This window comes from Pyxicephalus adspersus, chromosome Z (genome assembly GCF_032062135.1).
Source record: "Pyxicephalus adspersus chromosome Z, UCB_Pads_2.0, whole genome shotgun sequence".
In the NCBI taxonomy this organism is placed as follows: domain Eukaryota; kingdom Metazoa; phylum Chordata; class Amphibia; order Anura; family Pyxicephalidae; genus Pyxicephalus; species Pyxicephalus adspersus.
Window position 1 is genome coordinate 82,274,928 of NC_092871.1, and position 72,089 is coordinate 82,347,016.

At 39.7% G+C, this 72,089-nt stretch overlaps 3 protein-coding genes across 7 annotated transcripts in view; all 3 read left to right on the forward strand.

Moving 5' to 3' along the window:
- Positions 1 to 9,980, forward strand: part of GPR173 (G protein-coupled receptor 173) — a 16,022-nt gene extending 6,042 nt beyond the window's left edge. The window contains exon 2 of the mRNA XM_072430392.1: positions 8,196 to 9,980. Within this exon, the coding sequence (XP_072286493.1) occupies positions 8,392 to 9,510 (1,119 nt within the window). The 5' untranslated portion in view covers positions 8,196 to 8,391 and the 3' untranslated portion in view covers positions 9,511 to 9,980. The remainder of the gene's footprint in view (positions 1 to 8,195) is intronic.
- Positions 9,981 to 21,101: 11,121 nt separating this feature from the next.
- LOC140344269 (uncharacterized) lies at positions 21,102 to 34,359 on the forward strand. The gene is made up of 7 exons (XM_072431320.1): positions 21,102 to 22,276; positions 26,250 to 26,327; positions 27,830 to 27,941; positions 30,344 to 30,489; positions 31,589 to 31,674; positions 31,751 to 31,896; positions 32,278 to 34,359. Exons 1-7 carry the CDS (start codon positions 21,548 to 21,550, stop codon positions 32,448 to 32,450), a joined length of 1,470 nt encoding a protein of 489 aa, XP_072287421.1. The 5' UTR covers positions 21,102 to 21,547; the 3' UTR covers positions 32,451 to 34,359.
- A 24,014-nt stretch (positions 34,360 to 58,373) lies between these two features.
- Positions 58,374 to 72,089, forward strand: part of LOC140344239 (semaphorin-3F-like) — a 68,325-nt gene continuing 54,609 nt past the window's right edge. The window contains exons 1-2 of one of the 5 annotated variants that reach the window (XM_072431257.1): positions 58,374 to 58,542; positions 69,850 to 69,961. In XM_072431257.1, the coding sequence (XP_072287358.1) occupies positions 69,862 to 69,961 (100 nt within the window). In that variant the 5' untranslated portion in view covers positions 58,374 to 58,542; positions 69,850 to 69,861. Of the gene's footprint in view, positions 58,543 to 63,623; positions 64,325 to 69,631; positions 69,736 to 69,849; positions 69,962 to 72,089 lie in introns of those variants that run through there. The other 4 variants (XM_072431258.1, XM_072431255.1, XM_072431259.1 and 1 more) reach the window with 4 other exon arrangements.

Sequence of the window (72,089 nt, forward strand, 5' to 3'; positions counted from 1 at the left end):
AAACCTTTTTTTAAAAAAAAAAAAAAAAAAAAAGGGTAAAGCCATTTCCATTTCTGTCTTGATCCCCACTGGGACAAGACAGAATGGGAGCGCAGAGTCTCCCAGGATACATACGTCATGGATCCTTGGAGGTTTCTGGCTGCTCCTTCTGAGCATGCGCAAAATACCAATCTCACACATGCACAGTAAGAGCAGCACTCTTTTTTCCCCATCTACGTCACCCAAATTCATGCCTGCATAGTGCGAGATTGGGTGACGTAAAAAGAAGACGGAAGAGGGGTAAAGAAGATGGCTGTGCCCTTAGCTTCCTCCTCACCGGGATGTAGGAGGATAATGGAACGACGTGGGACCCGATTCAGAAAACCTGCAGTTGGAATAATAAAGCCTGGTCCAAGACCTGCCAGATCCTGCTGGTGTACAATAAATGGACAGGATCACACTGAGGAGGTCATCCTTCTCTTCTCTAATGCAAATACGTATTTCTTGAGAAACAAAGTCCTGAGTGAATTTCTGAGTTCTGGTCTGCTCATTTCACACCTGGTTATTGGTTGAAGAGCCTATCTATCATATTCATGGACCAATAGTGTGGTTCAGAAGGAAGGAGAATGCAAACAAGGGATCAACTTTACCAAATGAAGCCACTGTTTGCATTAAAAAGCACTTAAAGTACCAGCTATGCCCATTTACGTGCCTTCTTTTCATGTTTCTTGCTCTTTTGGTACAAACAATCCTAAACACAATCCTAAACACAGAATAATTTAATGCAACTTTGTTTAACCTACCTAAAAAATTAGAGCTTTCCATGTGGATTGGCCAGGAAACCGGGCAGGACTGGGTATACAGTAGATGTTGGCCATGGCAATTAAGGTAGAGCAGTACACTTTTGTGCTCTTGATCAACGCCTGCCAAGACTGGTGGGGTAATAATGGTAATTCGTTGGAAACACAGCTGACTTAGAAACAACTGGCTCATCACGCTGTCAGTTTCGATACATAAAGTAACCAAAATGCATTTGCACAAGGTGATAGCTTACCAGAGGATCCTCCAATAGGTCTGTCCAAACACCACTACCAATCCTTGCCAAAAAGGAACATCTCCAAACATCTAAACTCTTCTAAATCTTTGGCATAATGTAAAAAAGCAATAGGTATTTAATAGATACATCCAATAAACAGATGTAAGTAAATGCACAGATAGGTGCAAGGTATGTTTATGCCACTGGCTAAGTCACAGTATACATCTACTACAATTACCCCCTATGTAGTCATTGTAGATTCATCAATTTAATCAGGCTCCTATCAGGTTCTTACTGTCAAAAAAAAGCATTATAAAATATATATAGTTCAGACACCTGTGTCGAATCAACGAACATGTAATTATTGTGCATCATGCCATGTAGCTTTGTTGTTTTGAGCAGCGGTATTTGGTGTGTGGGCATAATATTATCAATAGACACGAATTGGGAAGTGGCACAGCGTGGGTCCCCCTAATTTTAAGTACATTTAGAGAAGAGTCAATATTTAAAAATACGTTTTACCTTCACTTTGCCAAATTAGTTTTTTGAATTTTGTTCTCTGCATTGGGATAAAACAATGTGCCTTTCTATTCAATTCAAAGCAATGGAAACTGTTGATCCACATCCGATTGCCTCATTTGAACAGGAAGGAATTTTCCCCACTGTTGGAGCAAATTCTACCAGGGTTTTTTTTGCCTTCTTCTGGATCAACTATGTCTATAGGGTTTTTATCTGGGAAATGATTATTTCCCTAGTGCTTGAACTCAACCTAGCTATGTAACGATTCTATTTCTATAAATGCAACGATAGATATAAACCCAGAACAGCTTACAACTGGTATCCCCATACTAAAAACAGGGGTAAATGGTTATGAATATGGCTTTCAGACCGGTGGAAAGGCTGTCCCCCACAAAAAACAATTCCGGACCATTTTTAGCTCTTCATTTTCTAAGACAATTTCTTTCCAGTACAAATAAGAAGTGGATATGATTGTTGTTAAATATAGCAGTTACAAAGTCTAGTATAGAGTAAGAAAAATAGGTGTCTGTTGTGTAGGAGTGTACATCTAATGTGGGTAGGTGGGGGATTTTTTGGTCCTGTGGAGAGAGGTAAGTTGGCGTGGTAAGGGGTTTGTATGGAAATATGGGGTTGGGGACGAAGACAGAGAGAAGGGGAAAAAAGGGGGGGGGGGGGGGGGGGGAAGGGGGGGAGAGGAAGTAGTGGGGGTATGTAACCACTAGTCTGGAGGCTAATCTTCATTTAACACAATAACAAAAACAGTATGTGCAAGATTTGAAATGGCCCCTTCTAAATTCACAGCAAAAGCAGTCACCTCTTTAGCACAGCTTTCCCCAGCCTGCTTTAGACAGTGTCTTCCCAGTTCAGCAATATGCTCCTCACCTCTCAAATGTAGTTTTGTAACTCAGCTCCCTTTCTTAGTAGTAGTTCAGCAGTTTAGCTCCCCTTGTTCCCCACCCTGCAGTTATTCAACAGCTCAGTTCTTCCTAATTCCCTAAGCCAGCAGCAATTAAGCAGTTCCCAATTTTCCTCCTCCCAGCAGTGACTCAGTAACCTTTCAGGCTGAGATAACAATAATAAAAACAAATCCCAAGCACATAGGTTGTGTATTGCAGAAGGGAAAGGTGATGTCTCTTCTGCAATAAAACATACTTACCTGCTTGTTAACAATTCTTTCTGAAATGTACACCAAGCTGCGCATGAGTAGCTCAATTCACGATGACAAGTATCCCAGCATACCCCTAAGTGCTAGAAATAAATTAACTCCCGTGCAAGGGTTATGTTATTCCAGTCTGGCCTATTAAGATGTTGGAAGACATGGTATGTCACTTGGAAAGTGAAGATGTCAGCACCCAAAATGGTGCGAGGGGAGGTGAGTGTACTTAAAAAATTGCAAATAGGCAGGTAAGTTTATTTTATTGCAGGAGGGACACGGCCTGCTCTGTCTCCAACCAAGAAGTTGCCTGCTCTCAATTTTTTGTTTTTGAACTTTGGTTTTGCTTTAAAATGGAAGTAAACCCAGTGTATATTCACCTGTCCCCGTTTTGTCAGGTGTGATATTTTTTTCTTTCATCTTTCTTGTTTTGCAGCCATTTTGATTGAATGAATAGGGATAGTTCACTTAGTCCCTGAACCTTAGTCAGGGGAAGCTGGGATGTGCTGGGTATTCCGGAAACCAACTTGACAGATGGTGATCAGGCAGGTAAGAATGCTTATTGCAGATAGGACATCGAGTGTCCCTTTTGTAATAAAGCCCTGCCTGGTGCCAAATGTTTTAATTGGAATGTTAGTTCCAATTTATTGTTAACAATAAAGCAGGAGCTCTGGGAGAGGGATACTGAGTTGCCAAGATAGATGACTTGGACAACTTCAATGCTTCTGCTGTAAACTGAGGATGAATTGCTTCAAAATTCCTAAAACTAGAGAGGTCAGTAAGGGCTTGTTTTAAAACTCATTTACTACTGATTAATATTTCATTGCTTAAATATCCAGTCACAGATTCACTTCAAGACAAATACAGGATTGCTCAAAATGTGTTTTCTCTGCAAGCACCATGCTTTCTCTTTAACAAGAGCACCTAGGATTGTGAAGTCACACATGCAATCCTTTTAGTATATTTATAACAAGCTACTAGCTACAAGGCTCGTATTGTCTTTTAAATGTTATTGTCTTGTTTATAATAGCCTAGCCTGTACACTACTCTGTCAATGAACATCATTTTGTATCTGTAGCAATGCTATAAAACAGTTTTTTTGAAGATAGCTTGAACTCAAAAAGAAAAATATGTAGAAACAGCCAAAGAATTTTAGACTATATTTGACCTCTTCTCAAGTAGAAGGACCTTTCCAAAAATAACATCTCCATTACACATTTAACTGCAAGAAAGGTCAGGTAATCCTATTCTAGACCAACATGTCAACTACATAAAAATGTGATATTTTAAAGTACGGAAACAAGCAGCTATGGAAAATGTCACCAAGAAGTAACTTGCACTCCAGATTATGTATTGCTTGAGGTTTTCAAAGAATCAGATGAATAGCAAATAGGATAAAATAGACAAGAATACAAAAGCAACCGAGCAGAAGACTCAGATGTCGATGGAACTTACCGAACCAAAATTCAGGAGAATTTGTAACGTAGTAGCTACAAAGCTTACTGTACATAATATTAATTGTGTACTATAAACCTTTTTTCTTACAATTATTTAGTGTCAGGCATATACCTAAATGATCCTTTTAACTTATAACCAGTCTGTTCAAACCTTGCAATATATAGTTATTGCTAAATATATAAGACATTTTTTATCTAGGTTCTGACATATGGTCTTGCATACAAAAGTATGTTAATCTGCCCCCCAAAGGTTGAATCAAAAAACTAAATTAGACCTCCTACGTAGGAGTTCCGTTACAGAGATTTGGTCCAGTGCCCCTAAAGTCCAAACTGACAGTTGAAGTGATATCACTTTTATTTTAGGCACACTATCAATATTTTATCATATTAACAGGCAAGAAAAGGGGGAAGTTGATACATCAAGGCAGGGGATAGTGATAGCACAGAATCCATGTGCAGGTCAAACAGAATAAACCTGCAACACATTTATATTTTTCTGAAGTTTCAGGTATTTTTTTTCATTGGACAATCTCTTTTTTTAATGTAAACCTTTAAACACAAGAAAAATTTAGACAGTCCTCCATAGAAGTTTCTTCTCCATATGGTAATCCAAAGAGTGAAATTTTATGCAGAGATGACAGGTCCGCTTTCATTTGTTCTGCAAGTCTGCCAAGGTATGTGCATATGTCTGAAGCAAATGTAAATTCCTGCCCCTTCATATCTCATCCATTTTCATGTTCTCAGAACACAAAAAAATGAAACGTTTTGTAAAATTTTGCATTTAGGAGTTTGAATCTATTTGTATTAATTCATTTTCTGTGTTTAGAGACTTCCAAAACAAAAAAGGGAATGAATATTGGGGTCATTTGCTAGTAGAGAAGACTGCAATGATTTTTACCCAAGGTCTATTTATGAAACAGGGAATCTGTCATTCCCTTAGACATTCCCTGGTGGGAATCATTTACTGCCATTGTAACACATGGACCTGCAGAATTCCAATGAAGGAATGTTTGAGGAAATGCCTGATTCCGTTTTATAAATAGAATCTAAGGTGGACATCGTCACAAAGGAATTTACTATATGGCTAAATGCTTGTGGACACCTGATCTTCACATCTTTATGAACTTATTGACCATCCCATTTCATCAAATCGTGCCAAAGGAAGTGTCCCCTACAACCATTTCAGCTTCCCCTTTTCTAAAGGTGTTTTTACAAGGTTTTGACATTTATCTGTTGAAATTTTGGTCCAATAAAGCCATAAGACCATTTTTGAGGTGCTGATATTAGACTAAAATATATTCCAATTCATTGCAAAGGTGTTCAGTAGGTTTGACGTCAGGTGTTATGCAGGACACCCAAGTTCTTCCACACCAAGCTCATCAAACCAGGGCGTGGATTGATTAAAGCTTGGCAAGACTAGAGAAAATAGATTATTGTGAAAAAACCTGTGTGATTCATCAAACTTGAAATAGATGGGGCCCCATGTCTTTACGGAAATGGCTTTAAACACAGGGGCACAGTCAAGCTGGTTAAGAAAAAAGTTTTCCCCAAACTGTGACCACAATGTCGAAAAGTTCTCATAAATTAAACAAATGTGCACAACTGAAGTTCTCTCTTTTCTTGCTGCCTCTTTGTGAGCCATAGAGTGTTAAGTTGACCATCGTCCTTGAAACCTTTGCTGCTTTTCTCAGTACAGATTGTTATTTACTGTACGTCAGATGATAACACATGTAGTTGGAAAAGGTTGGAAGTGCAAAGTTGTTTAACATGTCTTTGTATGCTGTAGCTCCAATGGTACTCTGCATGAAAAATACCTGAATTTGATCATTTTGAGGTGGGTCTATATAGTATAAATGATAATCAGGCGCTCACAAACTTTATAGCCGTGTAGTGCACCTTAAATTTCAAATCCAGCTAAAACTATTTCATTACTCGAGACAGAGGGAATGGTTAGAGTTATTGTTTTCTCATTGTCCCTGTGATTATTTAGGAGACTTCTAACTTTTTGTTTATAGGAAGAGAAAGTTTACCCAACAAGGAAATTAACAGCACTATTCTAAATTTTACCCTTTGTCATATTTTCATTGCCACTGTGCCCTCATTTGGGAAATGTCTGCTCATTTGTAAAAGTATGTGCAGAAGCAACAGCACAGCAAGTATTTATTAGCACATGCTTATTGTGTTTCTAAGAATATTATTAACAACTGGAGGAGTTCCCAGATATGCACCACATATAGTACTTCTGGTGCTGAAAGTCATGTGCGAGCATGTTGTCGTAGTTTAGGCCATAGTTTTACATACACATAGAAATTAGCAGAAGTCTCTTACAAAAAGTATGTGTGACATTGACAATATCTTAAAATAAATCTTCGTCTATTGCATTAAAAGTCAACCTTAGTCAGACCTGAAACTTTAAATTTGCTAGTTTGGTGGCAAATAATTGAGAAAAATATCTATGCTGCCATTGTTGTTCTTTTATTTTGCAAGTTAGGTAGCTCTACTACTTAACCATTGGCTTCAGTAATTTCCTTTGTGGGAATCTTCCAGGTCTTTGTGTTTCAAGAGCAGTAATTGATTCCCCACCAGGGAATGTTTGGGGGAATGTCAGATTCTCTGTTGTATAAATAGAGCCCATGAAGTATTTAGCAATCTTGGATCAGCTAAAGAGCCAGGCAGCTAAAATTTTTAGAAGGTGGTCAGCCATGAAAGCCTATTTTTTACATCAAATGATGCCACCTTTTATCTTCTAATGCCTCAAGTGCTGAAATACCTTCTCACCTAGGTGCCATAACCATTAAAAAAATATAGAATGATGCCATGTTTCCCTGTTGGATCAGGAAAGTTGTACAGTGAAATGAAAACCTGGGAGCACAATAGGGTAAAGACTGGTAAAATGCTAGGGGAGAACTTGCCAGGGGGCCATTAGGAGCAACTAAAGGTCTGGTATGAATAGACCTTTAACACGTACTTCTTGGCAAAGGAAAGGCATTCTATCTCAGCAACACATGTACATTTTTACGTGTTTATATGTTAGAAATTTTAAAGAAAGTAAGGGGATGTTCTGACCTTCTTTGGGATCGAATGATCGCTGGTGGATTCTTGCCAGCTGCCTGGTCGCTTTTGACAACTGGTGGCAGTAAGTTGTACTAGTTTTGCTCACTGCCACCCCTCATTCATTCTCTATAGAGCTGCCCGCGGGAGAAGCTACATGTTGTGTGAGGAAGTTATAAATGGGGGGTAAGGGAGGTAAGTTTAGTCTAGTCAATGCAGCAAACCATATCCCTTGAAACTCTATGTCAGCCTCGATTTCCAGGTGAAAGATTTTTTCAGCTTAAAGTTGCCCTGGGCATGCAAGGGTCTTGGAAATCTAGAAACTTGGGGAATCAGCATCAGTAATTCGGTTGGAATCACTATTGCAAACCCAGAAAGTACTCAGCCTTGCCAATGTATTTTTATTTCAATATTTTTATTAACATATTTAAAAAACAAGTTTTGTCTAAAAGAAACAATAACAATACACATAGAGACAGATATTAACAGGCATATATGTCATCCCTGCCCAGGTCTTCTCAGCTAAACTACTAGACCACCCTTCACTTTCATATTATAATTGTTCTGCAGTTCAGCATAAAAGATTTGAGTTGTCACCTCAAATAGGAAATTAGAAGCCTACTGGATTTCTGTCAAGATTAGCAAATATTTTGCTACTCTTGCAGTGTTTTTTAAAGAACGTTATGGGAACATGTGCATGTATTGCAGAGAGGTTCTCTTTTCATTTATGCAGTATTAGTAGATTTTTTTTTATCTGCAGGATAGCACTGCTTTACTATATAGTTAAATTGCTAAGCAAAAAATAAATAAATAAAAAAACATGGCTCTGGTATTTGTATCTGTATTCTGTGATACGCTAACTATGATTCTTTTCTTGACTAATGTTTTATTACTTTTTTTAGATGTGTTGATGATAAAATAATAACCTCTATTTTTTTCTTTCTCACTCCTATATTTTCTCCCCCACCATTCCATCACTGATTAACCATATGCTGCACAGTCATTGTCATAGTCTCTTAGTCTTCCCACACAACCTTTGCCTGTTTATTATTTCCTTTCATTCCCCTTTGATTCCATTCACTACCCTTGACAAACCTGCTTACCTGCCCCTCCTGAACAGTACTGTTCTTGGATATGGAGCAGCACAGAAGGAGAAGGGGGCGCTGACCAAAGGCTAGTTGGAGCCAGCCTCCAACATGGCTAATGGCAGTGAGTCGGAGGAGCTGTCTGGCTCTCTAACCCAGTCAACAGCAATCTCTACCCACTTCAAGCTTGTGCTTCTGGGTTTCATCATATGTGCCAGTTTAGCCGGCAATTTACTGGTTTCCCTGCTTGTGCTGAAAGACCGCTCCTTGCACAAGGCTCCATACTATTTTCTGTTGGATCTCTGTCTTGCCGATGCGGTCAGATCATCTGCTTGTTTTCCATTTGTCCTGCTTTCCATCCGCAATGGCTCAGCCTGGGCATACAGCCTCTTAAGCTGTAAAGTTGTGGCATTCATGGCAGTCCTGTTTTGCTTTCATGCTTCATTTATGCTCTTCTGTATCAGTGTTACCCGCTACATGGCCATTGCCCACCATCGATTCTATTCCAAGAGAATGACGCTGTGGACGTGCATTGCAGTAATCTGCATGGTCTGGACACTCTCGGTTGCCATGGCCTTCCCGCCAGTCTTCGATGTGGGAACTTACAAATTCATTCGTGAGGAGGACCAGTGTATTTTTGAACATCGTTACTTCAAAGCCAATGATACTCTTGGATTTATGCTCATGTTGGCGGTGCTTATCGTTGCCACTCATATTGTCTATGCCAAACTACTCCTCTTTGAGTACCGCCACAGAAAAATGAAGCCAGTACAGATGGTTCCAGCCATCAGCCAGAACTGGACATTCCATGGACCTGGAGCTACGGGGCAGGCTGCTGCCAACTGGATAGCTGGATTTGGAAGGGGGCCAATGCCACCCACTCTGCTGGGTATACGTCAAAACACCCATACTGCCAACAGACGCCTCTTGGGAATGGATGAGTTTAAAAGTGAGAAGAGGTTGGGGCGGATGTTTTACGGGATTACCCTCAGCTTCTTGGTGCTTTGGTCACCCTATATTGTGGCCTGTTACTGGAGGGTGTTTGTCAAAACCTGTAGCATTCCTCATCGCTACTTGTCCACCGCAGTGTGGATGACTTTTACTCAGGCTGGGGTAAACCCTATTATGTGTTTCCTACTTAATAAAGACCTGAAGAGCTGCCTTCAGCTCCACATCCCCTTTTGGAGGACGAAAGCCTTGCTACCTAGGGAGCCTTACTGCGTAATGTAAGAGGGAAACCATTCCACTCCCAACATCACATTAACCTCAGTGATTGGGAAATATGGATTTACATGGTCAAGTAGGCATGATCAAGAAGGATTTCATAATTTGGACCATTGTAACAGTAAAGAAGACATAAAAAAATAATCAAGTTGAAAGACCGAAGCTTTTTTTTTTTAAAGTTTCCTTTTCTAAAGATACAATTGGTGAAAGAAGGACTCGGTGGGAGGGAGGGGAGGGGTGTGTGAGAATTTCTTGGATGTCTCTTTTTTAATTCCAGCTAATGAATAAAAGATGATGGGTGAAGCCTGGGTGGGGGGTGGTAGTGACAAGATGGTACGCAAAGATTGTCTTGCGAGAGGGAAAGGGGGAGGATGATGGGAGTTTCTGTATTTGTTTATGGACATATTTATTGCCATGGTTGAAATGCCATCACTTGTAATAATGTCTTTTGATTGATACAAATAAGAGGGAGTTTGCTTTCCAGTTTGTCTGTTCTTTAAAATTTTTAAAGTGTGTTTCTTGCAAAAACATCACATAGGTTTTCTTTTTTAACTCTGCACAAAACACATTGTACCAGTGTGCTTATCATATCACAGCTAAGCAAACTGCAAGTTGAAAAAGCAAAACCAGCTTTTCAATTTTATTATTATTACTATTATTATTATACAGTATTTATATAGCACCATCATATTACGCAGCGCTGTACATAGTCCATAGTCGTGTCACTAACTGTCCCTCAAAGGAGCTCACAATCTAATGTCCCTACCATAGTCATATGTCATTAATGTAGTCTAAGGTCAATTGTTAGGGAGAAGCAATTTTCCCAAAGAGGGTACCCACTCAAATACAATTTGTCAGTTGCACCCATCATACCATTTCACACTCACTAGCCTCCCTAATCCATGTATGCTTAGTGTTAAATCACCATTTAGATTATTACAGACTGAAGCCAGCACTACTTTAGACATGGATGTTGCCTGATCCAACCAGTAATTTTAAGCACCAGTAGATGGTCATGCCAACCATTAAAAAATGATCTGTCACTGTTTCCTGCTATGAATAGTTAGCTCTAAATCAGTTAGTCTCTGTTTCCTGTTTCCCACTCCATGATGGTCAAAGATATGTTGAAAGCTCTTCAAATTATTGGGTTAAGGTGCTTCTGATAAAGGGTACGATTAATGCTACACCTTACAAAGACATTTCACAGTTGTGCTCTTCCAACCTTGTGGCAACAGTTTGGGGAAGTCCCTTTTTGTTCCAGCAATGGAAACCCAGTGCTCAACCCAGAATTTTTTTTAAGCTGGGTGGGAAGAAATTGTAGGCGGGTGGCAGCCCCTGTATTGTGACCGAACTCTTCAGTCCCTACTCAAAAACAACCGAGTGGTTGCTGAAAAGGGCCGGGTGGTGCACCCAGCTAAAAGGGTCTGGGGAGAACCCAGGAAACCAGATATGCTTTGATGAGTTTGGTATAAAAGAGCTTGATTGACCTGCAGAGAGCACGGACTATAACCCTACTGACCTCAATGACGGACCACAATGAAACACATTGAAAGACAGCGTCTGACCTCACAAATGACCTTTTGGTTTTATGCGCAAATTACCATAGAGACAGCACAATCTTGTGGAAATCCTGTAGGTGTGATAATCAGATGTCCACAAACATATGGGTATATAATGTACATTAACATATAACTTCTTAGGGAAACTTTTTTTTTACTTCAATGGAAACCTGAATGTACATACCATTTACAGAATCCTTTAAAATAGGCATACCAAACATATTATGCTTGTAAATTTGACTATTATTTAGGGTATGAGGTCAGCTTTAAAATATGATTGATCTATTTTTGTATGGCAAGTATTGAGAAATACAAGTAAATGTGACAATGCCTTATATTGTCTACACCACAACTGACTTCGAAAAGCTGAAGGATTGCAAAATAAAATGAATTTGGCTCTGATGTAAACGTCAAATACTCCCACAAAACCCCTCAACTGTTCTGATCAACAGTATATGTAAAAAATGGGATAATTGTTTTACAAAAAGATGAAAAAGAAAAACTTCCAGAAGGCAATGTGGGCGTACAGCTGCTAAATAAAGGATGTCATTAATCATAGTTAGATGTCCTGACCTCATGAGTTGTTGTCATCTCTGAAGGTCTGCAGCTGCACCTTATCTTACCAGTCATCAATGGAATGATCTTGAATTCGATACAGCCCAAAACCTAGAACCAGACAGAACTGTCTTTGTTGAATGGTGAAAAAAAATCAAAGAAAATGTTCACACAACACCCCACTCTAGCTATTTCTAATCTGGGATACATTTAGGAAGAGGTATTTCTCTACTGAACTTTTGTTGGGTGAGGAGGCCAGGCCAGGCACGTTTGTAAAGTTCAAAAATAGATTTTTATTAAAGAATGAGTCAAATAAAAATCCAAAATATTTAGGGGGCTCTAAAGGTCAACCTTAATAGAGGCTTGACTTCATAAAGGTAAAAGTAGTTAGACTTTATAACTATGGAGTTTTCTCAAAGAGGGGGTTTGAAAGGACATCATTCAGTAGAATCTGATAATGGTATTGGTTATGTCACTTAAGCCATGTTTTTTCTTTTTGGTCTTGACCCTGTGTAGGTTTTCCTTTGCATTCTGTTCTTGTGCCACCATAAAAATAAATGGGGGGCTATCATTACTAGGACAAGGAGGCACAAGCTGCAAAAAAATAATGTCACAAGGTCTAACCCTTCTCAGCTCTATTTAAAATATCTTCTTCAGATATGGTCTTCAATGGCACCACTCTGATCTTTTGCACTGTTTTTGTTGCATATATTTGCCAATACATGTGGTCACACTGTGGAGGCCCTAACCTAAGTGTGGTCCCTAACTCTAAACTATCTGAGTTTCTAGCTTTGGGGATTCAGTAAATCAATTGCTTAAAACAAAAAGACAAAAAGTTCAATTAATCTCAGTTCCACCACAAAAAAAGGTGCCCACTAAAAGAAAAAAAGAGCCTAAACACCCAAGGTTTTATATTCAGTTGCTCTTTATTTCTGAAAGCTAAACTTTATGCTGATATAAAAGGCATACATTAATATAAGTATTACATTCAAGCAACATAAGTACCTGAATTTCACCTGGTATTAGCCTCTTACAGTCCCTGTTCAGTGGAGATAAGACTGTAAAAATGCTAAGCAGCACAAGAGGCCAATCAGTTGTGCTGCAGCGTTCATGTACTAACAAAGAACATGTGATAGGTGATCGTTCTGCTGTTTCCTATACACAGAGGGAGGGGAGGATACCCCAGGATAACAGAAGTGAAAGGAAGTCTTTTTAATGAAGACACAAACAACAATACCAACCTAAAACAAAATGTTCAACTGTTCATAAAAATTGTATGACACACATAAATCAATTATCTCCTATTATAAAATACAAATGCTCTCAATTTCAAAGTTCTTTCCAAATAATGAGTGATCACTATATGGTGATTCTTTGAACTGGCTTGATTGCAAGACTAGAAGAACAGAACAAAGAAATCCTCTGAGTTTTGTGGACACCTGACCATTATATGTTTAGGAGCTTGCTGGCTATTCAAATCCAGAACTAGGTGTACAAAAACAAACACATACATGAAATTTCTACTGGCAAAACTTAGCATACAAGAATGTTGTAGGATGGGCACCTTGTGAAAACAGTTTGGTTAAGGCCATTCCAGGATGACTGTGCCCCTGTGCACATAGACATCTCCGTAAAGACATGGACACGTTATAGTGGATGAGCCTGCAAACTACTGAACTGCCACTAAAGATTCAACTAGAGCAGTTTGTTTGATATTTGTCCAAAAAACCTTGGTTTGACCAATTTAATGAGGCAAAACTTGAGTTTTGCACCAAACCTTGACCTCAACCCTACTGAACATCTTTGGAATTAATTAGAAAGCAGATGTAGGGCCATGTCTTCTCTCTCAAAAAAATTACAGGTACTCTTCTAGATCTTATGGAATGGAACAGTGTAAGCCAGTGTTCCTCAACCAGAGTTCTTCCAATGGTTCCTGGGGGATCAATACACAGGTCAATAAGCTGATCAATAAGCAGTTTGTGTCTCTGAGATCAGTTTAAGTGGCAACACAGATGTTTTTTGCTATCTATAAGGATGATATTTTTCCCAATGTCTAGCAATGTAAAAGGCAATCTTTCAACTGACCACCACACTAATAAGTGAGATATAGTAATTATAGCCCCTGAGGACCTTGAAAAGCTTTCTTTAAGCTGGTATATCCACAACTAGAACGGGACGGGGGAGCAACTCCATAACAAGGGCCACAGTGTTTGAAAAGGAATGTCCAACAATCTTTTACAGGTGCAATAGTCAGGTTTCAACAAAAGCATTTTAATTTAATTTTATTTAGGGTTTTGTCAGGAGTTTTGTTTTAATCTATACTTACAAAAAAACAAACACAATGTGACCTTAAACTGTGGCCTGAAATTGAACCAGTCTACTAATTACACAGCACTGTACCAGTCTGATGCTCTAGGTCAGCCTTTCTCGACCCTTCAAAAAACTTTCAGATCTTCAGGGAACCCCAGCTATAAACACTACACCTCCAGTTTAGAGTATATTAGCATTGGGAAGAATGTCACTCTTACAGATAGCCAAAAACATCATTGGTGTCAACCTCTGAATGAACCTCTGGTTGAAAAACACTTGCCTAGGTCCTAGGTGCTAATAAAGCTCAACTTAAAGCCTTCCATGATCTTCATCACACCAGTCTTTTTCTGTGTGGTCAGAGTGAGTTAAATTTTAACAACGGGTGAGATGTTTTAAATGTGGTCCTAATGTTGAAATCAATCCATGACTCAAATTATTTTGATGGGTCATTTCATTAGACAGTTTACTGATGAATGGATGCTGCTTTTTGTATGTTTTAGAGTCATACATGGGGAGATCTTCCTATCGAAGGACCAGAATCTAGACCTCAGAATCGTGAAACTTTACTTGTGTGGTTTCAGCCCTCCATTTTTGGCAAGGACAATTAATTAAGCATACCACTGGCTATAGACATATGCAGGCACAACTGACTGCCCAAATGTATGTCTGTTGTCTGCCTTTTAAATGGGTATACTTGACCTACGTGTACGGGTTTCAAGAAAACCACTTCCCCTCTAGTATACTATAAATAAAAAATTCCACACTGACCATTGTTTACTTCATGATAATAAAATGATCTTGCAGTTTTCATCAGCTGCAGCTTTAGTTTCCTAAAACCAATAAAACAAATTTATGTTGCTGCCTGGTATCCTGTATTTGGCTCTAAAGAGGAACTGATTCACCCAAAAGTCCAAACTGAGCTTGAAGTTGCATTACAGTAATCAAACATATGGCAGGGTGACAACACACTTGTATTTCTATTTGCAAGGGTTAATGTGGTCAGCCTGGTAACAAGAAATGCTGTTTCTGAACGGCTTGGAAACATTGCAACAGATTCAGAAACATTATTTATTTCTGTATTAAAGATAATGTAAAAATAGTTAAAAAGAGTTTAGGGTTTACATACACTTTGAGACAATTGTCCACAAATGTGTCTATACAAACTTTCAAATTGTGGACATTTGGAACCATGAGGGCCCATAGATGTGCAGAAATGACAGATACATCACACAGGTGTATCTATCTGTCCAATAATGTAATATTTGGCCTCATTTCCTAGCTGGAGGACGTCCAGCAACATCTAGCCCTCCTGACCAGCCTGACAGTCTCTGGGGCCCCTTCATTCATTGGCTTGTAGTACTTTTAGTCATAGAGGTTCAGCATCACACGGTTCGGCAGCCTGAATTGCCACTTATCTATAAGGTCATCCAGCCATTTTTGAGGGAGAAGAGATTGGTTGACTATCACCCACGTAATCTATACATTTCAAAAAGGTCAAATGAGTGTGGTCTATCTGCACAGACACAGCTGTCGGTCTCTAGAACGAAGTTGATGACCCAGCTACAATCTTCACAGATGACTGCTTCACATGAAAGTTAAAGCAGTCCTTCTACAAAAAAATGGAAGATCCACCTTCATTCTCCAAGCCACCATTCTACATCACCCACTTTTAGATTTATTGGATTCGGAGCGTTCCCCAACAACCTCCAGCCATTACAAGCACGACCTCCCACTTACTGGAACATGGCCCTGTAAATTGTATTTGACAAAAACTGGAAATGCTCCCATTGGTTGGTGGTCCTTAGGAAACATTTCTGGCCAAATGTACTGGTCGATGTGGTTAAATGATATCAGAAATGCCCATATTTTGTTCTATCAACATTCAGCAGGGAGCGCCAATGAGGTGACATTGATCCTTGACCTGGTCTTGCACTAATTGCCCAATGTATGGCTGGCTCATGGATTATTGTCTTCTACACAGCTGTATGTGCCAATGCTGTCTATATTGCTCTAGTTATACAAAACCACTCTCCTCATGTTATATTGACTGTGACTTCTCACTCATATAGTTAAGGTATTTACGTGCCTTCCTTGTTGATTCAGACAATGCCACTTAAATGGTGGCCTTTGTGAGGAATGTTTGACCAGGCAAATTGCTAGGATTACATAAAAAGGTCCTTGTTGAGTTTCTGGATGAGCAGACCTGCATGACCTAACAGCAATATTTTACAGTGCATTGAACACAATAAACACATTGTACACATGGTGGAGTTTTAGGAGTAAATAAACACTAAGTTACATATTGACCAGCAGTTGACCAAGTCCACCATCACTATGAAAGTACGATGGAATGTCATCAGTCAAACACATATTGAGCTTGGTTTAAAAAAATTCAAGACTGATGGAGATAGACTATCATAGGAGATCCAGCAAACCTGGAATGGTTTTGGTCCAGAATTGATTTTTATGAAATCCATTCCAGGTTTGATGGATCACACATGTTCTATCATGATAGTCCAAGTTCTCTAGCCTTGGAGAGCTTTAATAAATCAGGCACAGTGATCTCTATGATCAAGGCCACAGGGGAAGACTATGAGTAAGGCAAGCGATACAATGTCCCCAGTTGTCCTTTTTTTGAAGATCCTGTCCGTTATTTTAATATTACTAGCTGATAACCCAGTGTTGCCTGGGTATTTATTTATTGCAATCTTCTATTATACAGGAAAAGGAATCAAATAAAGCTATAGTGATTTTGTTGTCTACTGTGTTGTTTCATTTTTTTGCCTTTGTTTGCACTCGGCCAATTGCCTTACGTTTTCTTGAAAGCATTATTACAGGGCACAAATTTGTAAGAGTCCAAAAAAAAGTATGTAAAAATAAAAGCAAAAGGCACACTGTCACTGAGCAATACACACATACACACAAACATACCTCTGACATATACCACAGCGCTGTACAAAGATCAGCGGTGTCATATGTCCAGCAAGTTTGGTTAAAACGTCTCCATGCGTTTCCTAGTGATCACCAAATATAGCTCTGACATATAGCAAAGCGCTGTACAAAGATCAGCGGTGCACTTACATGAGTCTGAGTCATATGTCCAGCAAGTTTGGTTGAAATGTCTCCATGCTAGTGATGACATACACAAATCCAAATATAGCTCTGACAAATAGCACAGCGCTGTACAAAGATGTACTCACTCACATGAGTCTCAGTCATATGTATGGAAATCCAATTTTATATATATAGATTATTATTAATAATAATAAACAGGATTTTTATAGCACAAACATATTATACAGTGCTGTACATTAAATAGGGGTTGCAAATGACGGACAGATCCAGACAGTGACATGGGAGGAGCAGAGGATTCTGCCCTGAAGAGCTTACAATCTAGTAGGTGGGGGAATTAGCACACAATAGCACAGGAGGGGGATATGGAATGCTGGGTAAGTAGTGAGGGTTTCAAAAGACAGAAGAAGACGGGTAGGCAAGTTTGAAAAGATGGTTTTGAGTGCTCTTTTAAATGAGCAGAAAGTAGGAGCAAGCCGACGAGGAAGACCATTCCAGAGAGTCGGGGCAGCTCTAGAAATGTCTTGGAGCCCTACGTGTGAGGAGGATATGAGTGAGGAAGTCATTAGTAGGTCATTGGAGGAGCGGAGAGAGCAGCTAGAGGAATATTTTTCTATCAGGTCAGAAAGGTAAGTGGGACAAGAACTGTGGAGGGATTTGAAGGCAAAGCACAGGAGCTGGCATGTGATTCTAAGTTGAAATGGAAGCCAATGAGGAGAACAGCAAAGAGAGGAAGCAGAGGAGGAGCGGTGGGAAGGATGGATGAGTTTGGTTCCAACATTCATAATAGATTGTAGAGGAGAGAATCGGATAACTGGACTACCAGAGAGGATGATGTTACAGTAGTCCATCTTTTGGAACCAATTTATTATCATTATTACTATTATTACACAGTATTTATCTAGCGCCATCATTTTACGCTGCACTGTACAAAGTCCATAGTCGTGTCACTAACTGTCCTTCAAAGGGGCTCACAATCTAATGACCCTACCATAGTCATGTCATTTACACAGTGTAAGGTCAATTTTGGAGGGAAGCTAATTAACCTTACTGCATGTTTTTGGAATGTGGGAGGAAACTTGGGTACCCGGAGGCAAACCACGCAGACATGGGGAGAACCTGCAAACTCCACACTTCCCTCCCCTTACCACCCCACACAAAGCGGAATCCTATTCAGCAGCCATTTTCAGCCAATGTTCCCCAGAGTTCCTCCAGAGGTTGCTAGGGGTTCCTTGAACATCTGCTGATTGATCTCCTATCCAAGGTTACCTGCATACTTCTGGGTTCAACACCACCAACTGCCTGACTCCAATGATGTTTTGAGTTATTAATATTATTATTATTAATAAACAGGATTTATATAGCGCCAACATATTACGCAGCGCTGTACATTAAATAGGGATTGAGTTGTCTATAAGTGTGTTATTCTAGCCCCTACTGTACCGAGGACACTCCATCCATTGGCCACTATTTAAGAGGTTTTTTCTCCACTGACACAAAAATTTGTACCAAGCAATGGCAATTTATTCTCATGGCCAGTTGTAGGTTAGGGCAAATGAGGCAAATTGCATATACCCCTACCCTCTTCAGGGCTCCATTTGACACAAGGGCCGAGGCACTGGTCCATTTAGTACCCCTACTTCCCAGGACATTGGGGCTTTTTTAACAAATAGAGGACATGCCTAAAATACATTAAATGCACCTATACCCTTACAGGAAGCTTATTATTGAAATGAATGACCCGGTGACAGGTTCTCTTTCGGTCTCTATACATTAAGACATTTTCAAAACATTTCAATTAGGTCTTAAATGATGTTAGAAAACATTGTGTGATGAGTTTTATCATCCCAATGATTAATGAGTGTCCTCCCCCTCTCTAAAACCTCCATGTATACTCGCTGAATAGGAAAATTAAACTCCAGGGGGTGTTCAAGGTTAATTGAAATTAAAATGACTTTTTTTTGAACAGATAATGAAATGCTTTTGTGACCTACTAATTGATCTACAGCCTATCTGCGGTGCAGTAAAGGTTAAATTAAATGAAGATGGCACTATTACGAGGGGGTGTCACACACAGCCTTTTCATTTATTAAATATATGCCATGGAGATAAATTAGATCATATATGCCATGCCGTCCCTCCACCACCTCCTTGTGATTAAAATAGCCGTGCAGAATTCTGCAACAGCCACCAGGGGGTGGAGCTTAGCGGGGTGGGTGGGGTCTGACCACTGGGTCATTTATGAAATATCAGGCAGGCTGAAGGTGTATCTCCCTATATTTTACCTTTCTTGGAATTATTTTTTTTAAGCATTCTTTTGAAACTTTATTTTAGACCTGGTGATGCCATCATCATGTGATGCAGTGAGATCATGACTGGTGGGAGGAGCCAATAGGGAGGAGGAGCCAATAGGAACTAAACTCAAAAGTGCTTAAAACAAAAAAAAAACACTTACCTTCAATCCTGCAGCACAGTTGATTGATCCAGAGGTTTCTTCCATCGGGTCCTGCGTCGTCCTGAGACCCGTCTCCGAGCCGGCGCGCTGGGAGCCGTCATTTTTGCCTCTTTTTCCTACGTCACCTGATGCAGGCGCGAGATTGGGGGACGTAGATTTGAAAAAAACTTGATGATCTCACTGCGCATGTGTGGGATCCGCAAATTTTTCCCTTTTAACTAAAATGCTTCTTCTGCGCATGCCCGAAATGCTTGGGCATGTGCAGAAGGAGCATCCAAGAGCCTCCCGGGATGCGTGACGTAGGTATCCCGGGAGGCTTTGCGCTCCCATTCATTCTTGATTGTCTAGGCGATCGAGAATTAGAGGACGGTACTTTTTGTAAAAAAAAAAGAAAGGGTGTGAAACTTAAAAAAAAACCTAAACAAACAGATTTTTTTATCTTACATAAGGGGGTTTTCTACTCTTTTATGTAACGTGAAATTTCTGAGTTTAGGTACGCTTTAAACATTGCCATACCACCAGTGCCGCCATCTTTCTTTTTTCTTTCTATTGAGTTCTTTTCACAAACTGCAGGAGTGCAAGATTGTTTTTTTACCAAAAATGTGTGCATGCATTATAAGAAAGATAACGCATGCTCAATCTTGGGCATGCGCAGAAGGAGCAACCCACAGTCTCCCATGATATGTTATGATAGGCTGTGGGTTTCCCCTTTAGTAGTTAGTCAGAAGGAGAGGGGAGCTCCCGAACATATGTAAAAAAAAAAAATGTTTCCATTATATAAAAGGGAAAGCCACTCTTTAATATGTTAAAAATGGGGTGATAGGTTTGCTTTAAGAAATTAAAGCAGTGGGACCTAAAGGAGGAGCTATGCAAATGAGAGATTGTCTTCATGGATGGGGTTTTAGAAGTGGGAGGTCCTAATCATTCCCTATTTGCATATGTCTGCCTTAGGTAACGCCCACAACATCACAGAGCCGGTCCGGTCATAAAAAAGCCATAAAATTCTGTACGTTGGGCCTCAAAAAAATTTGACTCAAATATAAGTCTTTTGCAATTTCTTTGCACTAGTATGGTCACAACAAAAATGTTTGTGGTTGGCGGGGTTATGACCGGCTGGGAGCTGGTTGTCAAGGTTTAACATGGGCAGTATTCCTATTGGCTGGTGGTTGTCAGCCCTGGTAATAAAGCTTAGCCACTTTATAAATGTGTTTTTTATAGGCTTGATAATGCCTCTATTTATAGTACATTACCCCATTACAAGGCAATTCAGTTTTTCAGAGTTCAGCTTTAAAGACAGAGTGCTACTTTTTTTGAATAGACCCATAACAAAGGGGTTTCCTGTCTTTATCTTTAAACTGTATTTTAAAGGTTTGTTTACCCTCTCTTGGAATTGTGTGTAAGGGATTAATGTCACCGAATGAATGTACAGCGTCACCACAACGACACATACCAGTTTTCTGCCAGAGCAGCATTTGCCGCCGCACTGCATTCTGGGAAGCTGAGGGAATCCTCTGGCTGTAAATACCAACACAGCTCCGCCCACTTCCAGAGTTTGCGTTTCAAGCCTCGCTTTCGCTCGCAGGTTCACAACAAGGCTTGCCAGAGATTCGATTGGTTGTTGACAGACTAGGGGCGTGGCCCAAGGCAAACCTGCGGCCTAGCGATTGGCGGGGGGCGGGGGAGCGCGCGTTGATTGACGGCCAAGGGTGCGTCGCGCCTGTCAGGGAGGAAGCGACAAGCTCACGTGATCACGGTTCGTATCGGGCGGGAGATGCGGCCTCGAGGGCCCGGGCTACCGACGGTGACGTTCGTTTAGTCACGTGCTTCGCGGGGGGGGTTTGTCCGTGACGTGGCGCCCGCCTACTGGTGTAGTGCTGACAGGGGGGTTCCTTACATCACGTGGTGGCACTTAGGAGAAGGGGGGTGACAAGTTTGGAGGTGTCCCCTGTGGGGTGAGTGCATTGCCTTGGGGTGACCATAGTGGATTGTATAGCTTTTCTGTGGGCCAGTGGTCTCCTATTCTGTGGCATATGTTGGGCCATGCGGTGCAGTGTCAGTGACAACCTACAGCTGTCTTGAAGCACCATTTACCATGAGTTGTCAGGACAAGAAGGATGTTTGCTCCCCTCCCCCGGCCAAGCAGCCCCGGGTAATGGAGACGGAGGAAAACGGCAGAAAAGACGGTGCCGCTGACCCACCTGCCAGCCAGGAAGCGCAAGCCGCTCAGGCGTTGTGCGAAATGACCACCTGGAGAGACCCGGGAGAACAGCCGCCAGAGGACGCGGAAAACCTGGGCAGCGCCACACCGCACGTGTCAGAAAGAGCCGCCGAAGAGCCAAACGGTAGGCTCCCTGTGTGTACCCCAGAGAGGGGTGACACGGGCGAGAGCGCCAGAGGAATGCCGCATTTCCCCGAAGGTGGGGAGACCGCTAAGAAAAACCCATCGCCGAGGAAACCCGGCGCCGAGGGGGACAAAGGATTCATCGACCCACACAAAAGAAACGGCCAGCAAAACCTAGACGGTACAGGTTTAGAAAAGCCCCCCGCCTCCTCTCCCTTGTCCTCGGATTCGGACGGGGGTGAGCGAAACTCTTGCAGTGAAGGCGACGAGTGTTGCATCGTCTCTGTGGGGACTCAGCCTTCCAACACCGATCGTTCCCTGCAGGCTCTGGAGTCCGTTCAGCAGGAGCTGAGATCGGTCAACGAGCGGGCCGATCGGGCTTTGCTCCAACTCAAGACACGTTATGGGCAGCTTCGCAAGCCCCACATCCAGAAACGTAATACCATCATACGCACCATCCCTGGATTCTGGGTCACTGCTGTATCCTAACGCATATGTGAATTGTATGCTTTTCCTGCTGAGTTACACAGCTCCAATATTTCTCCGTAGGGGCCACCATACAGGTCTACCTACTGGGTGCCTAACCATAGCCATTCCTTTCATCCTCATTTGTAAAGGATAAATAGTTATCAGTTGGCCCCCTAAAATGCATCAAAAAACTACTTAGGCCCCCCTACCTAGAATGTCCAGATATAGAGATCCAGGGGGGCCAAATGTGTTACCTACCCATGCTGGATATTGCAAGCAATGGTGATGTTAACTATTTACCCAAAGGATAGGAAGTAGTCAAAGTTGGGTTTCCAAAACTGCAGCTCTAAAGTGCAACTTCTTTACCATATGCCATCAAAAGCCCAGCAGCCTCCTACGTACCCCCTACCATATTTTGTTTTTACCTTTACCATATGGAGGCTTGTGTATGAGCTTATCATGTGACAGGCTTGCCCCCCCCCCCCATCTAGAGCCAAGGACTTACCTAACCCTTTGTTTACACAAGTGCTTGCTAGGATTAAGAAGATGAGCCAGCACCTTTTAGGTCTGTGTGACCCAAGTCATAGGTGGATAGCGGGCAACATCGCAATTGCAGTATTCTCCCCTGAATTTCTTTTAAGCTGGGTGGAAAGAAATAGTAAGTGGGTGGGAGCCCCTGCATTGTTACCCAACTTTTTAGTAATCACCCAAAAACAGCCGGATGATTACTGAAAAGTGCCAGGCGGTGCAGCCAGCTAAAGGGTGCTGGGGAGAACACTGCTACTGTGCCAGTGTGAATCTGGAGGTGGGGCACTAGGCCACAGCAGGCAGAATTCTGATAGGGGGTCCAATTTAATTCAGTCAAAAAAGTTTTTAGTTTGTTGAAAAAAGGCTAACAATCTCTTCAATGCCATCTGTGTCCCTATGGGGGTATATTTGCATTTTCTTTATTTCAGTGACCAATATTACTGGGCTAGAAAGTGAAGAAAAAAATGAAAGTGCCCCTGGAGCAAGGTTAGTCTTTCAGTGGGGATAAAATTGGATTTATCTCGCTTTAGAGGACATTTTTTACATGGAGAACCCTTGAAATAACTTTCAGGTCCTCAAGTAACTCTTACTATAATTATATCCACAGCTCACAGTATATTAGTTTAGTGGTCGGTGGAGAGAATGACTCTTCTTACATTGCTGGTCATTGGAAAGAATTTCACCCTTACTGACCTGGGTTGAAAAACACTGATCTAGAGAGATTTTCTCCTACTTTACTGGACAGCAGAGAAAGGAGACTCTCTACAATAGGACACAGATTATTAATATTATTATTATTAATAAACAGGATTTATATACCGCCAACATGTTACGCAGCGCTGTACATTCAATAGAGGTTGTAAATGACAGACAGATACTGACAGTGATACAGGAGGAGAGGACCCTGCCCTGAAGAGCTTACAATCTAGTAGATGGGTTAATTAACACACAATAGGAGGGGAGATATGGAATGATAGGAAGTAGTGATGGTTTCGGAGACAGAGGAAGATGGGTATTATTATTATTAAACAGGATTTATATAGCGCCAACATATTACGCAGCGCTGTACATTAAATAGGGATTGCAAATGACAGACTAATACAGACAGTGATACAGGAGGAGAGGACCCTGCCCCGAAGAGCTTACAATCTATGGGTAGGCAAAGTTTGAAAAATGGCTTTTGAGTTCTCTTTTAAATAGGCAGAAAGTAGGAGCAAGCTGAATAGAACACAGAAGACCATTCCAGAGAGTCGGGGCAGCTCTAGAGAAGTCTTGTATCCGTGCGTGTGATGAGGTTATGAGTGAGGAAGTCATTAGTAGGTCATTGGAGGAGCGGAGAGAGCAGCAGGGGGAGTAATTTTTTACCAAGTCAGAAATGTAAGTGGGACAAGACCTGTGGAGGGATTTGAAGGTAAAGCACAGAAGCTTGAATTTGTTTTCACAGATGACAAAAAAGAACTGGGGAGGGGGTTTAATTATTTCTAACTATATGCAAAATTTAGATACAATCTTTTAACTTGCAGTTGGGGTCAGAGAAATAAGGAATTGTAAAGATGCCGTATTCTTGAACTTAATGCATTGGTCAAGCTCCAACCCTCTTAATTAATTGTTCATGGTGGCAAAGTAAATAAAAGGTTAGCTGTCACTATTGAGTTCGTTCAAATACCTTTGATAGATGCCATTTGCCTGCCCTATGTGTTTCCCTATTGATTGGCAGTATAGACTTACGTGTCTAGATCATTAAATGTAAAATGTAAGGTAATCACTTTTTGTTTCAGGTTGTAATACTAAAGAGGTTGAAAAGCCCAAGGGATTTTTTAGGTGGGTAAAAACTTCCAATGCGTTCCTCTGATAATCTCTTAAATCATTCCCCTGATTTCTCCTAGAGCTAGCATGTGCACAGGGCCTTGATTTTGACAACATTGTTGCTCCTGGTGCTTCATCTCACTATTGCTATTCAGCTGCACATTGCTAAGACATTAGTGTCTAGACTGTTAAAAAGTTCCCCCACCCTAAGTAATGCCGGCACGCCACACAAAATACCCGGGCTGGCATGCCTATAGCAAAGGAGCCAGTCTACTGTGCTGATACACCTATAGAAATTGGACCACAAAGACTCCTGTTGTATTTAAAATAGCCAGTGATTTGTCGGAAGACTGTAGACTGTGCATTGTTTTTGTAAAGATTCATTATTCTGCTAAAAATGGAAAACTAATTTTAAAAATATTTATTTTTCCTTTAATCAACTAAGAATGAGCAATTGCACAAGAACCTCTATTTTTAGCCAGCATGAGGGCTCCTTTTCACATGTTCACCTGCCTTCTTTTCAATTCTAAAGCCTGGCCTGTTTACTGAGCTCAGTAGCTTAAACTAACTTGATCAAAGGAATCCCCTATTTCCCATCCCTTCTCTGTTTATACTGGCTTTTTAGACCCTAAAACCTTTTTTTTTTTTTTTTTTTTTTTTTTTTTTTGTGACATCAATGTGATATTCACATCATGCATTAAATGTTTTTGGTAAAATGAAAGTTTCTCTATGAATGCACAGATACGTTGCAGTAGCCAAGAACCAGTGTTAGTAAAGTTAAATCCAGAGAAATATGGTATTTGTTTGGCCAATATGGTGACCACTGGCTTTATGTCCCTGACCTGGGATATCCGAATGGCCAGAGGTCATCATTTCCAGGTTTCTGTTTAAAATGGACATGTGCAGCTTTAGGTCCCCAGACATTGAAATATTATACATAGTCTGTAAACAATATACGGGCTTGCCTCTTAAAGTGCCCTTCTTTGATAGTTAAAAGGTCTGCACCCCCTTCCATTGCTGTATTGCCGCTGCCCTCATTTACTCCTGGTCTCCTGTTGTAATTTTATTATTATTATTATTAATAATAAACAGGATTTATATAGCACCAACATATTACACAGAACTGTACATTAAATAGGGGTTGCAAATGACAGATACAAACAGTGACACGGGAGGAGGAGGGGACCCTGCCCCAAAGAGCTTACAATCTAGGAATTCTGTTTAGCATTCGGTCGGCTACGGATGACATATCCCCTGCCCATGTGTGCAACAGTGAAATCTTTTCTGCAACGGGATCTCACATCAGGCATATTGTAGATGACATACTGTGCTGTACAAATCATAGGAAAAAGGGAATAATATTTTGTAGCAGAGGAGACCTACTGATGACTCTTCATTTATTCCTAATACTTTGGGGTACATTTATAGGGCATCTGGGAATCACTGAAACATTCCCTTGTGGAGAATCAATTACAGCCATTGAAACACATGCACCTGTAAGATCCTCAAGTCTCAAACCTGCATACAGTTGCAATAACTTTAGTTTGTATAAGATAATCAGCTAGTGATGCTAAGTGGTAACCATTGTGATATATTGATAAACTGCATAATATTAACACACACAGTGTTGATGCTCCTTAACATGCTTCAGTTTCTCAATCATCCTCAGCTGTCTGCTATGATTAATGATCGAGATGAAGACACACTGAGTTACATGAACAATCTGCAGGTAAGTGGGACATTTATAGTATTATACTGTTTATGTTTTCTGAGCTTCTGATGTTTACTGAGATACAAAAAAATAAACTTTAGAATTAACCTGTAATGTAATTACCTTAAGCATTGTAAGCGCTCTACTGGACAGCCCAACATTTGCAGACAAGTGGCCAGATTTTGGATGTTCAAGTATTGGCATATTCTTTAAAAAATATGTATATATCCTTTAAAGCACAGTCTTCTAATGGTTTGCCTCCCAATATACTGGCATGTTAGATACATGTAACCTACAGCCGGGGTCCCTAATCCCTGGGCTGTTTGACAGGTGCGCCGCGGCCCTGGCTGGTGCACCCCCCAGCGGGGTTGGGGGAAGGATCCCGCTTGGGGGGGCCGCATCAACCTGAGCTGCGAATCATGTCTCCGGAGACATCGCAGGCTTAGGGCAGTGGGTGGTTTGTGTCTCTGGACACAACCTGCTCACTCTCCCATCACAGGCTCAGACCTGCGATGGGAGAGTGGGCAGGTTCTGGCATCATGACGTCACTCTGGAGGGAACTTTCTTCCTGTTTTAGTGACACCCAGCTCCCTGCGCATGTGCGGTCTGGAGTGCGGTAAGATTAGTGGTCTGTGAGCTCCAAAAGGTTGGTGACCACTGACCTACAGCATATTCAATGCATGGACTTTCTAAGATGCTTTGCTTCAAAACCAGTAATGCAATATGGTTGCAACCATAGAGACTGGCAAATTGTTTTGGCTTTTACAGTGCATTTAAGAAACTTGCTTTTTAGACTCTTCAAGTTATCCCGGTAAAAGGCTTTGGAAACGGGACCTACATGAACTTTTACACAAGCCCCCACTTACCTCTGGAGCTGCAGACACAGTGGAGTAATTCATTCTGAAACAATTCAGTTCTCAGCTTTTCCTTTAGAGGAAAGTAAAGACTTGTTCTAAAGTTCAGTAAGGGCTGGTTTAGTTGATCGGTCAGGTTGTGGTTTAGTTACCACTTCATTGTTGTAGGCCGCCATGCCCTCAGTCAAGGCGTTTCTTGTGGCATCTTGTCTGTGACTCATATAGAGTGAATAGGGACAGGAGAGTGCCGTTAAATACTTCTCACTGATTGCTTTCTAAAGCAACACAAAGGCTTGTTACGTTAAATGAACATGGCAGTTGTTTGGCAAGTTGTTATCTGATCAGAGCCGCCTGTGAAACTTTTGAAAATCTTTAAGGCTGATCATAAGTTCCTCACCAAAGTTTGGGGAATTAGGACTTCAGTCACATCTGTCGGGTTTGTTTTGTTGGAATATGGCAGCAAATTAATTTCAAATGCAAGAAGTACCTATGGTATCTTTTCAAAACCTACATCCATAAGGTCTGTTTGCACATGGCAGTGGAATAAATAGGCCCTCAATTCATAGGTTTTTGAGTTGTTTGCTGGCACATTCTTGTTTCTAATTATTAGTTTTATCTTGGTGGTGACTGTGTTATCTCTTGTCATTAACGTTTTGTTAACAATAGGTTGAGGACATCACACACCTGAAGTCAAGCTGCAAAATTAAATTCTATTTCAACTCCAATCCTTATTTCAAAAATGACGTGATCATCAAAGAGTTCCAGTATGGCCCCTCTGGTGAGTCCATGGCGCCACATTCTTACATTTTTGTTTCTGGGTTTTAGTTGGGTTTAAAGCATACCTAAACTCAGAATTTTTACTTTACCTAAATGGACAACCCTTTTATTTAACCTCCCTAGCGTTCTAATTCTGTGCGTATTTTGCATGGAAATTTATTTTACATTGTAGGCTATATTTCTTAGGCATAACTCACCGAAATATGTCCAATATTTAATACATTTATAAATTTAATGATAAACTTTAAATAAAAAAACAGAAAAATCGGGTAAAAAAAATAGTGAAACATATAACTGTACAGAAGCATGTGCAACCCCTAATGTACAGCGCTGCGTAATATGTTGGCGCTATATAAATCCTGTTTATTAATAATAATAATAATATAAATTATAATTATATATTATATGAAGATTTCTTTGTATTGGACTCAGCTATTTGGTAATAAATCCAATATAAAATTATTTGAATTTCCCACCGATCCTCCTGCCCGCACCGACTTCACCGGGAAACCCCTGCAGTTCATGGCTGGAGGTCGGAGAAGGAGGGACTTGTCCCCAGGACCTGCGGGGACCAGCAGGATGCCGGGGGACGCCGACGGAGCAAGGTAAGTGTTTTTTTTTTTTTAAGTTTTAAGCAACCCCGAACGTGATTTGGGATTACCAAAATTTGCAGGTAAAATCCACCCCGAGTCACACTTAGAATTACCGCTAGGGGGGTTTAAGTAAAAATTTTGTTTGTTTTGAGTTTTTTTTTTTTTTATTTAAGTGCAACACCCTTTTCCAAAAAAAAAGGGTGCAGCACCGCGTCCCTTTAATTCTTGATCACCTAGGCTGAGGGTGTCAAACTCTGGCCCGGGGGGGCCCCCAACGTCCTTTTCTTTGGCCCCCAAAGGAATATTAACTGCAGCAGACCCGCCACTGCATTGAAAAAGCGCTGCTACTATAATTCCCAGCATCACTCGTGTCTATAGACCAGCAGGCTCTCTGCCTATGTGTGGCTATTTCAATGAAGAGGGAGTTTCAGCAGCGGGCGACTCATAATATTTAGCCCCGCATTGGCTGCGTCTGGCACTTCCAGCACTCCCCTCAGCCGTTTTCCTTGTTACTCCAAGGCATGGACTTGAATAGTTGGATTTTCATAGAAGAATATTGTTATTCTTATTCTTAGCCTGTGCAAAAAGGTTACCATTGAAATTTACCTCTACAAAGGCTACAAATAGAGAAAGAGGCATAAGATTTTTTCTTAAATAAAATCAAAAAAACATTTTTTATGACTTTCTCTATTATAAGCTTGTTCCAGATTGAATGTGAAGCGAAACCTCTTTGTTACCGTACGATAAGGTTTATTATCTATTGAGAAGGAAAAACTTCCTCAAGTTTTTCAATGCATTTCAAAGGTTGGCCCGAGACTTTGTCTAAGTTTTTAATTTTGGCCCTCTGTGTATTTGAGTTTGACACCCCTAGCCTGGGCATACCTAGGCCACGTCATGCTTTCCGGGAGACTCTTGGCTGCTCGTCATGCGCTGAAGGAGCCCTTACATCAATAGAAACAAAATTGCCGATCTGACCCATGCGCAGTGGGATTGGCAATTTTTTCTCATATCTACGTCACTGGATCTCGCGCAAGATCAGGTGACATAGGAAGAAGAACCCCGGAACAAGAGAGATGTCGGCGCCTGGTGCTCCGAAGATGGATACCGGGATGAAGCAGGACTCGATGGAAGAAACCTCACAACGAATAGACTGATCTGCAGGATTGAAGGTAAGTGTAGAAGCCAAAAAGGAACTGAGCTTTGTAAGCTGTTCCTAGGCAATACCAGACTATTCATTAGTATTGCCTGTGATCTCTCTGCAGCTGATTTTTTTTTTCCCATTACTGACCATGCCTTGTCACTGTATGTAGGCATCCATTCTGCTAGAGGCAAGGTTTTTCTTCCTCTTGTCAGAGCTTTCAGCAAGGAGAACAATGTGCAATTCAGTAGTGCTATCTCCCAACTGGGTGGTTTCCACAGTAAATAGCTGTGAATGGTGATGATGGGAAATCTATAGACATCAATATATCAACTACTCAAAACCAAATCAATGCAATAGTAACTTACACAGGGTTTGTACTCCTGTATGGGTGAAATACTTCTCCATACCCAGGACTACTGGATTTTTCCATTAGTTTTAATCACTGAACAGAATGGAGAAGGGAAAATAATTCATATGGTGATTTAGAGTTTAAAGCAACCAGATTAGGAAAAGTACACATTTACTTTAGTGGAAAAACAAGATCCATAGCATTCCGTTATATATGTGTCCTGTTTTCTCTCTTGACATATGCATACTATATTGGTGATTATATAGTTAAAATAATTGTATTTTTTATTTTTATTTTCTTTATTTATGTTTGTAATTTAGGTCGCCTCACTTCTCACTCCACTCCGATCCGATGGTGGCGAGGGCAAAACCCAGAGACATACCATGGTAAATCTGGCAATACCACGCCTAGTTTTTTCAGCTGGTTCAATGATCACAGCTTCCCAGCTGCTGACCGTATAGCAACGGTAAGTTGTATAGCATATCATTACTGTATATTTATTACCGTGATATACTGTGTTTAGCTGAGGGACCTACTAAAGTAATAGTTTGAAAGAAAAGGAATAAAGCTCATGCATATTTATAAATGTTGTCATGTTGAATTTATTCAGGTCAGATTGCCTTCAAAAGGACCCCTATATTATGGCCTAGTTGTAGAAAAAAACATAGGCCTTATTTATGAAAGCTCTCCAAGGCTGGAGAGAATACACTTTCAGAAGTGAAGCTGGGTGATCCAGAAAACATGGAATGGATTTTTAAAAATCATTTGCTGGCAAATGCCAGGTTTGCTGGATCACCCAGCTTCACTCATTCAAGTAAATTCTCTCCAGCCTTGAAGAGCTTTCATAAATCAGGGTCCCTATCTTTAAATATAATCTTATTTATCAGGCTTGCTTGAGAATCTCTTCTTGGTTTTTTAAGACCAGAATGCAAGTTTAGTGAGTTACAGAACAAGCATAGAAAAAAATGGGCCTGATTTATTAAAGCTCTCGAAGGCTAGAGGGGATACACTTTCATCAGTGAAGCTGGGTGATCCAGCAAACCTGGAATGGATGTGGTCCAGGATTCAAAACATTTGCCAACAAAGAGCAAATTACTTCTCAGCTAGGATGACATGACCTCCTCTGCACTTTTAAGTTCAGCTAAAGCAGTGTTGGCACACTTGTTTCTTCCATGACAATTTCCTTTAAGAGACATCCTCACAACAACAAACTCCACTTTGCCAAAAAATGTTTCCTAGTTGGATGCAACACCCCCTTGATCCCTGTGAAACCCACATCTAGACATAAATTGTACACAGGACCTTGGCTTCTGCTAAAATTAAGATTTAGCCCAACCCTGTCCTGTATTTTGGAAGAAGGTTAGTAAATCTTGAAGTGATCAAAGGTCTAGGCTCCATGTACATCCTGGGCTTAGGACCCAAGAGGCTCCATGGGGGGAATGAGATCAATTTTTGAAGATGAAGTTAAAGGCAGCACAGGGTAAAATGTCAGATGTATATATAAATGCAGGCATGCTGCTATTGTTCACTGTTATTTGGTATATTATACCTGGATTTTCCTTTAGATCATCAAAGAAGATCTGTGGCCAAATCCTTTGCAATATTACCTTATGGGGGAAGGTGATAGTGATGACCATGCTGCTGAGGACAGGTTGGCGATTTGATCATATTGTCTTTTCCACCCTGTGTGGTGTCTTCTGATAGTAATAGCTCTGTGTGTTTAACAGTGATCAAGACAACACAGACGACTGTGTGGTCATAGTGGATGATGATGAAGAAGATGACGATGAAGAAGGGGAGGATGATGAGGGTGACGATGAAGATGAAAATGAAGTACATGAAATTTCTGACAATGCTGAAAGGCAAGCAGAAGGTAAATTTAGAAATGGTTAGTTAAAAAAAAGTCTATCATTGTATAATTAAAGGGGACCTAAACGTTTTCACTTTACATAAGAAGTGTACACAACTCCTATATGTGAAGCAAAAAAGTTTTTTGTTTTTTTGAGTGCAACACGCTTTTTTTCTAACTTTTTTAGTTTCAGTTTAGTTCTGCTTTAAAAAAGCCTTTGTTGCTATTTTTTCAACTGACTCAAAATTAGTACACAGATAACGAAAATTTAGGAATCCTCCACTATGTTCTTGTTATAAGTCAGTAAATCAAAGTATTGATGTGGGGAGGTGGGGGGGTTCATAAAAATCCTGGAGTTCTACTTTACCTGGTTCTTTAAATTCTATTATATAATTTTCCCTTTAGGTACTGATAATGATGAGGAGGAGGATGAGGAAGTAGAGGACGAGTCTGTATCTGAAGACCTGTTGGAGTCCACCTTGGAAGAAGAGACTGAAAACATTGTGGTGGATGCAGATGATTCTGCAGAGGAGTCGTCATCATCATCATCCTCAGAAGGAGGAGAAGACTCTGTGTAGGAGGAAGATGCTGACAACTAGCAGATATTAGGAGGTGCGGGGAAAAGCCGTACCACCATAAATAGAAGGCGGGTTGCACTACAGGGAGAAAAGTGTTCTGGAAACACAGTGAGTGCAACTGTCATAGTAATATAGAAATGTGAGGGGCTCCGCAACACATCCAGCCAGTGACAGCCCGATGTTAAGCTTTTCTAGATCATAGTGGGATGCGGGTTTAAGATTCTACCCACTGCAGGCTCCCATAGCATTTGCACTGCAACATAGGCATACTGGAGCCAGACTTCATGACTATAAAGTTTTGATTTAAGAAAAAAAAAAAAAAACATAAAAAAAAACATTTTTATTGATTCATGAAGAGCTTTTTTAGCTAGTTAAATACATGCAGTTTTATAATTCAGGTGTTGGTTTTCCTTTATTTTGTGTTTTTTTTAGTTGCAAGAGTGGTACCAAAACATTGCTTGTGCCGCTTTGGGGTGGGGATGAGGGGTAAGCAGTATGTTTGCCAATTTATTTCAGAGAACATTTTTTTTTCCTGTAATGATTCGTTGCTAATTTAAGAAAAAAAATGAGTACAGGGTTGTTTTTTGGAAAACTTTTTTTATTATTATATATCACAAAGCATTCCAGTTTTGTGCTGCTAGTTTTGGCTTTCACACTAGACTGTGCAGGGAACTTGAAGCAACCATTACAGAGGCTAGGGGCTGTTTGCATACATTCTTCAGTTTGCTTTATTATAATTAGCAATCTAGGCCTTGTCTGTATGAGGGTTAACTCTAAAATGGACAGGGTGTCAAACAAGCACCTGCAAGCTTTGAGCAGCTTTCTTAAAACTTTTTCAGCAACCATTAGCTCCAGTTTACACATAATTAAATTTCCTCTCAGCACCACTTACTACTCTGCCCTTTCCCCTTCCCCTTTAGGTCCTTGTCTACACCTAGAGCAGGTATTCCTTTTCTCTGTATGCAGCCTGCAGCACCAATAAAATTCAATTGCCTGTTTACTTCAACCTTCATTAACATTCTATAGATATGAATAGTGTGTATCCATACTTTAGGAGCAACTTCCTATTCTGCTTTATGGTATGGTCGTACACAGGGTTGGGCAGCCCATCAGAATTTTTACCAGCCAGGCTGCAAACAAAACAGGAAGTCGCAGCAGTCTGCAGAGGGATCCCAAGGGAAAGAGTGTCATAGTTCACTGTATTGGGGGTCTAGGGGAATTTTTACAATTGGTGAACTTGAATTGTGCACATTATGAGTGCTGACTGTCCCTTTAAACAAGCTGCAAGAGCTCTTAAAATTATTTACTTACTATTACTTACTAAATCCAGCTTGCAGCTTGTTTAAAATGACAGCCAGGCTTTGCTTAGTTTCCCTTCACTTTGGTTGCTTTAAAGCATCAGTGGTTAACTTTCTTTGATTTAGAGGGCCTCTGGTAAGGTTCCTGACATCAACAAAGGACTGCACATGACATTTAGTGCTTTTTAGAAAGCTGTAAAAGACTTTGGCTGGAGAATAGAGACATGTTTTAGGACAGTGGTTGCCAACCATTTGGACCTCACGGACCAGTAAATTTATGGACTCTGGACCGCGCATGCTTGGGGAGCAGGGTAGAAACTCCCCGCAGAGTGACATCATAATGCCAGAACCGCCCACTCTCCCATCCCGAGGCTCAGACCTGTCATGGGAGAGTGGGTAGACTGTGTCCCACCGCCCTGAGCCTGCGATCCATATGGGGACATAGTCCGCGGCTCTGGCCGGTGCGCCCCCTCTTGCATACCACCGGTTGGCCACCGCTGCTTTAGGAGACTGTTAGGGATTCTTTACAAATCACTGTTCCACATTTGTACCCCCTCTTAAAAGTAAGATAGTGTGATAGAAATAAAACAAGCTATTTGCTAATAAGTATCCAGTCCAAAGAATTTATAGCACTTAGGTCAGAAAAAACCCAGACTCCTGTCTTCGTAGGCCATAAGGGCTGCTCAGTAGGTGCCAAATGGCACCATGTGGCTTCTGAGCCGCCATTTGGGCACCAGGGTTTATAGTCATTAAAGTTTGGTGAAAGCTCTGCAAATGCTTGGATAATATTTGCTAGACACGCTGGTCTTATACAAGCTGAAGCATTTATGTGTATGGCCCTATTGCGCTACGCTTTTGCAGTGTTTGCTTCAAGTATGGTAGATCATATGAGCCACCTGGCTGACCAGCCAATACCAATCTTTGTTTACACCCCCTGGACTGCCCCCATGGGACCATTCCCCTTGTTACCCTCCCAGCTTTTTCTCTCCATTTATTTTTCTGGAAGCTGTTTCCCTGTAGCACAATAGTGTGTACACTGGCTCGCTGTGTATGCGTGTATTTATAGAAAGAGAGGTGATTGCACAGGAACTTGGAAAGCCATCCTGCTAGATTGCGTAGTACTATGCGATACAGTTCTCAGCATTTTAGAATTTGTACTGCCAGCGCTGTAAATAATTCCGAGACACGTCGATACATAATGGTAAACAGATGCACACCCATGGCCCTGAATATACCTTGTTGATTTGGGATTTTATTTTTTCTTTTAACTCCAGCAATGTTGCAATAATTGCTTTAGCGGCTTTGCCTTGTTTTCTCCAGCAATTGCTGTGCGGGAAAGACTTATTTGCTTCGACATGATCAGGCTGCCCCCCACTGGCAGGTACGTGGCATGGCAGTGAGAAAGAACTTGGCAGTAGAGCTGCATTTTCTCAGCAACGCGATACCTATTCTTCGATATGCATAGGGCCCGGTAGGATTTGCTCATCCCTTTGCATAATCCCACTAGAAGGGGCAACTGTATCTGTGTTTGCAGTTAATGCTGTGCTGCGAGGTTAATAATGTTTCTGTTTTGACCATCTGTTGTCTTTATTAAAATCTACTTGTAGGAAAGTTACTTGTTAGGATACAGAAAAAAAGCAGACCCTGCATTTTAGAAAAGACCCTCTTATTTCTTACGGCCCCCCTTTTCCAAAATGCTGCATTAAGGTGCAAAAAAGGAACCTGTGTAGTGGTGGGGAGGAATATCTAGACATTAGAATAACTTTTAAATGATTTCTGTAGTGCAGCGAGTGATGCCATCCTCCTGTCCACAAGATCCTGGGAATTTTTAAATAGACCAAATCCTTGCATGAAGACGCCACAGTTCTAAATCATCTGCATGAGATTTGTTCTATCCCGGCATTCTCTTTAGATCTTGCCAGAAAGAGGTTGATGTCACTTGTGCCTAGACCCGGGGGGTTTATTCCCTAACTCCCTACCCCTCCACAGTTTTTTTTATTTTTTTTTGTACTTTTCTCCATCATTTAATAAAAGACAGGACCTTAAATAAGTGGAACGTTTTACTGAATTGCAAGGTTCGCTTTATGCAAAATCCCACCCTAATATACAGCATTTCATCTTGCAACCATATGGTTGTCTAGTGTAAATAGAGACGCTTGAGTGTGTGTTTTTTGGATGTGTGTAAGTTGGTAGGGGGGTCATATGCTTTTTGTTTTTTTTTTGTTTTTTTACTGCTTGGCAGTGTAATGCTCAGGATTTTAGTGCACTGATGACCCTTACCCTTTCAGACAACTTCTCCTTTTTATTATTGTTTGCTTTTTTTCTATTTAACTTTGTTTTTTTGTTTTATTTCAATTCCATTATTTGCTAGAAGGACCACTTGAAGAAAGGAAACTTTAGACCACTCTTAGACAAGTAGTTCACTAGTGTCTGCTGGAAATGCCAATGTGCAGTTACTCTTGGACCACCTACGCTGTCTGTTTTCTGAATGGAGGGACTATACATTTTCTGCTATTGCCAGTCACGTCTAAAAACACAATATTGGGATAAGTAACCCTAAAATACATGGTTGCATATGTATTACGAAGTCGCGCCACTGTTGCATGAGCATTTACATGCATGACATTATATTAAATGCTGCTTGGCTTCTTATACTGTGTATTTAGCCGTTTCAAGGATATTTCCTTAGCAGTAGCAGCATTGTGTTTTTGGGGTTTCTGGACCGAAAACTGAAAAGTTCCTTAAATATCTTTTTTGAGAATGTTATTCAAATTTTAAAAATTCCCTATTTTATAACATTTTGTGGTTTTAAGTAATTTGAATAAAGATTTTAAAGGGTATCATTATACGGGTCCTTTAGTCAAGCTGTGAATCTGCAGCTGCTTCCACCTGTGTGTAAAATATGGAAATCCATTCTTGCCCTTTAAAGAGACCAAACATTCTCAAATGAATTAGGGCTAGGCAATATATACGGCTGGGACTGAATATTTCACGTCCTTTAGCAAACAAGGTTTTGTCTCCTTAAAAGAACTCCACGCCTATTGATACCTATTTCATATGACTTATCAACATGTATGCTTTTTAAAGTGGACCTATAGTAAAATCGAAATTTTAAAGGAGACCAGTGCCTGATAATTAGCAGTGATCCTTGAATTGGGAATAGACCAGGAGAATACAAACATGTTCCCCTACCAAGCTTCTCCAGAATTTTCATCAAGCTGTTGATGGTGATGGAGCAGTGGGTGGCTAATTTGGACACCCGAGGTTACTTATCACACAGTGGGGTTTCTGAAGTTTTTTTTGTTTTTTTTAGCACACATGAGAATTAAAAATGCTAAAAGGATAACTGTACTTTATAGCACAGTACAGATATTCATTACCCCCAACCTCTCCAGTTGATCACCAAGCTGTTTTTCTAAACTGTTTCCCCCTTTTTTTTTTTTTTTAAAGAGGTAAAACATTTGTCTATAGAAAAAGAATCATGCTTTTTTTCTTGCTCTGTAGAACAATACACAAAGGTAAAAAACCATAACAAAGAAATTAGATTGTACGATTTCTTGTGAGCTGCAAGCAAGGAAGTCTATGCCAGTCCTAAAATGTCATCGGGTGTACTGGTGCATGTTTTAGAATAGGTACATGACCCTTTTTCTTTTTAGTTTCATTAGTTTTGCATTGCAAGCATTGTCTTGTCTTATCTCAGAGCAAACTGCTAGTTTGGAGAGTGCAAGTGTTCCTACCAGCCCCTTTGCAGAATATTTGCTTCAACAGGGAAATCCAAGCAATGTTTAGGGCGATCTGACGTTCTATATCAAGACCCTGCACAGAGCAACAGATGGCAGATTCTCAGGGGAGGATTCCCTACCGGAATACTACCATTAGGATGAGGGAGGGTTGGGGGTAAGACGACTTCTAAAGAGAAAATCGCTTTCATTTGATGGGCAGGTTAATCCCACATGGAAAGGAATTGTGTTCATCATATAAGATATAGCAAGATTGTATCGCTGCTTATGATGTCATTTCTGTTCCCTCAGGCTTGTTACATATCATGGCCATAAATCTGTGGTCCTAATATTAGTCGTTTACTTGAATTAAGGAAAATTAAAAATGAAAGCGTTAAGGTTTTAAAAAATATATTTAAATTACAGACCCAATGTGTTAAAATTAGATCGGTGTTCTACATGCAGACCAGATTCAAGCAAGCAAAACAGTGGATATTTGTCTTGTGATCAGTTTTGTAAATTTTTCAATTGTCATTTTTTCACATTTAACTATTGAAACCCTGTAGTGATCATAAATTATGAACACCTCTAGTTTTAAAAATATATACAATATATCTTTATAGCAGAATTTGGAAAATATAAAGTTAAGAACTATGGCAGACTTTGCTGAAATTGTACAGTACATGGACCTATCATGCTTAGAAGTTGCTGTCAGTAACGTGATATCGGTTATCTGCCTTTGCAGAGCAGCAGACATATAGAGATAGTGAGAAGATGGCTACAATTTACTCGCCGTCATCCCATTTCAGTTATAGTTGTGCTGCTTTCAAAGGTATAAATGCCAGCTAAAGCTGAACCATTGCAATGCCCACCCTGCACTGCTTGGTGTAAATTGGGGGATTGGAATAAGCAGTAATACTTGCTTTATTCCCAATTGTCCCACCAACCCTTGTCCTATGATGAGGTTGCCTAACATACAATTCAGGACCGCCAGTTGCAGGATCGAAAGCCTGCAAGGAGAAGTGGCTTTGGAAGACCTGTCTTGCAACTGTGAGAAAGCCCATGGGAACTAACAAAAACCTTAATATAGCTGTTCATTACTATTCCCCTAAGACTAATTTAGCGTTTAACCCTCCAGAGTTGGGCCTTATAACTGCTTAAAAAAAACTCCATTTTCAAAATAAATGGATTCTATTTGTAAAGCTAATTACATTTTTAAAACAACCCCAGTAAAAAAAAGAATAGAAAAATACCAACCGAGCAGGCGGCTGATAGAAACAGGTCCACATTTTTTGTAGGAAAAAAAAGGCATACATTCTCAAATACATATTTTCGGAGCACCTAATTTAATGTACAGCACTGCGTTACACGTTAGCACTCTATAAATCTTTTTTATTCATAATAATAATAATCCTACGTAGTAAAAATATCTAATTTTAAAAGAAACTTGCAGTGGCTAAACTGTCTGAGGTGGTGGCACATGTAGATTCCGGATACCAATAGATTACTAAACACTTCCTCTGCTTTACTGCACAGATATGACCACCACAAACCTGAACGCCCTGTAATGCAAATACTGACCAAGCCTCTTGGTCGCTGGAATAAGTTTTGCACCGTCCTGTTTTGGTTTGTAGACCAGCACGTTGGGGTAATTGGACAATTGTAAAACATATGATGGGAGGGTTAGAAATTGGAAAACTTAGCATCATGTTTTGCTTTACTGCATTACCCAGTTTTTGCAAAGTCAGGGCACTCTACAGGTGAGCAGGGTTGATGTTCAGGTAATTATATGGGCCTGCTGCTTACTGTAAATAGCACTTTGGTATACCACCTGCAGCATCAACCCCTATAGACAGTATTTATTTTACCATTGTGTAGGGTTCTTTGGCTCATTTTGACATTTTGTAATTAGGCAGTTGCTCTTTAAAGCATAAAAAGATTATTATAAACAAATACTGGAATCATAAAAAAGAGTTTTGTCCATGGTAGTTTATAGAAGCTTGTCACTCTTGTACATTGCAAATTTTGAGGAATAAGTGCACTTTTTTTTGTTTTGTTTTAAAATCAACCAATTATATCCATGCAAATTAAGCAACTGTACAAATTTTACTTTTTTTTACATTTTTTTCTATCTCTTGCTTTCAAATGACGACCACACTTGAAATTAAAGAGAAAATAAAGTGAGCTCTGTAAGTGCAGGGGACATATGCGGAATATGTTTTGTAAAATACTTTCCCTGCTGGATTATGCAAGGGTTGAAACCCCATCTGATTGTCATATTTGAGCTGTACATTCTGACTGTATTTTTCTTGTAGATTCTATACTTCATTTTAGGTTATCATAGTATTTTGGTTGGAATAAGTTATCCACATACCCAAGGCTATCAAAGGACATATCCTTTAGATGTGCGCACTTCCTAGGAGGGTTGAGCAGGGATCATGTGTGTGTCAAGGATGTCTCTATAGATCGTTTTCTGTGACATTTCTTCTTTGCATTTACTTCCACATAATGCATATGCTGAGTGAAAATAATGAATAAAGGCAAATCTTCCACCAAAATTGAAGGTTGGCTTACACTGGCCTGTCCTCCTCTGTATTCTAAAATCTCCTACTAAGGGGAAAGTTCGGATTATACTTACCATACCTGTCTTTTGCATTTCTGGATGTGATTTCTCCATCCTTCCAATAAGATTCCTATGGTTCACAGAGCAAAAGAAATCTCTCAAGAAGATCATTCAGTCCATCCTCACACAGGATTTCACCCACTCTACATTCCATAAAAAGCTTTCCAGAAGGAAAAAATTTTTTTTACCTAGGCCTCGGGCAAAAAATAGTGGTAAGGCATTAATAACTATTAGCTTTCCCCCTGTACAGTTTTTTTTTTACCCATTTAAAGTGGGTGATATGAGAAGTGGAGTAGGCCAAGCCAGTGTCAATGGACCTTCCATTTTGCATGGAAGGTTTGCTTTAATCCTTCAATCATTATTGCATAAATAAGAAACATGTAACTTGTTTTTTTTCTTCTTTGGCTAAAGTTTGTCCTTTTTTCTTAAATTTGCACTTATTTTTAAGATGAGCGGCCCTTTCAATACAACCTAATTTTAAATTTTCATCCTATTTAAGACTGGCTACAGATTAACACAGCGTCTACTTTTGCTGATCTTCCATATAGGGATATACTTCTAGTTTGCTTCTTTAGAGGGTTTGTATGTTCTATAATGGGGCCACAAAGGGCCCACCCAGTAATGCTTGTGGTTCATTTCTTTAATATATAGGCCTATAATATGTTGTATAATGTAGCCTTCTGGTGTTAAATGCTTATTCCTTGCCTCTAATCCAATACTATTTGCAGTTTACCTTTTATTTTCCAAATAAGCAAAGAAAAGTTTCTCCCATAAGGGAGGTTGTTAATTTTTAATAAAAGACAAAACTACTTCCTGGATCATGTGTCTGTGCTCTTTTATTATTTTATCCTTTGCTTACAAGTAGTTGTAACCAGAATCATGTAAAGATAGGTTATTATAGGCCACATTTTTAACATTTTAGGAAGATTGTCCTAAATGTATCCCACATACCTTTGCTCCATTCATTCAACTTGAGAGTGAGAACAAAGTGTGACCTTGACTGTGGTTTGATTGTTGCTGCCAGATGGGCTGGTTTGATTGTTTCTGGAATGGACGATCTCCTGGGGATTGCATGTACAATACGCCACGCCGCAGATTTTACTCTGAATTGTGCAAAAAACAAAAAAAAAAATATCTTTTGTGTGACGTTAGGTAAAGTTGTACTTTATTTCCCCTACTGTACAGCCTACATACCTTTAGTTCCAAACATTCAACTCCAAAGCAGGAAGAAAGTGCGACCTTGACTGAAGTTTTATTGTTGGTGCCATACGGACGGATTTGATTGTTTCTGTAATGGCCGATCTCTTGGGAGTTTCATGCATAACACGCCACAGATTTTGCTCAGAATTGTGCAAAAAAAGCCAAAAAAATCCATTGTGTGACAGTTCTGTGAACAGAAAAACCTTATATATGATTGAGGTCAGAGGGGAAAGGGCATAAAGTGCGAGCTGACCAAAAAGTGTCTATAGAAAAGTCTATAACCACTCATCAGAACTGTGGTGATTGGAAGAAGCATTTCAGAAAGCACAACAGAGCAAACTTTGAAGCAGATGGACTACAACAGCAGACCACATTGGTTTCTCCTCCTGTCAACCAAGAACAGAAAGCTGAAACTGTGGTAGGTACAGGATCACTAACACTGGACAGGTAAAGACTGGATAAAGTATTGTAGTAAATATTTTTGAAGGAACTTGAACTTTTTGAAGGAATCCATGTCATGAAGAACAGGCGTTTTTCAGAGCTTTGGAAGGCTCCATCCATCCAGTTTCTTAGCTGATTTTTCAAAAATTTTAGGCTACTTTTTTTTTCTAAAGTACAGCCTTTCTCAACCAGGGTTGGAACCCTTAGGTTTGTTCAAACTTTACTAGGAGTTTTTCGAACAGTCAGACGTTATTGGCCGTGATATGCAGACTCGGTGGCCAGTAATTTTTTTGGCTATTTGACAGTGGAATTTTTTTCTTAACACCAATAGAATTGGGACCCTGTCTACCAATTTAAGGGATTCCTTATCCCACTGATCACCAATCTAAAGGGTTCCCTCTCCCACTGAGCACCAATCTATAAGGGTTTTTTTTCTCCCACAGAACACCAATCTAAGGGGTTCTTTCTCCCACTGAACATCAAAGGGGGTCCTTATCCCACTGAACACCGATCTAAGGGGTTTCTTAACCCACTGACCACCAACCCAAGGGGTTCTTTCCCCCACTGAACACCAATCCAAGGGGTTCTCTTTCCCACTGATTACTAATCTAAGGGTTTTTTTTCAACCACTGAACACCAGTCTAGGGGGTTCCTTCTCCCACTAACCACCAATCTAAAGTGTTCCTTCTCCCACTAACCACTAATCTCAGGGGTTCTTTCTCCCACTGACCACCAATCTAAGGAGTTCTTTCTCCCACTTACCACCAGTGGAATGGGGTCCTTCCAATTTGGTCTCCAATTTTGTAAGGGAACATTCTACTGACCACAAATGTAAGGAACACTTTTCCATTAACCAATCAACTGGCCACCAATTATCATCTTTGCTAGGTTATTCTCATTTCTTTCATTTTAGTTTTAATTGCAAGAAATGTTGGTTAGACGCAGAGCTGCCCTCATAAGTACGGTAATTCTTTAATATTTTGCATGCTAATATTTATTCTTTTCTCAGCCTACTGTTTAGGTACATTTCCCATGACCTGTAGATGTAGGATTTTCATAAAGGGTTCTCTGAAACCCAAAAGATATTTGAAGCATTGATCCCTGTTAAAATTAATAAAAATGGCTGTAGTAGCTTAGTATAGTGAGTTGCAGATTTTTGTAACAACTAGCTACCATTTTAAGTGTTCACCTTTGACAACACGTATGCCCCTTGTTCTACATTCAGTTCATTGTAAAGGGCCTATAAACATAGAATTCACTTATGTAAAAGTTAATTCACTAATACATGTGCAGAAATAAATTATAACATCTAAATGCACAGTGGAAATCATTTTATGTGAACTATTTTACATACCAGACAACTTGTAAAGGCATGAAGGTGTTGTTTACTTGTGTTTTGAACTGGGGTGAAACATGCTGAATTTCAGGTCAGCAAATTGCCAAAATTCTAATGGTACATCATAGATAACACTCTCAGGCTTCAGTTAACCAGCTTTGTAGGCAAAGTACACAAAATTAAATTTTTTGCATTCAAGCAACACTTTGTTTTAAGGCAAAAGCTTGCATTTGGGGCAATATCTGTGTACAAAAGGCTTTTTTTTTTAATTTATTGGGCAGCACGGTGGCTCAGCTGTTAGCCCTCACGCCTTTGCAGCACTGGGTCCCAGGTTCTTATCCTGGCCAGGACACTATTTGCATGGAGTTTGCAGGTTCTCCCCATGTCTGTGTAGGTTTCCTCCCATATCCCAAAGACATGCAGTTAGGTTAGTTGGCTTTCCCCTAAAATTGACGTTAGACTTTTTTTATGACTTTGGTAGGGATATTAGATTGTGAACCCCTTTGAGGCTAGTGATATGGCTATGGACTTTGTACAGCACTGTGTAATATATCAGCCCTTTATAAATACTGTGTAATAATAATATTTTGGTTGGTCTTGTGTTCAGGGCTGCCCTGACCAAGTCATTGACCGCTTTACTTCCCTTTTTTTTAAGCAATACAGCTTGGTATTGACCCTTTCTAAGTTAGCGACCTTGTCCTAAAAGCCACCTTCTTCTTTTAATACATTTGGATAACGTGACCTTGAAAGCAAATGTTTCTTTTCTAGTGAATTTAGTCTGCACATTTTCACCTTAACTTTGTTGGTGGTAATCCCAAGTGTGGCTCGGGGTTAAATTTCATTACAAAAAGCAGTTACACTGAGCCACACTCAGGGTGGAATTGAGGGCATATCTGGTCCCCACGGGCCTGCGGTCCTCAGGCCTTGCATGGCGAGGCCTGGGGATGCAGATGCCAGATGGGCATGCGATATGTGTGTGTGCATGTGGCGTGCGCTAGGGGGCGAGACCGGCAGGAAATTTAAAATAAGTATTTTTAAATGTCAAATGTAACGCTTTGACATTTAAAAATGCTAAAATAATCATACAGCCGGGGAGGTAAAGGAAAACATTTGGTCTGGTCCGGGCACATCCAACAGAAAGTGTGTTAGATGAATGTATTTAGGACTATTGGGGGTTAATCTACAAGCTGCTTCTTCTCCTTCAGCTTTAACTCCTCTTTTGTGGTCAGTGATGGTCCTCAAAAAAAAGCTTAAAGCTTCCTGTACCAGAAAATAAAACAAGCTCATGCTTCTCAAGAAGCCATCATTAGTGCCCAAAAACGTTGTGGGCCTTTTTGTGATCAGACTTATAGCGCTTTATTTATTGAATATCTCCAGGGCTGGAGATGATACACTTTCATCTGTGATCCAGAAAACCTATAATGGATTTCTTAAAGTACCTTGCTATTTGCTAGCAAATCTTTTAAATCCTGGATCAGATCCATTCCAGGTTTGCTGGATCACCCAGGATCACTGATAAAAGTGTATCCTCTCCAGCCTTGGAGAGCTTTGATAAATCAGGCCCATAGAATCACATATTTGAAAGGCAGTGACATTTGCAAAAATTTACAAATTAAAAAAAAAATGTAGTTAGCAACATTGTTTAAAGAAATTTGTGCACACGTTGGGCTTTTTAATCCGGCCTCTCAAATATTGGTACAAAATTATCCACTGGAAAAAAAGGGTAATGAACAACACTGAAATTGCATGTAAGTTTTCGTTTAGGTAATGGCTTTTACACAGTTTACTATCAGTTCATACAAACACTCTCCATCCATCTGATAATTTTTAAAACTCATTGTGACCCCTGAGCCAAAAAGTTTGCCTACCCCTGGGTTAGGGTATATCCTATTGTCTACTTTGTTATATGATTGCCATTTTCCCTGCCTTTATTTTTGAACTGGTTGTGGATACCCCATATGGTTTATCTTTAATTAGCTGTGCCTAAAAAATGAAAGAAAAATCTGAATTTTTGTACCTACTTCCCCCACTCTATTTACTTTGTGGGCTTGTTGCCGGGAATATTTGGTTTTCATTTGATTCTATTGCTTGCTATTGACATTATTTTCATAGCTTATGTGTTAAACCACCTCAGGTAGATGTCAGGATAACCCACATATTTTTGTTGATCCTACAGCTCAATAAATGCAAAAGAAAACACTAATCCAGACAGAAAAATTAAATTTTACCTTGTTTATTCAGAGACACAATTGTTGTTTCAAACACATAAATTTTATGGTCATTTGGCAAAAATTCTGTTATTTGTAAATGCCTTTTTATGAAGTAATTCTGCATTAAAACCCTTTATTGGTTCTGTAGATAGCGCTGGGACCTATAATGAATATTTCCATATCCTACTGAAATGGTAAGATCTCCTCATGATATTTGTCACTTATCTTGCTGACTTTGTCAAATTTATGAAAAGTGAGAGCTGCACATGAGTTTTAGTATGTGGGTCCAAACTCAATATTGTTGTGCAGAATTCTTATTGCTAAAGTTAACAAGGGGTCTATGAGTAGGTGATTTGCACAGATGGTCACAGATGAGAAAATTGTGGACCGATATTTGGATACTGATACAAAATTTTTTTTTAATGAATAATCTACAGTAACCATCACAACACCAATACAGTCTTTCCAATTTCCTACAAGTCAAGTAGTGACCTGGCATTGAGTGTTTTCCATTAGGTGCGCGGGGTCAATTTGGAATGCAGCAAGCAGGAAAGTTGGCCATACCTTTTGTCCTCCGGTAAAGCGATTTTACGGTAAGGTTCCAGAATTCAAAAAGTATGTATTTTGTTATATTAAATAACATTAGAATTGACCGTGTCCCAAGTCCTTATAAATTCAGATACACTGGCAGAAATCAAAACTGCAACAATTATAAAAATTGAGTTGAAATGTTTTGCAAATTGGCTATACCTTTTGAATTAATTCTAGGGGCTTGAAAAGGAGTGCAGATGTAAGAATATGTTAATTATACTATACTCATTGTTCTTTCTGAAATTAGGCTGTCCTAAGACTTAGCCAGGAGCACAATCAATGTAGATGCCGCTGCTATTGCAAGGACTGATTCTATACAGAAATAGATAGGGACTGGAGGATCGGTGTCGTCATGCTCTGGTCATCAAGGTTTAATTCAACCTAGATCATATCTGTCTTCAAAAGTCCTTAGATGAAGAATTCAATGAAAACTCTAGTGAAGATGCCTCTTCACCCTAAATTATTAGTTGGTGATCCAAAAGCTAGGGCTAGGCAATGGACTTAAAAGTGATGGTTTGGCAATCCTTTCCTTACCTCCTCTGCGTATCAATTGCTGTTCTTTGGCCATGAACCACTATGTCCTTTGACACTTTCTTCTGCACTTGTGTAGCCATCAAGGCTTTTTCTCCTCATCATCCATTGCTTCCTCTACCCATAATTTCCCATTCTTTACTGATATTAGAGAAAGGTTAGAATCTCTACCAGGATTTTCTTGCATTTTGCAAGGCCGTTTAGGAGGTTTCCCCTTACTTTTTTGGTAGTTACAGGGATAGGAAGCCAATCTCTTCATGGATGCCCACAGCAGTAAACACCTGACAGCATTCATGTCTCTATTCACTCCAAATCTATAAAAAATGACATTTTTTTGATTGGATTTTCACCCCCAACCACTGAATAATGTTTGAGGGTTTACTCCACATTAAGGGCAGTATTCTCCTAATGTTTTAAGCTAGGTGTAGAGAAACTGTAGGTGGGTGGTGGCCCCTGTTGTGATGCAACTTTTTAGTAACCACCCAAAAACAAACCTGCTGGGTAGTGTGCCCAGCTAAAAAGTCTTGAGGAGAACAATGAATGGCATTCAGCACCAATTTGTTGTTGAGCCAAATCTTGTTTAAGTATGTTATTTTACTCTCCATGGGTTCACTGCTTTGGTCTAAAGGTGCTTACACACGAGCAATTATTGTCGTAGGAAAGGATCTTTCACGATCCTTTCCAACGACTAAGGACTGCACGATGCATGAACTAGTGCTGTACATGCAGCACCGTTCTGCTCTATGGAGAGGGGAGGGGGAGAGCGACAGAGCGGCACTGTGCTGCACACTCTCCCCCTTCCCTTGCATTAGGATGATTCGTCGTCCATCGATCCGCCAGGACTGTTGTTCAGACGATGGACGACGGGCACTGTACACATACCAGATTCTCATCCGATATTGGCCCTGAGCCAATTCTCGGGCGAGAACCATTGGGCGTGTGTACGTAGATTTATCAAGGGAGTTACAAAAGGACACTACCCATTGTTGTTGGGAGATATCTGCTTGTCTTCTGCTATACTGTCTTAAAATAATGGTAGCACACAGTTGCTCTGTATTACAATATGAGGTTTTCTTTGAAATGAACTGTATTCCGTTCGTACTGTACTTATACATACTGTATTATTTATGCAATCTATGAAAAGTCACATGAATGTGCAATGGGCTTTTCATCTTGGTAAAACTTTTTGAAATTTATTAACAGACCTAAAGCTGTGAAAAGGCCGAACAAAGCATTATACTCGAGGAAATGAGAAAGGGGAGCACAGCCTAAGCCAGGGCAGAAAATAAATTGTCCATGTTCTTGAATATAAAGGTAAAAGTTGATAAAGACATATAAGAGTATACAAAATGTTTGGAGGGTGATATACCAAAAAAGACTTGGAAAGGTTCTTTTATAGAAATATTAAGGAAAAATGTGAAATATTTAGTGTTGGTGCTGGAGTAATTTGTTGCTTTGTTACTCTGGCTTGTGCTATCATACTGATTGATGTCCTGCTCCTCAAATGCCTCTTGTCCGATTTCCCTGACCCTGCAGGAAAAGCCACATGAATGACCCTTTGGTCAGTAAAGAGCCACTACTCTTGCAGCCCCACCCAAGTCAAGGGACAATTCTTTAAATAGGAAGAGTCCCAATCTGCCTACTTTCTCTTTATTGTCCAGTATTCCATTGGTGGAAGAAAGGGAAATAAATATGTGACATAGTATGTTCCTGTGCTCTATTCATTGCTACAACACTGTTTCTAATCACCCCTTCTACCCAACTTTCTGATTAGATTTTCTCCTCCACACCCATTTCTTTGGGCCTGTCTTTATTTTTTTCATTCAGTTCCTCCATGTCCTTGCCCAATGCCCAACCTGATTTACAACCCCTGCTCTTCTCTTGTCCACAGTCTTTGCTTTCCTCTGCTCTTCATTCCCCATTTTTCTGCTCTGTTCTATGTCTATTGACCATTGAGCTGTTCTGATACCCACTCATCAACCAGTTGCCTGTCAGTTCTCTTTTTCATCGCTGTTCCTAAATCCAATACCCATCACTCAACCCTGATAATCAACCTCTTCTCTTCCCTAGTTCACACTTTTATTTTCTGCTTACCAACTCCAGTTCCTTCTGCTCATCAATCCTCACTCTTCACTGATGTCCTCTGCCCAATGACCATTTCTTTGCCTTTGCTGATTTTCCCTTGTCCAAAGTCTCTTGTTTTCCTGCTCAATGTTCTCCATTCTTATCTGCTCTCTTCTGTCTTTTAATCATTGAGCTGTCCCAATAATCAGCCTCTGCTCTTCCCTTGTCCACATTCTCTGCTCTCTCTGGCTCCATCATAAGGTTTCTTTGACAGTCAGTCCCTACTTTCCATTTCTAGCCTCTGCCCGATAATAATCATTCCACCCTGATAATCCACCTCTGCTTTACCCTTGTCCACACTCTGTTGTTTTCTGCGCATCAACCCCAGTTCACTCTGCCCATCAAACTCCACTGATGTCCTCTGCAAAACATCCATTCCTCTGCTCTGATAATACCAATCCACTCCTAAAACTACTCCATTTATGAATGGGCACTCATTTGCTAGTTCTGGCCGTACAGGTAGCAACATTGAAACATCTTCAAATGCTTTTGATCCACCAAGATCAAAATTACTCCTCTTTTTCTTGTCCACAGTCCCAGTTTTCCTCTGCTTATCATTCCACACATCTCTCTGCATCATTCCTCACTCCTCTCTGCCTTTTAACTATTGAGCTGTCCTAATATACAGCCTCTGCTTCTCTCTGGTACACTCTCTCCTGCGCATCCAACATTTACCTCTGCCGTCATTCTTTTGTTGTCTAGTTTATTCTGCCCATTACTCCCAGAATTCGCTATGGTGCTCTGCCCAATAACTATTGCTCTGCCATGATAAACAGCACTTTGCTCATTTTCTCTCATCCACAATCCACTTCCAAATTACTCCATTCATAAATGAACACTCATTTTCTTGTTCTAAATCTGGCCAGCAACATTCCCTTGTAGCAACATTTAGACGCACGGTGGCACAGTAGTTAGCGCTCTGGCCTTTGCAGTGCTAGGTCCTAGGTTCGAATCTTGGCCAGAACATTTTCTGCATGGAGTTTGCAGGTTCTCCCGGTATTTATGTATGTTTCCTCCAGGTATTATTAGTCTGAATTTACCTCCCACCCTTAAGGTCATACAACAGCTTGACCATTCGTGGTAAGCATATTCGCTCCTCCCTAATAACCCCCCCCCCTTATTTTTTATATTAGAACACAGTTTGCCCCTTTTATACTGATGGTACCAGATTCAGTTAGAAAAACTGGCCCCAAAATTGACTTTAGACTGTAATAAAGACATATGACTATGGTAGGGAGATTAGATTGTGAGTCCCTTTTGAGGGACAGATAGTGAGATGTCAATGGACTTTGTAAAGTGCTGTGTAATATGTCAGCGCTATATTAATAGTCTGTATTATTAATAATAATAATAATAATAATAAACTTCCTTTGCTCTTCATCAACCGAGAATGAAGCATAAGATCAAAAGTGTTTGCCTGAAAAACAAGCATACTACCACCCACTGATCAACTGATCACTGAAATTCAATAGTTCAAACTGGGATACAAATAGACCGCTTCAATAAAGGTTATTTAAAAAATCAATTGAAAAAAACATTGCAATTTTGTTAAAAGCAATCAGGTTTTTTTCCACAGGGTTCAAACAAAGCACTATCAATCCCATATACTTGTAATTGATCAAAGATGCTAATTCCTTAGGGATCCTGATCCCTGCTCAAAATTGTTAAGGATTGCTAGAAAATTGTCCCACACATGGCCAGCTTAATGTGTAAAGTTTCCAGGACATCTTTTCTTTTTACACATTTGTTGAACTTTATGCATAGCCTAGTTTATGAAAACTTTGGGATTTAGGCATTGTGTCCTTTTTCAATTAAACTCCATTTCTGATATCTATAATGTTTTTGTTTAGTTCAGAATAAAGAAAATTGGTGTCCTACCCTGACTGCATCTCACATACACATAGGAGGAATGGATGGTGTTGAATGACCACAAAGGGAATTGTAGGTATTTAAATTTCAGACCAGGGTCTGTGTTAGAGGGAACACAAAGACAATTGTAGATATTTCAATTTAAAACCAGGATCTCCATCTTCAGCAAGGAGAAATCTAAGATTTCATCCATTAGCCCAATGCTTTGTCCTGCCTGAAACCTATCAAATGAACCAAAAGGTCAAAACTGCAATTTAAACCTTCTCAGCCACCCCCTCAGGCTTCAACATTCATAATCTGCAGATCACAATCACAATAGTGCTTTGGATACATCCGTACAGTAGCAGCCACATGGATTGGAAGTATTAACACTATATTTCTACTTGGAAATAGACTCTACTATCCATGCAGATATCAGATATTCATGCCGATATAATACTATATTTTATAGAACTGTTCAAGAATGAAAGCTTGTTGTGTACAAGACAGATAAGAATAGACTGCTTGAAAAGTAGCAGTTTGACACCAGTGGGCAAACCCATTTCAAGGAAATGTGAAAATACCAATGTATTTTAATTGCATGAATGTTATTGAATGTGAACAGATTACATATCTCTTTTAATACCAATTTCTTTCTGAAAGAACTTTACAGTCTTAAGCAGTCATGCACAATCAGGGTTCTGTAGAACCTTAGGACTCCTCCAGAGGTTCCTTAAGCTTTGGATGATTATCTCCCATTTTGTGATGCCTGCAGAGTGAGTCAGGATTGTGACATCAAAGATCATTTTAGCTTTAGGGGTGACATTCAGTACACCACTGTAAGAGGAATGTTCTTCCAACTGACCAATAATCTAAGGAACATATTTCCCCCTAGACACCTAATAAATTGGTTTTAGCATGGGTTCCCTGAGACCTGAAATTAATTTTAGGAGTTGCTATGGGGTAAAAAGTTCGAGAAAGGCTGACCTAAAGCCTTGTACAGATGGCTAATATTAATTTATAAATAAGTTCATGATCGTTTTGGTTGATGATAGACACTATTAGGCTACATGGCTCCTTGCAAGGTGTTCTGTTCCATTCTATAGAAAAGGGAGGAAGATGTATTTTGACACCTGTACCAACACTAGATTTTAGCTTTTGCCAGATTGGTTTTCCGATTGGAAATCACTTGGTTTGAAATCCTAAAACATGGGACATATGTATTTTTCCCATCCAATCATGTGGTGATCCACAGGACATCTGAAAGCTCTGGACTGGGTCTGCTTGATGAATTATAAACAAGACACATCTTCCATAGTTTTGATCATCAAAGTTTACTGGGTTAAGTACCCAGAAATCGATTGCATGTGACTGGTCAACTGTTGGATTCACTTCGCTTTAGGTTCAATCGTTTATCGGACCCGTGAATAAATTGATAAAAACAGCCCCTGTGTACTAAGGCTTGGGCCTATGTCACATTATTGATTCTGGCTGGATAAAGATGGCTAAAAAACAGTCTGTTAATACAGTATCAGCGTCTCACTGGCTGGAATAGTGAGGTAATATGCCTTCACTAGCAATAGAGACCTCCATATGATTGCTAGTGTGACATGATCCTAATGTAATACAATCGAAGTGTAATGTAATAGGAAACCAAAGCACCTGGGGGAACTACGCTAAAAGAGCATTCAAGTTTCATGCAAATAGATTCCGCAGGTGGGAAAATCTAGTGCAGCAAGGTCACATTACAGACACTTTTTAAAAAAATCTATATGCACTATGCAGTTTGTCTTCATAATAAATTCCTATCATCCTTTGTTCAGTAGCTGACATCAGGCTAATCCTAGGAATGCTTGCAATGGCTGGTAGATTTGAGAGCAGAGCTGAGAATAAACTTTGATTTGGAGCTTTATTAGTCCCTTGTTTCATTTTTGGTAACAAAAGTGAAAGCATTTTGTATCCTTAGTCCAGTTAAACATTTACCGGTAACTCTCCGTGTCTTTAAACTCCACCGGTTGGCTGCTGTCATGCTGGTAAAAGAGTTTAAAGATACGGCTTGCCAAAAAGGTGTAAATATACATGCTCTTTTTACCTCTGTGATAATACTTACTGAAAGTAAGTTTTACAGTTTTTTTTCCCAAACTTTTTAATGGTGACATTTTCCGTCCTTCTCTGGTACCCCAGAAATTCTTGGATCCACTAACCTTATTGCCAGACATTTAGGTTGCCTAAAAAGCCCCACCACACTCCATGTCTACATGTAAAATTGGCATAGGTTGTGAAATGCACCTTTACTTTGCATTTTATTGCAGCAATTTGATCAATAGTCACATGACAGAGCGCCTGGCGTATAGACCAAAGTATGGAACCAAAGCATATGGCGGAGGATACAAAGGAACTACCAGGTAAGTAACTTATATATGCACATTTATTCCTTTTTAAACATTTGTTGTTGAATTGAATGGTCTGCTGACTCTTTAAAAGTATAATAGTCACCAAAGTCTTCATAAATGTAGGGTGAAGGGGTGAATGCAATTTTCTAGTACCTTTAGATCACAGTGCTAGTGCAATGGGGGTCTCTGAATCAATAAACATGTTACCAATTCATTCGACCCCAGTCACATTCATTTGGCTGCTTCAGTGAATCCCTTCATTAAAGGAAATAATAGAATTAAAACAGGGGCTAGTGTAGATCCTGTCTTTAAGGGACACAGGAAAAGGAAAGATGAGGTTGATGGAGTGAAAGAAGAATTTGACTCATCCTTTTGTCCTTCATTAGCAGAGAACAATTATATTGTACCGGAACAAGACTTACAACAGCTTGAATTCTGAACAGCACCTGTAGCCTGTAGGCCTACGGGATCCTTGCTCATTCAGCCATGAACAGAAAGTCTTTTCAAGAATCCAGCTGCTTTTAGATTTCCTAAATCCTGATACGTGATTTTTTTAAAACTAACATCCCAGTTGAGATTATATGAAAAGGTTAAGTCCCAATATAGAGAACGGAGAAAAAGGATTTGATTATGTTGACCATAAGGCCACATTCACACCAGTGCATTGGAAACCATAGTGCTAGACTATTTTAGGTGTGCTGTTTTTTCTAATTTTTGTTTTAATACCTATGGAAAATCATAATCATGCAATTGTCGGTGCACTAGTTAAAATGTGTATTGTTTGTAATGCTTTTTGAGTACATTTTTTGTACTTGCATTTTAGGTCAGGCTAGGGTAAACTGCATTGCTTTTCATGGAACAGGAGATTGGGTACAGGTAAAAGTACTGGGGGTAGGGGTGATACACGCCAGGGAAACCTGTAGATTCTATGCCGCAAAACCGAATTGAAAAAGACAACTGAACAAGAAATAAAAACATTTCTAGCAACCTGAGTTCCTGCGGTATGTTTAGTAAACGGGAAGGGGGTGAATCCCTGTTGCCCATCGTTTAGGGATTCACTATGGATTCAATGAAGCTGTATTGTTCTCAAAGGAAGTGGTTAGTTTGCACAAAAGAATATCTGAGCATGAGCAGGTTCCGTCAGGTTGCAGTTCGGAAGCATTTGTGGGTCTGGGACGGGTATAATACCAAAAAAAAAAATCCAATCCAATATGTGAACCGCACAAAGAAATGCAGCAAGCACAATTTTTTGTAACTCACTGTACTCCAATATAAAAAGTATCATTGATTATTCATATATTTAATGGAAACATTAATTTTTGGAGGAAGCTGTAAGTTGGCATTGTAGTGCAGTTACAACTCAATGGTGATCGTTTTCCTAATTAGAGCATCACCTTAGGTCTACATAATGATCCTCGAATTATAAAATCAGTTAGAAAGAACATGGGGATAGAAACAGCTATCCAGAACAGAAAAGGTAGGAATCTGCAACAGAGTTTATTAAAATGATTGCAATTTATATAAAACAACCTTAGACAACTGGCTGCTGACATCTCACCCTACACTATACCCACCAAGGAAAAAACTGCACGCAAATAGTTTGAATGTTGATCCCCACAGGCCAATAACATAGAGACTTTGGAAATAAATATCACATACCATCTAGAAACCTCACTTAGAAGTTGCTGACGCCTTCAAGGGCTGTTAAACTATTACGCCACATGCTTTAATCCAATACCTTAAAACAGAACCAATAAGCTTCAGGTCATATACTTACGGACCTCCAAACCTGCTGTTCTCTTACCTATACTCTTTACAAAGCAACAACCCCCCTCCCCTCTTCTACATAATTTTGAATAAGATAACGTAGATTCCGAAACAACCATTAAACTAAGGAGGATTGTCTACTACCTGACATATCTAGGACCACCTGTCTCTTTTCTATATTGCTATAATACACTAGGGATGCCTTTGTATAAATATTCCCATATGTCCTTATACCAGTCATCATGATTGTTTTATCATTTTAATCTCAAAAATCCCCTGAAGAAGCCTCAGGGCGAAACAGGTCGGGAAATTGATAAAATACTGATACCGATGTGAGAATGTAAACACAGTAATACAGTTATATTATTTGTATTATTTTACTATATGATAACACATACAACTAGCATAGGAGGTCTATGTTAGTAATAGGACCATAATATAATTTAAAAATAAATATATATATATATATATATATATATATATATATATATATATATATATATATATTGTTTTACATTTATGTCTACAAAAAGCCTGTCTTTTCCCATACCCCTCATTTTCCTCTCCTTTTAAAAACCAGGCTAGGCAATAACAACAATTTATCACTATCTCCTTCCGCATTAATTCTCCTTAACCATAGACACCTGTTTTTATTTATTTTTTAACAGTGGGGTTGCACTTTAATGCTGTGCTCAACTTTACATTCCATTTTTTTTCCCCTGTTATATTCTGTTCTTTTCCGGCATCTGAAAACCTGTGCAAAAACTCACCAGCAGATTCAGTAAAATTCTACCGAACACCTGCAGTAAGGTCAAGTTTAGGCAAGGGGTAAGGTTGCGGTGTGGTTACTGCTTCCTCACACCTGTGATCCACACTTTACAGTTGAACCTCTGCATGTAACAGCCGCCTATAGGAAATGAATGGGGGCCATAGTGATCGGTCAAATACGACCCACTGTCAAATGCTGCAACGCTTGTTCTTTATAAGCCAAGTGCAGCAGTTGGGGCAGCTCAGGTGCTTACCACCATTAGCTGTCTAGGAAGATCTGTTCCTGCCGAAAAAAAAGGGGCACGTTCTGTACCAAAAGTAATTAAAAAGCTAGTGAACATTAAAAAACTGATTTTTCCAGTTTGGCAAAAAATTATTTTTGTCAGACAGCAAATGTTTTCTACTTGCTCAGTGATCTGTGCAGAATCTGCTACACAACATAGCACATACGATTGGAATGATGTCATCTGTTTAGTGTTTTGTTCGGTTTTCATCAAGTTGGCCAAAACATTGCTCCATCTCCAGTTTCACGAAGGAGGGTAAAAGGAAAAAGGATAAAAAATTGAAATAGGGGTTAAAGCTGAACTCAAGATATAAAAGACAAAAATGAATGAAGGTCTGTAAAATGTATTACATCATTCAATCATTTTTTATTTTAAATGCAAGTACCTGAACTTTACTTGATATTAGCTTAATACGTTCTTTGTACAGCAGGGTTGACGTGTGAGGAGAAGAAACAGCACAAGAATCATGCCGAAAGAAGGATAAAGCAGTGTGACAGATGAGTTTACCACTGAGCTGCTCTTCATTCATGGGTTGGAGGTGGATGCAGGATGATCGGAGCTCGGAGGGTTAAATGATGTTGGCCTTCAGACTGAAGACATCTAGTGGCAGAAAAAGTGCTGTAGGGGAAATTTTTAGATTGAAGGTGAGCTTTGCAGCTATTGCTGTGCCATAATAAAATTGGACCTTAATTCCCACCTGAAATAACATTTTTCCAAATTATATCAGCTATCAATATTAAGATTTTCATGTATACAATTTTTACTACTAAAGTGGCCTTATTGCAGTAAAAACTGTATACATCAAAGCCTCGGGGGCCCAGATAACCCCAAAAGCAGCAAATCTTTTTCTCTCCTCCCCATTCAAGAGCAGCCATATATACAGTTTTTTTTTTCTCAAACACCACAGAAGCTACTTATTTAGTCCCTTCCAACCACCACTATAATTTCTGGCTTTAGTAACATTTTTGCTGGGCATAAAGGGTGCCAAGAAACACCTTACCCATTCCATCCCTATATTTCAGATGGGAATCTAATGTGAAATCCTGCTTTAATTTGCTTTACATTACAGGACGTTGACCGATGTCATATGGCAGTGAGCCCGGTGTACAAAGCGAGGTATGGAACCAAAGCACATACCTGAGGATACAAGCGTTCAAGACACCTGTCAGCACGTAGAATGAAGATTTTGCCAGTGTGTTTTCTCTGAACAATCCATGAATGGGCATCAAGTAAGGTAGGCATTTAACTTCTGGCACATTTCTTTTTTTTTACTTTCTACAGGTAATAGAGTCTTTTTTAAGAGATTCCTTTAACCAGAAGACTTTTAACCAAAGTAGACCTTCTTTGCTTTTAATGTTCATTATAATATTGTGATTTTCTGTATTCATTCTATCCCTCCCCTCCTATCAGTATATTCCTTAACATATTTCCATGCACCATACCTAATTAGCTCCTAGTCCTGTAGTTCCCTCTCCCAGTGTTATTTATGATTCATAGGGTTTTGCAATGTCATAAATCCATGTGCATTTGCTAAATTTAAATACAAATAGTTTTAATGGTTTACTAAAACCAATTTCCACTCACCCTTTCTCTCCCCCACACATACATTATAAATTCAAAAACATGATGGTCCATATTAAGTCATCATTCTGGCATGGACACCTAAATTTATATTCTAGGGTTTCTTCAGACAAGTTTCCAACCAAAACACCAGCGATAAAGAAAAAGCCTGCTGTAAACCAACATCTGTGTCCACAAAATAATTGGCCAACCTCATTATTTTACATAGGATCTACTTTATCCCGCAGACTCAGTATGCCAATCTGGTTAATGGAAAATACGCACTGAGCTTTAATATAAAAAAATAAATTCTCTCTATCAGTAGACACCGCATCCAAGATTTGGTGCGCTTATATTTGGAGATAACCTTAGAAAGACTCATTGCTTGCACAAACGCTGCATGCCATGCCAGCAGTGGAAATTGTCACCCTTATCCATATGTTATCCAGGGATAAGGAAAAGAAGCAATATGCACGCAGGCGCCCACATATTGCCTGTCAATGTCACCATCTGTTTGGAAGACAGTGGGATGCTGCCTTTTGAGATAAGACTGTTTTGAACTGGTTACTGTTTTTTTTTTTTTTTTATACTCTTGCACCATTCCACCCCTCCCCTCATCCATTGCCTCCTGCCAGCTTGCTTTGCCTGTTTGTCTGATTCTTATCGCAGACTCTCAATGCAGGATTAAACACGCCAACTGGAATGTTACCATAGGGCCAGGAACACCCTAAAAATTAAAAAGTGTTTCATCGAAATGACGTCCTTTTCTGGATTTCCCTCATTCTTTTATACAAACTCTGCTTGTAACATGCTCTGCTTACTCTGTTGACCCAAGTGACACTTGGGCATAAGTGCTCTGCTGTTCATACTTATGTTACCATAAGTGTTTTGCAGCTCACACAATGCCATGACACCCCTGCACTCCATATCCCTGGCATCTATATCCTCTTGCCTGCCTTAACCTTGGCATTTGGCCTGTCATTGCTCTCTTTCATGCACTTCATCACCAGCTGATGCTGTTATTCAGAAGTGCTGTAGTAAAGTCACTGAAGCAAAAGTATTGCCAGACTCCAATGACTTGTCTGTGTTTTTTTTTCTTTCCATTGTCTTTTCCCCTTTGTTTAATTAGCGTAGGTGTCCTCTTCAGCTGGCTGAACAGGAGGGTAGCATCCTCTTCATTGGGATAGGCGCAGATTTAGAGTTTTAAGCAAGTGACTTAAGCCCAGCTCACAGTGGGAGTCTTAATCACTTTATGAGACCCTCAGCACATTCCAGACTCTTGTGTCTCCTCTATCCAGTGTTTGCATTGTCGCAGATGAAGAAGCCTTTTTTATAAGAAACGGAAGAAGCGCAGCTTTCCGTGGCATCGTGCTCTATTCCTTAATGAACAAGACTAAAGGTAAAAAGAGAATGACATTCTGTGCTTGTGTTTTATGTGTAACTATTGCTATGTCGGAGTCCTTTAAATAACTTTCTTCCCGACACTGGAGGAACGCAATGTATTTACGTGAATGGAAAACGGTAACTGCCTATGACGTCTTTTTAAAATTTCTGCTTGATGTTTGCAAGATGTGCATGTGATTTGTGTCTGTATATGACCTGTTCCCATAATTTGTTTAACTTTTGTTCCTTAGGGCAACATAAAGCCATTTCTGAGGTGAGTGGAAAACACAGGAAGGTCTTTGAAATCTGTTTGTGATATTGGAAATGAATTAGATTTATCATGCAAAAGTGGTGATCTTCATTCTATAGAACAGCACACTGATATACACTACTTGCTAAATGTGTCTCCTTTGTTCTCATTTGGGGAATAAACAATTTTTGAAAGATTTACATTGGATATACCAGTGCTAAATGAGCCAGTAACATTTTTTAATAGATACAACTCTTTGAAGATTCTTTACTTTCCAAATGGGAATAGGAGAGAAACATACAGCAAAAAGAGTATATCAGTGGGCTAATATATGAGAAGTAAGCTTGCATAATTATGTGATCACAGATGAGGTTTTAGGATTATTCTAGCCTTTTGGTCTTCATAATGCATGCTATTTGATGCACTTTCAAGTATGCAGACAATGCACTGGGCATGATTTTTTAGGAGGTGCCTTCAGAGTATTTTTACACCAGAGTGCATGTAAATCACCTGTGTAGTCAATTTTTACATGCAGTTCCATTTATTGCTAAAGCAAGACACGCAGTATTAATATTATTATTATTTACCAGGATTTATTTAGCGCCAACATATTAGGCAGCGCTGTACATTAAATATTGGTTGCTAATGACAGTCGAATACAGACAGGAGAGAACCCTGCCCCAAAGAGCAAACTATTATTAGTTCTAATCTATTAGATGTGTGCATTATTTAGCAAATGATCATATCTCCCTGATCAAAAATCTGTCAGACAATATTGATCATTAGACTGTGTTGGACCTCTCTGTTAAAAATACGTCAGCAAAAATCTGATCGGTTGGACCATTTTGATCATTATACCATGTTGCACTGCACTGTATCGAACAGATTTCAGGAAAATTCTGATTGAAAATGGATTGGACCATATTGATCATTATACAGTGTTGCACTGATCTGTATCAAACAAATTTCTGCAAAAATCTGATTGAAAAAATGATACACCACCCAATGACATACAAAGCTATATGGCTGAGAATGGTGTGTACTCCTGCCTGTCCTCAACTGATAAAAAGCCGGCCTTTCATGATCAATGTTCAATTGATTTTTTATTCATGATTGTTTAAGAAAGGCTCCTAGGTTAAACATTGGTTTTGATAAAAACATTGAATCAAACATTGTATTTAAACCTTGCTTTTCTCAGTGGATTTTGACCAGGAAAGCAAAAATAGATTTTTGTTTTATTCAATGTATTTTATTTGAATGTGTAATAATTTAAAAACATTGCATAGTGCGTGCCTAGCTAAATGCAGATGCATTGTTACCCATAAAACAAAAATATTGCCAGCAGTAATTTAAAGAGTGCATGGGATGAAAAAGTGTAGAATAAATAATTGGCAGGGACTTCGTGGTGCATTTTGTGTGTACTTTCTTATGTTCGAGAAAATGCAAAGCGGTGGAGGGCCCCAGCTACCCATTCTAGGTTTTGGCTAACCAAAGAGATTTACATTTCAAACTTGCAGGGCTCCTTAGGTCTCTTTGACAGGCGTGAGGTGCCTAACAAAGAGACTAAGAAATCCCATAAACTTGCATTTTAAATCTGTTCAGCTAATTAACAGTATCAGAATTTTTTTTTGGCAATGGTAGCTAAAGGAGCCAATGAGTTGCCTGTAATTTGCATGGAAAAAATGCAAAAAAAAAACTTAAAATTAATTAAAAAAAAAAAAAGATTTAAGGTACTGGGTATTCCATAAAGTGATAAGTAGTAACCATGGTGTGGTAGATTCAACACCCACTTGGAATGCTACTGGCATGGGACACTCTCTTATGGACTCTCACTTATGGATCTCCTATGAGTTCTTTGGTTTATTTTCAGAGCCATGTGCAGACATTTGATAATTATCCTTCTCAAAATTGTTAGAGATTTTTTTTTGCAAGAGTAAAAATGAACATGCATACAGAAGGGCTGCTGGGCTACTCCTGAGCAATCTGTTCAATAAAGAGAGGAGAGGAAAGAATGACTGGAGGGGGCCTCCCTGTATCCCTCCCAATATTAAACAATATCAGTCATTAGCGGTCTGTCCTTTAGTGATCCGTCTTTTAGATACATGTACTAAGGCTTGATTTTCACGAATGATCATCTAGTGCAAAAAGAAAAATCTTGTGTTTGTAGCTTTGGGAATATTAGGTCATGAGCTGCAAAATAAACACATCTTTGCATGCATGAGTGCAGTCATGCAAATCTTTCATCCCATGCAATTCGTTAAAAAAAATTCAACATGTTGGAAAATTTTTGACACCAAAGATCCAGGGGCTGCATGAAAAAAACTATTGGCTGAATTTTTTAGCCAGGAACCACTGTTAATCTGCCCATATTCATTTTTAATGTTAAATGTTAGAATTAATCTTTTTCATATTCACTAAAGGTGACCACTGCAGATCTCTCACTGATAATTATCGATAAAAAATCTGTCTTTCTGGCTAAATTATCCTTTTACTGAGACCCCTTGGCTTATGAATGAGTGCAACACATTCGTGCCAAAAGGATTGTTCCTGATTCTTCATTCACACAACGTGTTCAGTTACAAAAGGAATTTTTAAGCTTGTTGGAAACTTCAGTGAGCAATGGCAAACATTTGCAGCACACGGACGCACTCATTGTCACTATCTGGTTAACCTCTCTATGGCCTGATCCTGTTGAGTGAGTGAGGATGAGATCCACTTGCTTTTTCTCAGGCTGTGTATGGCTGCCCTCTTTCTATAGCTGCCACGAAAGCCTTTGTTTCATCACTGCCTAGCTACAGCTCATTTTGAGCTTCATTTGTGGAGGCACAAATTCTGCAACGAGTCATTAAAAGAGTTTCCTGTACTCCAGTTTTCTTTATCTAATTGATTTATGGTAAGTTTTAATACCCCTTGCACATTGCCAGCCTCACATCCTAATTCCGAATAGTCATGCCATTCCTGTATGACAGGTGTATGGGGGTCTCCATATCAGTAGCTATAGTTAGAGGCCAACTAGATTCTCCAGAGATGGTTCTTCCTAGTCCTTGTTATGTTATCACTTTGGTTTCTGTGTTCTGGTCTCCATCCCATAGAGACTTCTGATAAGCTGTGAGTTTAGAATTCCTTTGGGAGGGGACCGATCTGTTAGGAGTTGTTTCTATGTAATGTGTTATGCACTGACCTCCCCGCCTGCTGGTCCTCCTGCTGTCCAGGGACCTGCTCTCTCTCAGTCAGTCCATTGTCATTCTATCTTTTGTCTCCATGTGATATGTACTGCAGAAAATAAGCAAAATGAACTTGGTTTTGTCATTCGAGGACGTTTGCTCATCTGTATTAACCTTTGAACAGCTTTAGGGGGGATTGAGAACCTTCTCAATGAAAATGAATTAAAAAGGTTACCCCTGTGCTAATGGCTTTTGCAATTGTATGGAATCTAGCAACATTAAGTACATCGCTATCTATGCTGGTTGCTACGCTCTGCGACCAGTTATTTAACATATCGTAGTGTCCCGCTGAGGCAGAGAATAGCCTACAGCTTCCAGCACAGAGCATTCTCTTGTCTAAGCCAGGGGTAAAGGGTAGCGAGGCCTGCGCTACTATTGCCCTTGATACGTCTAGATTATGGATGAAGCCATGGTATAGAAATCCTTGCGCTCAGTGGGGAACGTAGATGAAGAGGGTTAGAATGGGGGGGGGGGATGTAGTGTTGCCAGCTATGTACCTGCTCTGTATATAAATGGAGTAGTTGACAGAGCAAAGGATTGGCAAAACAAAGCAGAAAGGGCACGCCAAGGTCACGAGAACATGCGAAGAACAGAATATGTAATGAGCCTTTTCATGGGCACACAGGGAGGCTGTTCAAAAAGTTGCAGTGTTTCGGGCACGGGGCCGCACACAGTAAAATAATACCATAAAATTGAACAACTTCCTTATCCGTGCCTTCTTTGTACCTAATAAATTGGGATCTCTTATGGCTCCTGACCTCTGCTGACCGATCTAAATGACCTAGTCATACACCTGATGCATTGCCATTCTTTGGTGGAGCTCCAAGGCATAGCTGAACATAATAATGTAGCCTTCAGGAGACAATCACACATGTTGAAGAACCAGAAGGCATTTTAAGAGAGTCAAGGAGTCCAAGTGCAAGTTTTATACATTAAGTGCCACCTTTCTTTTTAGATTTTTCAACTTCCTAGCCCCCATCCTTTGGTATCAGTCAACGTGGCCCTCAGTTGGCCAGAACAGGTAATGTTAATTGTATTTTACTAAAAACAAAAAATTACTAATAAAACACTAAACCTAATTTAAATTTGCAGCTGATCGATGCAAATCCACCCTTAGAAAAAGGTGAACGTAACCATCAAAAGAGCGGGCTTTATTGACCAGTTAAGTTTTTGATCTGCCCAGAATAGTCTACGAATTACCGGAAGGGCTGGCATGACCTACGCTGGTATTGAATGAGGTTGCTTTTGTGCCAAGTTATTCCTGTGTGGTAGATGGCTTGTCAGAGGTTAATTGCATTGTAGCGACACTTTGGAGTCTTTGTACAGTTGAGCCGCAGTTGTCCAAATTATATTTTCCGGCTCTTAGTCCAGGTATCACTGGGTCCTCCTTTCCTTCTTCTATCCCTCTCTCCACCCTCATACCTCAGCTTTCTCCTTTACCCCTCCTTAATTCTCCTCCTCCTTGTTGGCTTATTGTGTTAGTCTCTCAGGTGTTTGGGTTTTTTGGTTGCTTCCCAACAAAAGGAACGGAAAATCCAGGTCTCGTTCTGGTTCTTTGTACATACTCTCTCCTGCGATTAAAGATCAGGTAGTTTGCTCTGTCATTTTTCCTTTAATGTTCTCTCCTCCCTCATACCTCTAGCTGTGTTGGCCCTCCCTCTGTGCTTACTCTTATTCGCTCGCTTTAAACCTCCCTCCCCATTTCTGTCTTCTCTGTCCCTCATTCTTTCTCCCTTCCCAGTCTCCAGTGTGTCTCTTCCCCCTCTCCTTCACACTCCAACAGAATTGAAAGTGGAGCTGTCAGGTTCTGTCACAGTGGAGCCTCCCTCCTACTGTCTCACTTTGCTCTAGAAACAGACACATAAGCACAGTGACACTTTGTTAAACTGTGTTGTGCCTGTCACTTTACCCTCCTCCCTTCCCCAACCTTCTGATGTCCCTTCTGCTCCTGCACTAAGAACAGTACAGAGCGAATGCTATTGGCTGGCTGGAATTTTGGGATTTCGAGCCCTTGCACATTGTCACCATTGTTTTGATGCATATCACCTCCCACACCTACCTGCCAACCCTGTGATATCCTCACCTAACTTGCCTCCAACTTATCAGCGGACCAGTATAGATAGACTTCATTCTCCCTGCGATACCTGCCAACACCTGTTCCATTTTACCTGTGAACGGTTTATTCTACGGGTTCGAATGTCTCTTTCTCTGACTATGCATTCTTTTCGTTATGAACGTATTGAGATGGTACAAAGTCATATCAGTTGATTGGGGTGACCTACATCCTCCTACTTTTTCACATCTATATTTGCAAGTTCGCAAAGGTAAGCACCGTTGTTGCATATTACGCATGACCTCTGATCAAGTTAGTCATTTTCACAGTTAACGTTTACTGAATATTAAAGACATCTGTTTTTGTTTTTATGTGTTTATAGCTTTTTGTTGGGTTTTGATTTTGTTAACAGCAACTCGTTTTTAACATATGTCGTAAAGCATCGTTTCAATATTCTAAAGCAGGACCATAAAACATGAATTGGAAATATGGGATCCCTTTATCCTTTCATGATGATTCTTTCGGCTATTGAAGTAACATAAAAGAAAAATATTATTTTTTTTAAATGAAGGATTTGTTACCGGTAGACAAATTTTGTATGGAGCCACTGAAATTTAAAGACAGATCTATTTGGCACCATGCAAAATTTAAACATGGCTGGGTGGACAGGCTGTTCAGACCCAATGCTGCAAAAGAGGGCACATATGACACATTTTATTATCTTGTTTTCCTTTCCTGCTTCAAAAGTGTATGAAAGTTTTAGATACACTTTATCTGGCCTTGTAGATATTACATTATTCTCAAAAGTGTATCCAGGTCCTAAATATTGAATTATGCACAGACCTGTAGGCTTAAAGTGTTTACTTTAATGAATTGTGGTGACGCCTTCATGTTGGAGAATTACCTACCATCACCCAGAAAAGCCTAACTCACTGACGGTGAAGGCTGAAGGTACCCAAAGTCATCGAGTATAGTTAATAATCATCCAATGTCCACGGCTAAGTTTCCATTTAGGCTTTATGGCTTTTTTTTTCAATATTCACCAAGTTGCTTTAACTTTTGTGCAACTTTACTAAAACAAGTCAGATTTTGGGTGACAGAATCATTTACATGTTTTTTTTTTGGGAAAGTGATGTGGTTTATTAAGTAGCTTAGTTATTTTACAAAAAAATACTATTAAAACCCAAGTCAGCTTTTCTAAAAAAGTCTTCTGACGCTCAAGTGTAAATCATAATTCTTGGTTCCTAAGATCCTTCATGAATCTCACACTTTTTTTTGCTTTGTTCTCCGAATACTCTTGCTGTGCTGGCATTGCTTTTATTCATCTGTTCATAGAACACAGTATGTTAGCTTTTCAACTGCATTTTTTCCCTCTGGTCTTTATTTACACCCTATCAATGTGTCATACTCTTCACTTGTCCTTCTCTCACCTTTTTGTAGTTGACAAGTACATCTCCCAAAAGTCTCCACCCTGTCTAGTCATCCTGAAGCTTAACCTCATCATCCCTCCATCCTCCTCTGCAAGGATCTCACTTTCTCTCTCTCTTCTACCTATTTTTTTAGCCTTGCCCGTTCTGTTAAAATTTCTTGTCCCTGCCTTCCAGCATGTTCTTTGAATACCTTCCTATGCAAACCCTTTGTAAGTTGGATGGAGATGGGAAAAACAAAAGCCATTCGGTATCTAGTGCCTGGTACGAGGTGTCCCAGGTTTGAGAGGTGTTGGTTGCTCTCTTGAACACAAGCTGAGAAAAGCCAAACTGACAGATCGACATTCTTTTTCTAAAGCCTGAAATGGTACCTCTGCCAAAAAAAGAGAGCAATTAGACTCTTAACCCTTTGTGTGTATGATCTGTCAATGATTTTGCAGTTTTGAAATCTATAAAATAAAGGGCATCTACAAATTTCCCCTTCCAAACAATAGTTTTTGTACTGTCTTTCCTAAACCTTGTACAGGGGCTTAATAACTTGCAATCATTTTGGGGGACAGTTTTAGAAATGATTGCTGTACAGAGCAGTCTGTTTTGCATTATGAAGTGGGGAAGGGGGAGGACGAACCAGAGGACCCCCGCTGTGGGTATTACAATAGTTCCCAGTCAGGAGTTTAGTGATTGAGTGCTAAACAAAATCCTGAGGCACCTGTACTGGTTTTCAATGTTCACCAAAGATCGTAATCAATGAAAACCTAGCATCTGTATAACAAACATAATTCTCCAATTAATTGTTGCAAACAATATAAGCAGTATGCGGTCTTAAGTAGTAAAAACTTAACTGTTATAAAACGTGTACTTTTGGTATTACCATTCCTTGTTTTATGGCTTTGAAAGGTAACAAATACTTCACTTGTAGTACCTCAGTCACTGGTATGTTAAGTTGATCACATTTGCCACGTTTTTTGCTTGTTTGCTTGCAAACATCCTGGCCATTCACTGACCTTTCTTCCACTCTACATACAACTGCTAATCAGTTGTAGCAAATTGTACAAACATCACTGTAAATTGTCTTGGCTTAACCTATTAAGCTTGTGCATTACAGCAAAGTACAATGGAGAATCATCTAAATTTTCCCAACTTGCCAAGCAATGGCAGGTTGTTCTAAGCAATATGATATTGTTGGAATTTGATGTACAATGTGCGAAGATCATTCCATAAGGTCTGCTATTTTTTTAAATACAAGTTGCAGCTACAAAGTTATTTGTTTTGCAAGACAAGGAGCAACGTTTAACGTGCAGTAACCCCTGGCAACTGATCAAAAATCCTCTACCCTGAACTATTGAAAAGCCAAATCTAACTGGCGGATGTAGGAGGGGAAGCAAGAAGAACGAGGTGGTAAATGCCTCCTTTGTCACCCTTATTTTGACAAATGAGGGCTGGCACCGATGGGGCCTCCTACAATGCAGCATGCACGTAGACAAAACACCAGTGCATGGCCATTGTATGTAGGTTTAATGTTTGCTGCAGGTCTGTATAAACATCTTGCTGGTTTTACTACAATTTTTCTGTAGGGAGAAAAGAAGAAACACGCAACATTCCACTAGGAAATTAAAGGTGCCAAACCTACATTATTATATTATGACCATATATTTGCAATAAATGTTACTGTCAACATGCTTTATTTCCTACTTAAAACTAAGCAAGCCTTCAGTGTTGATGTGTCTAGATTGGGTGACAGTTAGTAATTAGAGGAAGATCATTTCTTTTACAAGAAAATTATAGTTATTTTGCTTAAAGGGAAGTAGGAAAATGAACTTTGGCACCGACTCCTAAATCCGTCTGTATAAATGTGTTTGTGTTGCAATCCTGGCAATTTCTTGCACACGTCACTAAGATCTACTGACAATGATGCCAGGACATCCCATAAAAAAAAAAAAAAATATTTCCAATAAGAAACCTCACCGCTACTAAAAATATATGTTCATAACGCTGTGCTTCCTTCTAAAGGACAGCCTGTTATAATGAACTTCCTTTATCCTGCTCTATATTCTCACGCTCCTTTCCTTACGCCCAAATCCCTTGAAAGCCCCAAGCCGAAGGTGAAATTGTTTTTTTTCACAAAGTGCATTTGCATCCCAGTTTGACCCTGACATGCAATGCCTATACCACTTCCTTGTCATTGTTGGTCTGAGGGATTCTTTTTTAGAGAATAATTTCTGGCTTCCAGTTTTGGAACTTTTTTTTTTTTTTTACACATGCACAAAAATATCCAGTGTGACGATCCTTTTAGGTAACTTTAAGTATCCTTCAATTGAATGAATGCTGCCCCACCAGCAGTTTTAAATAGATGGAGAGGATTTGATGGGAACAAGAAGATGAGCACTTATACTTCTTCATCTATATATAGCTCTAAAACTGCAGAGCTATTGCTGCTTAAAATGATTTCACATTTCGATTGGTAATTATTTTTCAGGCAAACAATGGCCATTTTAGAATGGAAGTCAAAGTTGTTTTTAAGAGTTGAATTGATCTAAAAAAAAGTGAGGTTCTTAACTTTAAAAAATCACTTACCGTACCTTTATTTGTGAAAAGCCCTCAATCCATCCACAAACCAAGCCCAGCAAGTCCAGTGCTCTCTTGGCTTCTCTTTTCTTTCCAGGGCTCGCCATTCCATCCAACGCCGCCATCTTCTTTTTTCTTATATACAGGGGTTCTTTCTCACATCACCCAATCTTGCAATGCACAGGGACAAGATTGAGTGATGCCAACAATTGCCAATCTCATTGTGCATGATAGGTTTGCTGTGCATGATAAGTTCAGTGCACTGCTATAAGCTGCTAAAGGTGAACTACTTGTGAAAGTCAACAAAGTCTGCTATCTGATTTCTGACTCCTAAACTGCATGAAAATGCAATGTACACATCTGTGTGTTGTATACACTTAAGTGTTATCTAAACCCCAAAACAAAATTTAATCTTACCAGCCTATATGGTGGCTGCATTTGTTTTTGAAGTTTACCCTATCATTGCATCTGGTGATCATCCTAGTTACACACTTCTTGTCCTTGGATCACAACGCTCACTTACCATATTGTATCCGGACTACAGCAACTATGGAACCAATTCCTCTCCTCTAAAACTAATAGTTCACTAGTCCTTGGAGGTAGCTGAAAACAATGTGAATGATAACATTGTGGTGCAAAAAGCACAGCTCACAAGTTTTCCAGCAAGATCCACAGGAACTTTGTGAACTTGATAAAACAGATAAAGTAAATGGTTTTCAATTGTATATTTAGCAGACCAGGTTGGGATTTGCATATACTTTAATACAAAGCTCCTGGGAAAAAACTCTTTTCTACAGAGATGGTAATGACCAACATAGTGATGCTGCCCCATGTCCCCAAGGGGTTTGTTCATGTAACATATGAGGTCCTCTAGGTACAATCCTAAAGGATAACTACCCCACCGCTTCCACACTGGTTATCGGCATCTATCCTGTGAGGGTTCTTTTGCCAGAACTCGCCCATTACACACACTGTGCTAATCTGGAATCTTAGGAATTATTGCCATGGCTGACATCGCCTGAAAATGCTAGTTGCCTGGCTGACTCTGGATTTAGTACTGTAAGTCAAGGATCTGGAACCAGACAAGGACTTATGTCACAATGACAGCCAGCTGTCATTTTCAGAAGGTCAGCAATGGGCTTATTACCTTATTACTAGGGGAAAGCAGTAAAGGAGACGTCATTTAGGAGGAAACCATACAGAGGGTTAGTTTGCATCATACATATGTTAGATGCAGCCCTGATCTTGCTTAGATGCTTTGGAACAATTATTCAAACTGCATTTGCACTGCCCACTTTCACCACACAAATAGATTTTAGTCACTTGGCATCAGATACAAAGATGCATCATTTTGCCCTTGCCAATGGCTAATTTTAACTCTTGTGAAGTTCAGTACTCTATGTAAATAAGATTTCCTTTTCATTGTCCTTTTTTTTTTGCTGGCTTACGTGTTGCTTTTTTTATCACTTTGACTAATAGCCACATCATTTTCCTTTTACCGAGAAAAGGGATGCGGGAAATTTCCTGCTATGTCCCAACGTTGACATAACTGATTAGATAAAGACCTAGTTCAGCGGAGACAAATTTGTTTCATAAATCCACTCCTATAATATTTTTTTTCCTTTTATTGCTGTGAGTCAGCTGTGGTCAGTCTTTTCTATACAAATCTCTGCTGTGAAAAGGCGAATTGGTGTGTTGCTCTGTACTTGTGTCAATATGTAAGATGTGTGTCTTCAGTATGAGCATTTACTGTGGGAATGCCAATGTTTGATCACTGTTTTGTCCCTCATTTTCCCCCGTCTAGAGCAGCGATACCATGCAGATATTGGCACTGCCCTCCCTACTTTTGCTGCTTCTTAATTTTCCTATGGGATCATGGACCTCCCGGCCTGCCCGTGTCTACTTAACGTACAAAGGTAAGTCACAATTATTTTCAAGTTCTTGCTAGCTGCTCATATGTGCTGTATTATCTTTTACAGATTGTGGCAATTTATGTGCAAAAATTCCTAATTTGCTGCTTGTATGTTCCATTTGCCCTTTATTTTCACAAGCTCACATGTTGAATACATGATTTTGTTTTGTGATTTTTTTTAAATTTAACTTGTGTTGTGTAACAGGTTTTAAATGCAAGGGCATTTTGAAAGAGTACTATAAGGTATCTTGGAAGTCCCTTTTTTTTGGGCATGAAAAGGTTGTAATTATAACATAGTTTCAGATAGGGGTAAATTGAAATTGGACTCATATCAGTTTGAACCATGTGCTGTTTTTTATTATTAATAATATTTTTGTTATTATTGTTATCCAGTAGTTATACAGTGCCAAAATATTACACAGTGCTTTACAAAGTTCATAGTCTTATCACTAGCTGTCCCTCAAAGGGGCTCACAATTAATTGTCCTTACCTCAGTTATATGTCATTAGGAGAAACCATAGCCAAATATTGAAACAAGTATACTATGCAACTTTTTAAACTTGTCATTTGTTGCATATCCCCCCAAAAATCTTGTAATCCTAGTAAACCATGCCGATTTTCTTTCTTATGAGGGTGATGACAATGCTGTCCCTCTTCTGAAATCAGAGCAGCGTTGCCACCTTTTCATCAGCTGTACCTGCAGGACTTACTGACGCGAGTAAGGGGTGTGGGGGGCATGACTAATAGTTTTGTCACCTCTAATTTACCCAGCCCTACCCTCTTTTTTTTGTCATACAGTCAATGGCTCAGATGGTTATTGAAGTTGTATTTTGTTCAGCATCACCAACCTATGCATTTCAAAAGCTATGATTTGGCAGATTAAGACAAGCACTTGAGTTTCTTTTTTTTTAAAGAAGGGGTTTGAAAATTGTAATTAACTTGCTGAATCCAAGCCAATGACTATAGCTGTAGTTTAAGGCTGTAAAACATGCAGATTATACCAGATGCAAAATTGCAACTAATTGAAGCAAAACATTCCTGGAATGCTCTTCAGCTTGCTAAGATTAATGTCAAATACGTCGAAATGGCTTAAGTTTCACAGGTGAGGATAAACAAGGATTGTGAATCAGTCTAGCAAAATATTAGATCTGTGCTAATTTTATTGATTTATTGCCACAATACACTGCTTGGGTACAATGAACATTTTGTTATTTGGGTCTGCCACAATGGCGGTGTTCATAGGGCATTTCTGTTCTTGGTTCCCCGCTGGAGTTATGGTGCCAGGATTCCGGGAAAATGCTTGCTTCTTTCTCATCCCAGAGAAACTTGTGAACAGGACCTCTTGTTCTTGTTAACGTGTGAGTTATCCATGTTTAGATTGGTGGGTGAAAATTGCCTTTTTCTAAACAATTGGTTATGAGAACTGTTTAAACACAATACTTTCATGGAGCCCATCTGGCTTGACCAACAGCAGGTGCAGGCCAGACTCCTCTTGACTCTACAATGCAGAGGTCAAACAAAGCCAGCTTTTATTAAACCTTATTTATCCAAGTGGCGGAGCAGATCCTGCAGAGATACTCTCATTCAGCATGGTGGGACCTTGGTGAGGTTGTCACAACCATAAAGATTATTGAATTGCTGGGATGACGTGCTATGCTTGCTGCTCTTTGTATCATAACTGCTAAATCACCCACATAAACCTCCATTACCAAAGGCTCCCAATCCCCTATCTACAAATAACTTTCCCTTTAAATAAGCACTTTTGAATGCAGGTGCACACAGTTTATATAACATGCAAATGTCTCCGCTCAGAGCAAAGCGATGACATTTTAAGTGATTATTTTGAAAAAGGATACCTGCACCGTGCAGTTTTTCCTTTTTGACCTGTTTCCAGGATGCATAGTGTCAGAAAATGCCTACGGGCAATAACCAAGGTCCCATTTCACAACTCCACTTATTGCCAGTAATAAAACAGGTCCTGCTTGGTGACCTCTGCTGCTTGCAGGGTCGCCAAGGGGAAAGGATTACCTTGTGTTTTTGTGTGTATTTGACCTCTAACCTTAAAAGGTCACAGAAGGGTGAGGAATTGTCTCCTTATGTTTCCTCCTTAAGGAATTTCTAGGGGGGTGAAA

What these genes read in the sequence shown, in the direction of transcription:
- LOC140344269 (XM_072431320.1), top strand. Translation starts at nt 21,548, where the DNA reads ATGAGTTGTCAGGACAAGAAGGATGTTTGCTCCCCTCCCCCGGCCAAG. An exon ending in CTGCTGACCGTATAGCAACG is followed by an intron (nt 30,490 to 31,588) that starts GTAAGTTGTATA and finishes ATTTTCCTTTAG; the next exon opens with ATCATCAAAGAAGATCTGTG. An exon ending in GACCATGCTGCTGAGGACAG is followed by an intron (nt 31,675 to 31,750) that starts GTTGGCGATTTG and finishes TGTGTTTAACAG; the next exon opens with TGATCAAGACAACACAGACG.